Here is a 72,089-nt window from a genome sequence, read left to right on the forward strand (position 1 = left end):
GGCCTAGCAAGGCCGTCGATTATCAAGAAAGCCAAGGCCGCAATCAACTAGCTCGACTAGCTGCCGCCGTGGAACCCGAACTAAATTTCTGTTCATACAACATTTTCTCTGACAGTGCCGATATCCGCCGCGCAGGACACGCAGAACGTGAGCCTCCATTTCTCGATAGTGGAGGCTCCGAGTTCTTTGTCTACTAATCGGCGAGGCACAATGGTGGGTAGCAGCGGAGTGGCGGAGCTGGTGAATCAGAACAGCTCGAATTTTCTGCAGGTGAGGATGGTGTGGAGGCCGAAGTTGTTAATCTTTTTCTGCCTACAATTGCCTCTGATCGAAGTCGAGCTAGAGGCCGAAGTTGCAGGTGAGGATGGTGTGGAGGTGGTGTTGCATGTCGGGAACGACGGAGAGGATGGAGGGGTGGGATTGGAGCTGTGATTTGAGAGTGGTAGGATGGCGGGGTCTGAGTTTCTGATCAATGGTGTATAAAAGGGGGTCGGAGGAGAGAACAAGAGTGGTGGTGGTCAAGTCATTGGCGGCGGCGACGGGGATGAACTCGGAGTGAACGGTGAAGCCTCAGTGCACAATTTCAATTTGCTGTAGGATTTGAAGTTGGGGGAACCAGAAACATCTGTGGTGCATGAAGGTGGATTGAGACTCAGCGGCGGTGTTTGATCGGCGATCGGCGGTGGGAATCTGACGAGCAAGATGATTTGAATCTTGATAATTCAAATCAGGGGAAGAAGAAACCAGAAAAGAAGAAGAAGAAAGAAAGAAAAAAGAATAAAGAAAAAAGAAAAAAAGAAAAGAAAAGAAAGAAAGAATTTGAGGGTAAATTGGTCCTTTTGTCTTCATTAAGTGACTCACGCGCATCGCACGTGAAAAATTGAGAAAAATTCACCAACGGTGTCTGGACACTTAGGAGACTTTCAGAATGATACCTGAACTTACAAAGTTATCAATGTGATACCTGGACTCATTTTTTCGTATCAACGTCGTACCTACGACCATTTTCCGTGACTCACGTGCAAAATTTAACGGCTCCGTGACGGAAATTGGTCGTAGGTACGACGTTGATACGAAAAAATGAGTCCAGGTATCACATTGATAACTTTGTAAGTTCAGGTATCATTCTGAAAGTCCCCTAAGTGTCCAGACATCGTTGGTGAATTTTTCTCTAATAATAATAAACTATGTTTCTTGTGCATTGGTAATATTCAATATCGATCCTCAATCTTTAAATCTATCAATGTGATAGTTTCACATATATTACACAACCGACTACTAAACATACAATGTAATATATATCGGCAACCGACTTCTAATTCAATGTGATAATCACATTGATAATTTGACATATATCATATATGTGATAATCCCTCAATGTAATATATATCCTCAACCAAACCTGTAATATATGTCAAACTATCACAATCGACTACTAAACATTTCCTACGCTTGCTTGTGTATTTTGACTAGTTTCCAAGATATAGAGGACTGTTCTTTTCCCCTCCAGCGGAAGACAACAAATATTGAAGAGTCTATTCTCAGTCTTTTCAGGTCTTCGTCATTGCTTTCTCTCTCCCTTTACAGGAATCCAGGGTTCAAACACTGTTTCACTCTGTCATTAGAAACGCACCTTAAGTTACCATCATACACGGTTTTTTCTCATCTTTTTCTCAGTCTCCCTCCCTCCCTCCAGGTACTTTCGATCTTTAATTAAATTGCTATAAAATATCCTGCAAACGCGGGTCGTGTAAATTGGATCAAAGTCAAACTGTCTATTTTGAATTACGTACCGCGGCCTAAGAGCAGTACTAAAGGCATTAAGGCAGAAGTGGATCTACTCACACGGCTATTTTTAGAATAATATAGATAGTATATATATACATTCCACTCAAATTTTATCTTTTGACATGTTACTCCTTTAGCCTTTTTTTTTTTTTTAAGGAAAAGACAAACAATTGTATAAACCAATCAATGGGTACAATGAGAAGCTACAAAGCTTCTAATATCCAGAGAGACATGCCCACTTCATGATAGATCTAAAGATGAATGTAAAGCAAGTTTAGCTAAATTGTGAGCAGCTGTATTGGCCTCACGATATGCATGCCTTAAAGAAGATCGAACCAACTAGCACTGATACGCTCAAAGCAAGCGCATAATTTAACCCTGAAAAGATCGTTAGTAGTATAAGCAAATAGGGATCGTTCTATTCCGGGGATTGAGGGTACACCTGTCATTGTCAAACAATTAAACAATTAAAATTAAAACAAAGTATAATATTCACAAATGTATTCACAAAATATAAACATTTTACACGAAAAGGGGGGATTTTGTTTTTGGTTTTTTCGAAAATGAAACTAAGTTAACAAAAACAATTAAAATGCAAAAACATAAAAATACGAATGGAATGAAGGAACAAAGATCAAAACCGAAACTTATGATTAAAATTGATTCAAACCCTAATATTGTTCATCTAAGTCATGAGAAAGGAGTTGATCATGTGAAACATTCGAAAGCAAATGAATTCCCATTTTTTACTTTTCAATGCTAATTAACCTAAGCGAAAGCACCTAGATTAATCCTATCAAACATGCAATCAAACCCTAGAAAGCTAGTCAATCATGTCATGTTTAACGCATTACACATAGAGAAAGGCTATCAACTCAAGTGTACAACTTAGTATGGAAAAGTCCACCTAATTGCAATTCTCTTTAATTAAATTCGATCTTTGTACAAAACCTTTACTACTTTGATTCAAGTTTACACAAAACGAAAAGTCGATTTCATGTTCTTAAACCTAGCACCATTCATATCGAAACCCTAAGTGTTTGCAACCACATAAGATTAAAATACAAAAGTTATCTATAACGCAAATTTAATTAAACAAACCCACATAAGCAACTCTCGAATCACAATATATGAATCTGAAAATTCTCAATTAATCATAAAAATTCCAGAAATAATACTTTGTTCAAACATATATGTCAACTAGTTCATAACCAACGAAATTCAAAGCAAAGGTTACAAAGGAGAATAGGATTACACCGTGGATGAAGATGAGATGGATGATTCACGTTGTGGATTCTTGAAACTCGAAAGCAAGCTTCAAGGATGGCTATGGATGGAAGTGCTCACGGCTTCTCTTCTTCTTCTTTGGCCTTGCTTGAACTCGTGGAGATGACTAAACGTGAAACTAGAGGATGGAAAGGAAAATGGAAAGGAAATGGAGAGACAAAGAAAATGGAATGGATGAAGGAATGTCTTTCTTCTTTGTTGTAGCCTCTATTTATAGGCTACCAAGCAAAACTATTTGGATTTAAACAAATGATGATATGTTAGGTTTGAGCATTTAAACATTAATGGAATTTATTAGGTTTGAATATTTAAACACTAATGGAATTTGTTAGGTTTGAGTCACTTTCTACTCATTTTTCCTTCAATTAATTCTCCACCAAGACTTCAGATTTTGCCCGTGACTTCTTCATATGAAATGATCCATCATGAGTGTAGATCATTCTGTAAAATTTTCAGAATTTATCTCCATGTGTTTGGGCCGGAATTTCTGCTGGACTCCTTACAGGTCCAGTTTTCCAGTTTTGCTTCTGCAGAACATTGGGCTGACTGTTTGAAGGCCTTCCACTTCTTTTTGGCTCTTGCACTCTTCATAAGAAATGTTTCTTAGGATGTCTAGAATGGATCTGGAAGGTTTCAGCTCATTTGAAGTTCATTTGGTCAGGTGGTCGCTCCTTCTTCCTTGCTTGGCTTGGTTTCTCCTAGCCGGAGTAGGAAAATGTGTAAAGTTGACCTTTTTAGTGCATTTCCATTTTTCTCCATCATTTTATGGACCTAACACTTATTTCATCATCATCTACTCCAATGTACCTAAAAATAAAAATTGAATTAAAAATCGATTCGTTAAGGAATTAACTAAGCAAAATGTGAGGAATTAACTATTAAAATATCACATTAAAATGCTTCTATCAAGCACCTCTAGGAAAGAGTAGATATCCTCAATAATTCGACCCATATGGGAGGTCTCCTCATCTCCAACCTCAACAGAAAAGGCTAAGCGCTGACAATGAGTCTCAAAAATAATAGGAGAAAGGTGAAACTGCACTGCCAAGGAACACGCAACTCTATAAGCCATAGCCTCTACAGATTCTGGAGATGCAACAGAACTAACTTTCATGCATACCTTTGGGTAGGGATCATCATGGTCGGGCTAGGGCCGGCCCTACCCTAAATTTTAAGGCTTAGGGTCGGGTCGGGCAGGGCCTAGTCAAAGTTGACAAAATTTAGGGTCGAGTTGGGACTTAAATATGCTAATCCTCACCCGCCCGAAAGGCCTGAGCGGCTAGAGCCGAAAGGGCCGAGTTGGGCCGGCCTTTTGAATAGGGCCGAATGGGGCAGAAATGGGCCGAAAATGGCCTTATTTTGTTTACGAAAAAGAAATACATTATTTTTATTTTTATTTTCTCAAAATGTGGCTCAATAGTTTTATAGGTAATACAAGACTCATTGTCTCATTGTTTTTTGTTGATCATATTTAATATATATATATATATATATATATACAAATATTGGAATTAACTTATAACATTTATAAATATTAGTTAAGGTTGTTATATTTAATTAACTATCCCTCTAAATCTCTCAAAATTAATTGTTGTTTAACAAAGGAAACAAAAATTAAAGAAAATAAAACAAAAATAAAGCTTATTTGAGAAAGGGTCGGGCCGGCCTGCCGTAATGCAAGAGCCAGGTCGGGCTTCTGCCCTACCAGCAAAGCGGACTTAGGGTCGAAAGGCCAAATGATGACCCTTACCTTTTGGTATGTTACTCCTTGAAACTTTAATTGTTGGGTTCCTGTTTTCTTTTACTTTTTCATATTTTCTTCCACAAAATCTATTTCCACTATAATAATATCTTCAACCACTTTTTTCTTTTATGAGATTTTTTCTTCTCCAACCTTGGAAAATCTATCGTCTCACCACAAAAATACCTATTCGAGAGCTCCGCAAAAACAAGCACTAGAGTTTGGCAATTAACACTTTGGTTTCATTGCTTGTTTGGCGGCGCCTCTACACGGGCGTTGGCTTCCGGCCTGTTGGTGTGGCTTGGGTACTGCCGGACGGGCTGGTTTTTTTTCTCGGTCGATGTATATGTAGGTTGGTGCATATGGTGGTAGCGTTCTTCTTATTTTAGGATTAGACTAGGTAGCAGTTATGTTTTGCAATCTGGTTCTCCGACATAGTGCAAATGGATCGGATTGCTTGAGATCTTCGAAGGAGTTCTTCAAGATCTAGTTTTCTCTTGTCTTTGGCCGAAGATCGTTTCTTTCCATCTGATGATCTAAAGCGGGTTCCTCGGTAGCTGGGCTTGGGGTTTTGAGGGATGGATATTCTGTTTTTGGCTAGTAGAGGTCCTGGCAGTGTTTCAAAATGGATCAGTGGATTGCTTCTGTGGCAGTGGAATGGGGCTGCAAATGGTCTCGGTGTGTTTGCAGGAATGGTGGTATCAAAAACAAATTCTTGATGTCCTTAAGGCACTGGCTCTAGTTTCTAGTGATCGTTGTTCATCATCCGATGTAGGCTCTTCCGGGAAGCGTGCTGGTTCGCGGTGACTTGTTTTTCATTTTTATTAGGGTTTGTAGGAGCATGATTTTTCCATGTGGATGCACTCAACTGATGGGACAGGATAGCTGCAGAAGGTTACCCAAGACCATATACTTCATAAACCAACCGCCTCGGGAAAGGCCCACACCAAAGAATATCCCCGTAATGGGTCTTAATGGAGGCCCTTACTGATAAATATCCTCTCATTAATAAGCCCATAAGGAGGCCCATGGCCAAGATACCGTGATTAATATAATATCTCTTATAGTATCCACATATGGAAGGCAATCATTACACGATACACGACCCCAACAGAGTATCCAGCATGATATACTTAGTATATACCTTAATTACTACATATTAATATCCCAAAGGGCATCTCCTGAATAAGGATGGGTTGGGCCTACATATGGCCAATATCACGGCTTGTGGTATTCGAGTGTTAGAATAGCCAAAGTAAGGAAACATAATCCTTCTATGATTCATCTACTTGAAAGACATGTAACCACCTTAAGGTAATGTTACAATTAGACCATTATACCCGGACTCTTGTTCTCCTATAAAAAGAGGCACCATCAATCATCTCTGGTCACAAATTTTAACCTAGCTTATGCCTACTGCTTGAGCTTTGATCATTGACTTGAGCGTCGGAGGATCTAATCTAGTATCACACCAGGCTTGCCGTCTGTTTTGCAGGTTATAGGTGACAGGATACTGTAAAGCGAGTTACGATCTCCTACAAGTTGGTGCTTTCGTTGAGAGCGGAACTCAAAGGCTAACTCTCATTGCGGAGGCTACCAACAACAATCAAATGCTTTCAATTGAGTATCAAGGAAACAATCAAGCGGCAAGGACTCCCGAAGTAGTGCAGTCTGGGCTGGAGCCAAACTGGGATCTTCCCATCGTACCCCTAACTCATTAAACCGAATGCATTGCCAATCCGGCAACGGGCGTAGCTCTGAACCTTAACCAAAACCTTGCTGTGGAAGACTTAGGAGTGGAAGTTGACTAGAATCAACTTCAGCAACTGAAGGAGAATCAAGACCGACTCTAAGATTGCACTTTGTCTCTGAGTCACGACGTGGAAGGGCTGAAAAAGTCTATCAACCATATTCAAACTATCTTGGAAGCACCAGTAGCCCAGGCCACTATCAGAGTACCTATAATACTAGGAGGTAGGACGAGATCCATGGTGACCCAGGTTACCCAAAATCAAGAAGATGCACCTACGAAACGCAGAAGGTCTCCTACCCCAGAGTATTCTGAAGAGCATGATCACCAAGTGTGGGGCAAGTGCGAATAGATGTCTCTAATTTAGATTGACGACTAGCCCAATGACTAGAAGAAGGCACATGTAGCCTTGGTGAAGGAGATGCAGAAGCTGAAGAAAACCTAACAGGATCACGACAAAAGGAAAATCAATAAGTAGATTACTAAGATGTCAAGGAATCCTCTTTGTAAGAGGATACTGGTGACAAACCCTCTAGAGACGTTCAGTATGCCAAGGTTCGAAAGATACAAGATTCTGTCCTTATGCACACGTTCAAAGCTACAAAGGATCCACGACGGCATGGATCAAGGATGGTGATTGGTTGTGTGGCATCTTCCATATGAGCCTCTGGTCAAGCTCTTAAGTGGTACGAAGACCTTCCAAAGGAATCCATTGACGATTGGACATCCATATGTCTTTGATAGGTATGCCAACAGTGGAATGTCGATGAAGGACATAGATTACCTAAGCACACTACGTCTTAGGAAGGGAGAATCCATCAGGGATTATGTGGCGAGATTCAAGAACGAAGTAGCGAATGTGGAGGACTTAGACAATGGCACAGCGGCAACGGCGTTCTGGAACGGATACCCAAGAATCATGGCCTCCATCGCAACTATATTTGAAGGATAAGCCTACACTGTAGGAGTCGTATACTGTGGCCATGAAATTTGCCAAGTATGATGACATGCTATGAGCACACAAGGATAAGGCTTGCTCTGAAGAAGCGAGGCTAAGAACAGATTGGGAAAACTTTAGCATGATCATTGACGAGGATTGCGAAGGATCCTACACTCTGAAAATGTCGCAAGGATCCCAAGAGGATGAGAGGTGGAATGATCTTAACCTCAACTATAATCCCTGAATAAAGGTAACAGTGGTAGGAGTATAGCATGCATTCCCCGGCTACTTATGTAATCTGAAGTGGGTAGGTACTCTTCCTAACTAAACTGGTTTTCCCAAGTGATTTACAGCCTAGCAGGTTTAAGGAGGCCACCATATGCACTTCCATGCTAGTTATAACTTTCCCAAATTATAATGAAAATACTCTTGATCTGGTACATGAGTTTTGTTTTGCTTTCATTTGCAAACACTAAACCCTATTTAATGGGGGCATAGGACTATACGAGTCACTACATGCCTTACCTTAAAAAAAATTATAAAAATTATAAAAATAAAAATAAAAAAGTTGTCGCTGAAGAACCATGCACAACATTATTATATAATCTATTTTAGAAGGACTGAAAGAGAATTAACCTTCATTGACAATAGACGCTTGCGAATATCCTAGATATTCCCCAAGCAAAAACCATAACAAAAAATCCGCATAACGAGCAAAGCCTAGCTTCGCCCTTCCCACTCATGAATACCTCTAAGATATGAAGTATAAACAAGCCTGCATCCTTGCGTTTACAAAGTCCTTAACAATGGACATTGTAGGACTGATCATCTAGAATCAACTAAGGCAAAAGTCGCAGTATGTCGCGTGCTACATTGGTCAATTCGACGCCAGAGGCTATTGTGCGGTTGTGCCTAAGTCCAAACTTACTCCGGCACATGGAACGTGGCACCATGCCAAGTGTTATACATTAGTTTGTGAGCTTTGAAATTCATAGCACGTTTGGATGTAACGTTCTCCAAGCATGAGATTCTGAAGTTACTCAAATTTTGCCCCTAAGAGCCCTTAAGTTATGTTTTTTATTTTGTTTGGTTGAAGTGTTTTTTACCTTTCTGTATGGTTTATTAATTAAAAATTATGTAGAATTGTTTAAGCTATAACTCCCCAGAGAAAAGGGTGTGCATGGAGCCAAATGGTAGAAATTATAAATTTTGCTATTTCTGAGGAAAAAACCCTAGGCGGCCTCTCTTGCCGCACTAAAACCCTAGCCTAACGCCCACCCTTTTGTCGCCGTTATCCATCATTTTTCAGATCCCTTCCCATACAGTTTTGATCTCGTATCACAATTTCCAAATCCCCCCTCCAACTTTATCATGTCATACATTGATTTTGTTACCAAAAGCTTTGCTACCTCACTTGCTATTGCTATCAATGAAGTTGTGGACATCTCTTCCATGTCAGATGGGGGAGCACAGCAAAATTCCTAGTCGTATCTTCTGGCAAGGCCTCTGACACCAAAGCCAACAAATGTTGCAGACTTCAAAAGGCATTTTCGTCGAATTTGGGTGCTAAATAAGGGCTTTAATGTTCAGCAGCGAACTCCTGATCAATTTCTTTTCTCTTTTGATCTTCGAGGAGATAGAAACAAGGTATTAATGGGTGGCCCGTGGAGTTTCAGTCGTGCTTTGTTTGTTATACAACCATATGATGGAGTGTCGTCTTTGCGATCTGTAGAGATGGAGGATTTATTTTTTTGGGTTCGCATCACAAATATGTCGCCGGCATATGAGCAAAGGAACACTATTGCAAACATTGCTTCTGTTGCAGCTGGTAAATTCCTTGATCTGGATCAAAAACTTTTTGATGCAGCTGGAGAGATTACGGTTAGGGTTTTACATGCAATTTCGAAACCTTTCTTCACGCAAAAAACCCTAAAGTTTGCCAAAGGGGTTGAGTAAGAGGTTCACTTCTTCTTTGAAAATCTCGTGGGAAATGCAAGATATGCCATCGTGTGTATCATGATGGGGATGCATGTAATGTTGAAGCTGCAGCGTCGACGGTCATTGCTGCTCCACCACCGGCGGCAAGAAAGTAAAGCTCAATGGCTCCTTTTTAGGGTTTCAGGGAAATCAATTCAAGGATGGAATGTTTCACTTCCAAGGTCTTACGTACCACCCCCATTCTTCCGCTTATTGGAAGGTCTCTATTTGGAGGAGCTGAGACAAGTAAGGTACGCAAACCTATTGTTATTCGTAGTGCAAAAAAAAAAGACAGGGTAGTGAAGACAATGCGTTGGCTTTGGTACTTGTGGACACCAAGCAGCAAGCAAAGAGGGAACGACTCTTCCCTTTTCCAAAAAAAGCTTCAATTTTTTATGTCAGATTTACTGGAAGGCAAGACAAATCCTATTGCTCCCTCCAAGAAGGTAAAAATGCTTGAGTTCCCTACCAAGTTTAGTGCAAAATCTCTGGGATTAGTGGAGACACCAGATGATATGTTAGTGCCTGCTGAGGTAATGATGCCTAAACCTATACAAGTAGAGCTTCTTGGTGGAAAGAAGAAGAGAGGTCGGCCGCTGGGAGCCATGAACAAAAATCCTCCTTTCTTTGCGAAAGTTCCTGCTGAAGATGTCGCGAGTGTTATGTATTCAGGTAAGCCTTCGAGCCCTAGTTTAAAGGGCAAGGAGAAGCTATAGGTTTTTCTTTTATGTTTTAGCTTATAAATTATGTAAATGTCTGGCATAGTTATAGGGTCGCTTTTAATAAGTGAGCAATAAGTTCAAATATAGTTGGTATATCCAATGTACTACTGTGGCTCCTCCACGAATCTTTGTTCTGATCATTGTTATGTGTCAGCGTGTGGATATATAACGGTCTTCTTGGCATGCGCATTTTATCAATGAAATTTTATCAAGGTGTGCATGATTGTGATTTTGCTCCCGAGAGGCTGAGACCGAGAAGAAAAAAACAGATTGTACAAGTTCTAGTCATTTGGCCAAAACAAAACACAATGGACTAGCCACGTGAGATCCACAGGAAGCCAATCCTATCCCTTCGAAATGGCAGATGCTGCAATAAAAAGATATCCTGCAATATTACACGTGGCCGAAACCCATTGCCCTTGCCAAATTTCTTGGGCCATTTCTTGGTTGATTTTTGTTCCAGACTACTCACAATGAAGTTGTAGCTTATAGAAACTACTACGATGGCAGGAATTGCGTTTGGCACTTGCTGTTCAACTATCTCTTCCACCAGGTAACTAACAACTATTTCCTGCCTGGTTTTACTTGGCAAAATTCTTCAACTCCTCAACATTTCCGGTAAGACTTCATGAATCTTCATCTGTCTCAAAAAACCCTTGCTGGATTTCTTGTTTGGTTGCTGACAATGTAGAAAATTAATTACAACTCTAACTATAGAGTCAACAATCCCACTTCTTTACCTTTGCAGCTTTGGTTATCTTAGTGGCCCATTTAAACTCAACTTTGTTTTAGTTCATACACATTGGATATTGGTAGAGACATTGTTTGCATATACTATATTTGTGCTCTCAATATATTCTACTGTTACATGAAATGGAAATAAGGGGGGGTAGGAATTTGTTTACAGCAATTTCCGCACTTCTTGGTTGAAACTTGAGACTAGTACTCATCGTGGAGGAACCATCTTAAAGAAGCCAAACAATGTTAGAACTTTGGCAATTAGAGCAGAAGTGAACTTTGTAAGTGCAGACGAAGCTAAAGAACTAATTGCGGAAGGATATACGGTTATTGATGTTCGGGACAAATCTCAATATGATCGAGCTCATATCAAATCATGTTATCATGTGCCTCTTTTCATCGAAAATCAAGACAATGACATCGGTAAGTTCATTCCTTTGTATCAAATAGACTTCACTGATTTTGAAATCCGGAACAATAGGATTTTTATTCTTGTTAATGATTGATGATCTACAGGCACAATTGTAAAGAGGACTGTGCACAACAATTTCTCAGGTCTGTTCTTCGGGTTACCTTTCACTAAACCCAACCCTGAGTTTGTACAATCTGTTAAAGGCCAGTTTTCACCTCAGAGTAAACTGTTACTGGTGTGCCAGGAAGGATTGAGGTTAGTTTTTGCTATGCTGCATTGCTGTTAATTTTTTGACAGTATATCTAAACACCACATTAACATGTTGTGAGAGGAAGGTCGCATAGTATATGATGAGTTGATACAAAATGTCCTCGATGGGAGGCACAGGTTCTGGTCAATCAAAATGATATAGATTTTGACATGATTACACTTCCTTATAATGTGAAGGTCTGCAGCTGCTGCTAGTAGGTTGGAGCAGGCTGGTTTCCAAGACATAGCATGTATAACATCAGGGCTGCAAAAAGTAAAACCAGGTTAGAATATACAATTTCAATTCCAATGTTGTTTTTTGGCTTTCTCTTGATCATCTTATATGCAAAATCAGTAGGTGCCATTGCTAATTTTTCCTAATCAGGAGCATTTGATGCTGTTGGATCCACTGAGTTGCAAGATGCTGGCAAAGCAGGTTTGATCACAGTACAAGGAAAGATCTCAGCTGTACTTGGAACTGTACTAGTCTGTAAGTTCTCGTCCAACGTTAGACAACTCAAGCTGTAGTAGTTCTTATATCTGTGAACTTACTCATTATGCTTGAACAAATTCCAGGTGCATATTTGTTCATCACCTTCTTCCCTGATCAAGCAGAGAAGCTACTTCAATTGGCTCCTACAGGCTAGCTAGCTTTCAGAAGTTGCTAAATCTTACAATACAGTTTTGCAGCTCTATCCTAACCCCACGGAGCGATTTGGGTAAATTGAGGTTTTTGAGGCGTCTGCTACATGACATCAAAGGCAAAAGAGGAAGGAAAGCTAGCTTGTATTTGCGTGTATAGAGCTGTACATTTTTTAAGTGTAAAATGCCATCTCTGAACCGGGACGTGTTTGTTTACGATTTGAATCTTTCTTTCCTTAAACCACAAGCATTATGAGCAAGGTATACATGGAAAGAAGACGGGAAAAATTACATTTAAATCAGGCTGCAATTATGCTTCTTCAAACGAAACAACATAATCAGCATTTTTTTCCATACATCTTTCCAACTCAAAGAAGCTGAAAATTTTTGTTGGATATGAACAGAAAGATCCGGCCTCCCAGTTAGGCTGGGTTCCAAAAAAAAAGAACAGAAAGATTCTTTATCTACACCAAAAGTTTACTTCCTAATAAGTCCAAACAATAGTTCACTAGTCCAATTGAAATGTAAATAAAATTACTGCACGAGTGGCCAGTGAGGGATGCATGGAAGATCTTGATGAAACTCATAGACACTATAAGAAGGGTTTATTAATTATTCAACAAGGCCTGCTACATTAAAACAGTATCACAGGACCATTTCCGAGGACAGGGAGGATCATATTCCAAGTAAATTTTAATAAAATAACTAAATCACTCTAAAGACAAGCTATGAATACCTCGCAGCGAAAACAAAAACTCAACGGTTAGAGATCCAGTATTTTTGACCCACAAGAAAATAAAAAGGAAAATTCACAAGGCTGTGAACCTAGGTTAACAAAATATTACAGTAAGATTATTTTTTCCCAAAAAAATATTACAATGAGATTAGCAAATGTAATTCTAATTCCATCCTGTGCACCGTATCAATGCATAATTCTGCCATGTATCACTCCAACGTACAGAGGGTTGATTCTGAGCTGCCTGTAGCACCATCACAGATGGCACGATGATTATGACAAAGGGATCTTAGTAGTTCCACAGCATATGAAGCAAATATTACTCTCCTTGTAGGCAGTAAAGCTGTCGTATGTTTCCAGAAGCTGTCACATGTATGAACAAATGGTTTGTTAAACCAAATCACACACATCTTTTCAACAAGAAAAGCTCATGGAATTGCATTAAAATAACCTGCTTTCACAAATTTATAACTCTACAAAGGTGATGGTGATGTGAGGATCTAACTAAGTGTGAATGTGAAAGTCTGTAGATCCCCTTCTTTTGCAAATGAATCTAACAACTGAGAATATCAAAATCCATTGCATGAATAAACTTCCCAAGACATTTTTCTTTCAAGAAAATCTCCACAACCGTCTCAATTTGCATTATCATGTTTCCTAACATATAGAAAATTTAGCAAATTCATCCAGAAAAGATGGTTTCACAGTTATACAGTAAAACTCACATAAACAAACCAGGGATTTGATAAAATGCAATATGATCCAAGACGTTAAATAGAAAACTTCCACAAGGCACAAGCATCATTTGAAAATGTAGGCAGAAAACAGTTCTTGCTATATATCCAAAGTATAGACTTGGAAAGTAAGCATTCAAAATAGTGTCCAAGATGCTCCAAATAAATATGATTTTCTAGAATGTCTGAAGAAACTATTATATAGTAAAGATCATTACCATACAACCAGTCTTTAAAATATACGTGAAGAGCAGTTGATAATTCCCGTTTTCTATTGTCCTCCAGGGGTGCTTCTCTCAATAATTGCTTTACCTCCCCTAAATTCTTCTGCTGGAGAAAATAAAAAAACAGACAAAAACACTTGATTACATCATCAATGATCAGGAAAATTTCAGTATAACCACAAGAAAATTATGTAATGGCTGAACATAGAAACAAATTAAAATAAATCTCACTATTGATTGACATACATTTCTGTCTTGAGATTCCACATAAGCCTCTGGTAATGGAAATGGGTTGACCTTTGTGGAGCCATGTGGTTCACCTCCACACCAGTTTGGAATCTGCCATCAACAAAATATAGGTTTGGACTATTGATACTTCAGAAAGAAACCAAGCAACATACTTCCAATTAGGAAACCCTCTTAATTCCCAGAACTGAGGTCAACATTCTGAAAACTTTTTAAACTAAAATATCAAGAAAAAATTACCAAAAAGGTTGTGAACTGGTCAGGGTCTACGCGAGTAGCAGACTCAGCCTGAGCATCAGAGACACCTGCTGGATGAGATAGTGAATCATGTGGATCAACCGCTCCGAGAGGCAGGGGTTCATTCCATCTATTGATAGTAGCATCAATGCCAACTTCACTCAAGTGCTCCTCCAACTGACTGTAAAATGTATTGTATGGTGCCACCTGATAAAGTTTGGAAGAACAAAGGAAAGTTTCAAAAACATTAAAACATTTATTATTAAAAAATGAAGAATGAAATACAGAAAACTTATTATTGCTACGTTTCTGTAAAAACTATCCAACTTTTCATAAGCACATGCCTGCACACACTTTTCAGAATTAAACTGTAGCTAAATGTAATAAGAAATCCAGTTGCTGCCAAGGAGAATAAATTGATCTACTGACAAGGAGTAAACTATCAAATAAATTAAAAGAAATTCTACTGTGCATTGTTGATAATATAAACCTCAATAAAACAAGCAGTGGCTAATAACAAGTCAATTGAAACATCATTACATAAGTTGGATGCAACAGGACATGAAGAATACTTAGCACACCTAGACCCAACAATATATACAAAAGAAAAGACACAAGAAAAATGCATGCGGATGCCAGTGTTTTATATACAATAACACAGTCAAATAAGAGAATGAAATTTAAACTCCCTAATTTGCAATCCACTCCTTTCCTTTTTTTGGTTGAAATTCTTAAAAAGACAAAATTTAAGTTGCTGAATAAAGAAACATGGACTATGGATTGTGGATTGTAATATGGGGAGTGTAAATTTCACTCCCTACAAATAAATAGACCAAAAAATTTCCAGCTTAAATAAGTTCCAAGGGACCCAAAAAAAAAAGGACAGGCACACATTACAATGGTGCAATTAACTGTATGGTGAAACTCACCTGCAGCTTATGGTTATCCCCAACAATAAGTGGTCGTTGGTTTACCCCGAGAAAAAACATGCATTCGCGGCAGTTAGCAATGCAGATTCGATTTGCTGCTGTGATCACATGAACTCGCTCACAGTGTTCAATTCTTACAGCCTGTAGAAGAGATATTAGATTATCGAAGAAATACTTCACCACAAAAAAAAAAAAAAAAAAAAAATTAAAAAACAAATAAAATATCTAAGAGATAAGAATATAAGATGTGCTCAAGTCAACAACAACCCACACTCATTATATTTAAAACAGTTATTACCAGGTTCATTAGATAAGGGCTTACAGAACTAAGATCATCTTCTAGAATGATCAAACAGAACAAGAAAATGTTCAAAGAGAAGGAGGGAGAGTGGAAGCATTTTGCGATAGATATAGCCTGCATGCTTCTTAGTTAGGCTAAGCTACCTGATCACAACCAAAATTAAAGATGCTTCAACCCATATTGTTACATTTTCATTTTACTGACTTCAATACCTATGACGATAAGGCCAGCAGGTCATCTTGGCATACTACTACTACAATTTACAGTTAAATAAGATAAGGAAGTTGATAATAAACTTGGTATCCTCAATATAAAAGAGAGAAATATGTGTACCAAACAAGTAGTAGATCAAGCAGCCATAAGCTTAGGATATCAAAATGCAACATGTCAATAGCACTTAAGGTATCAAATATGAACATTATCCAATAAGCTTTGCTCGATCATTTTTTTTATTTTTTATTTAAGGTAGGAACCTTTGGTCTTAAATCTGGTAACGAAAGAGGAACCACTTCTACAACGATGATGTCATAGCTTTGATACCAAGGCAACGAGACACAGCAGTTAGCTAAACTCGATTGGGCAGTAACTTCTCCACTTGAGATTTAGGATCCAAGATGATTATTTTATAACTGGCGATGATGTTGTTGAGAAATAAACATGTAGTTAACACTAAAAGTAATTTAAGATAAGGAAGCCAATCTAGACCAATTCTTTATGCCTTAGAAATCCACAGATTCTCCACAATAAGTCATACTGAAACAATGTCTATAACTTACTTAGAGATAACTATTTTCTACACTTCAGAACCTCTAAAACTATGTTTTAGTATCCATCTGTCTATCAGGTAGTGCATAAAGCACATAGCTGCTAATTAGCACTAAATACAACGCAAATTCCTTCACTATTACCTTTCCAACAGCTCCAAGGACAATTGTAGCATCAGAGCATCCATAGACTGTGGCATATCTCAGAGGTGCTAATATATAGATCACTGAATCATGGCAGTTTAAAACCTGAAATTGCAAACAAGAGCAATATAACATACCTCTGGCATAGCACAATCCAATTTCACTCAAATGTTATATGCATGAAGGAGAGCATATTGAGAAAATAACAGCAAGAATGCTGATACTGTATTTCTAATTCAGACTATAAAAAGATGCATTATCTGCCAGCTGATAAAACTCATGAGACTCAAAATCATTTCACAGAGCTGTATAACTAAAATTATGATCAACTTGAATGCAAACCTACCTCATATCCCATAAAGCACAAAAGACTTGCTGAAAGACTCCAAAAAATGAATAAATGAAGTAAATATAGAAACTGACGCATCTAAACTAGGATAATAGAAGTTACTTCAGAAATATTCAGAATATGCAATTGCACAGCACCCAACCATGGCGGCTTGCTTAACTAAAGACAACTCAGCTTGGTAATCCTTTGGTGTCTATAAGATGTAATTAATATATTACTCACATTGAAGCCAACAAAATTTATGATTAAATTATGAGTTATTTTTATCATTTTGTTCCCTTCTGATTCTATAGCTCTTTTGAGCTCCTATAAATGTTTGAATTAAAAGATGCAAGTCGTACAAACAAAAGGAAACACATTTGCACATTAGTAACAAGCGAAAGTAAGAGGGGTTTACAAACATACCTTTACAGAAGGACCTTTAAGATCAGATGCATGCCTTACAAGTGATGATTTAGAGATCCCTTCGATAAAACTTGAACCTCTAACACATGTCGAGCCCTTGGTAGAACTCGTGCAGGCATCAGCCATGGGAACATCTTGATCTGAGGAACTGGGCAGGCCATTTTCTTTAGGAGAAATTCTTTCAGAAATATTTTCCAGAGCAGAAGCTATATTATTTAAAATCCACTCGTGAACTTGTGCGGCAGGAACAGGAACGGCAGGCATATCAGGATCTGAATTTGCAAAGAAAGGAGCATATTGGCTCAAGTGACCACTTTCAGATCCTTTATCGCCAAATTGAATCAGAAACCCAAGGTGCTCTAACCTTTCCATGGTTAAAACCTAAGACAATATGTTCAAATTAGAAAATTACAAGTAGGCCCAGTAGATATTGACAAGAATGAAAAATTACAAATGCCATAATAATAGCAACAGGAACTCGTTACTGAAATTAGCTGAAAATGATTACGGTGCCTCCAAAGGTTTCCTCATTCTAACTAAAATACTAACAATGCTTGGTCGATCGGTACAAAAAGTCGTCCTGCCATGACTCATGACACAAACAAAAGGTTGGTCTGTCCTAAAATACTGATTCATTCCAATGTTATGAACTCACATCAGTAGTGCCAGATAGGAGAGTAGTGCTCATGGCCCAACTTATTCTACCACGGTTCACTGTTCTGACGGTAACAACTCAACCAGGTGCAAATGAGAAATAATGGAGCAGCATAGCATGGAATAGGAGTGTTGGACTAACTTAATTACATTCCATTTCCAATAAATTTGTCATGCCCTTTAGTTAGACGAATGATAAGCAATATTCATGCATAGCATGGAATAGGAATCTAAGTGGGACATTCATGCTCCAAGATATAGCATGGACAAATCACTTTCCCATATACAGTGCATAAGAGACAATAATTATGGAGGCACCCATGGCCCAACCAAAACATGAATTAAGGGATGGGTTGATGCTCATGGGTAAATAAATTTTTCCTAACAAATTGGAGAAAACGACCGACAGGGTAAAATAAGAAACTTTACCATTACTGTCTAATATATACAACTACCAAAGTGATAGCTAGAATAAAACATGGTAAAGAATGCATTGAAAATAAGAAGGGCAAGTAGTGATTTCACAAACCAGAGATTCTTCGCCTTCCCCCTCCACAGGTTCAGCTAACAGTGAGACCAGGTTACCCAAATGCTTTTGCAGATATGATAACTGATGGGCCTCTTCATCAGCCTGTGATGGCACAAACCGACGGCTATTGCTCCGCACAAGCTGCAATGTGTGTTGGATTCCAAGATTGATATAAGTTTAGTTCGACGAAAACAAAATGTCTCAATCAAAGTTTCAAGTAACTATGAAGTATGAACAAAACAGAAAACCTTCAACTCCAAACGCTCCGGATACCAAATTAGCTAATCCTCTGTACTACAGAGATTCATCCAATTCAAAACCGATTAAACAAAACCTCCTCCCAACAATTATAATAACCTTTTTAAGTCCAATTTTTCAACAGTGTGAGCACAATAAATCCTACATGATTAAACAAGGAGGTCCCTACACAGCAGGTGACATTTACTTAAAGTGCAGTCCAGGCCAACACAATGATGTTGGTAGTTAAGGCAACTAATTGTTATAACTCCTATCATTACTTTTAGTTTAAGACCCTATGCACACAATAGATCATAAACTCCACAACCAGAACAAAAGGGAAAGTTAGAAAAACAAACAGATCAAACCAGATTCAACTTCAACACTCCCACATTGCATTCCAACCGCAACAAAATTTAGTAGGTATCAAATCATCCAAAAAAACCCACTTCAAATGCAATAACCCTTTGGGCCCTAATTAACAAAATTTCACCCTACATTCCAAACCAACCGCCCAAAAAACAACTACTAATCTCAGCAAACGCAATTCAATTTGCCTAAAACCTATCTTCCCAAAATTTCACCAGTCTAATTAAGCACAGCAACATTGCACAATCCACCACCCCACACAAAAAAACAATCAATTCCGGCACAAATCATCACCTGCAACGGCGACAAAGCCGACAAATACCCGTCGAAAGCCGACGTGGACGGCCAAACATCGGCAACGGCGGCGGAATCCTTGTGCGTTCTGGGCAGCAATTTCTTGTAGGACTGAATGTAGAGGAACAAAACCAGATCATGCACATCGGCTCCGACCTCATCAACCCCGTCGGGCTTGGCCTGGACGAGCGGGTCCGACTCCAAATGAAGCACCGAGGCTAGGGTATCGAGGACGAGCCTGGCGAGATCAATGGAGATCTGCAGCGACTCGGAGATCGCTGCGGCGTTGACCCGGTGGCTCGGCGATTGCTCGATTAGCTTGTGCTTGAGAGGGACTAGGGTTTGCGTGGGGTCGGCGAAGATGAGCTTGGGGATGGAGAGCAAGCCATGCTCGAATGGCTCGCGCCGAGGGTGAATCAGAAAGGCGGGGTCTTTGGTCGAAGACGACGACGTTGAGGGCTCAATTGGCTCGCTCATCGCGCTTTTCTAAAGAGACTCAGATTTGTGGGAGTTGCAGATCTTCCAGAAATGAATAATGTGAGAGAGAGAGGTTGGGGAAAGAGTGAGGGGAGAGATCCGGTGTGAATGGGCGCTTGGGCGTTACACTTCGTGGAGGGGTTTGATTGGGTTAGGTTGGAGTATGTTAGTGCGGTGACCAGTAATATGTTGCGTTCTGTCCAACTATAAAAAGGGGGTAAAGGTCCTGTGAATATGGTTAGGACAAGTACGATCATCATCCTGACTAACTTGGACCATTTTTATTTTTAGTTCAATATACTCATGTACTAACGATCGCAACGATACATATGTTAACCCTCTAAAGTTATATTAAAGTTTGAGATAAGCGCTGCGAAAAATTGATAAATATTACAACACAAGCGCTCATCTTATTCTAAACAAACTTACTGTTAGACAGCCCAGTACCATTTGGTCTAGTGGTATAAGTCTCTCCTTTGTAAGTGAGAGGTCGTGAGTTCGACTCACAATAGACTAGTTGAAAAAAAAAACTTACTGTTAGCCAAATAGTCAGCCTTAAGTAAATGTTACAAGCGATAATATAAAAATGAAAGAAACGTTGTCAAACCCATGATGAGTATGTCCAACTAAATGCTTCAAACGCAAACTAACATAAACTAAACTAAACTACTAATCAAATGGACGAAAGTTAAGGTTTGAATTGGCTACCACTAACCTCCCTTATAAGTATTGATATATTCCAACATAGATATAAATTATAAAATGTGTGTGTGTGTGTCAATACTAACACATAATTAATCAATTTCTCTCATTGCATCCCTATTGGGTATGACAAGGGACATGTTCCTTTTGTAGTATCAAGCAACTTTTCTTGGGTGTAGTACTTAACTACTTAAGTCATGTATTTCAATACGGTTAGGTGTCTATTGCATTACCCTAAGTGTATAAACCTTGGAGATGAAGAAATCATGCAAACCAACCAAGCTTATATCCAAGTTATTGTAATTCACTACCCTACATGCCCACATCTTATGCTTTCATGCTTTAACATTTAAATGTTACCAATTTCTAAACATTATACTATGACATAGTAATACACATACTCAAAGTAGTAAAGTCTAAACATATGCATTCAACTCTTGAACTAGCATGTAGGCATGTTAAATAAAATTGCATCACATCATATTACTAGATCAATGGATACAAGATTAGCAAGGGTTTTTAACCATAACCCTAACAAAGTAACTATCACTCATAATCATACCAATAAGCATCAAATTTATATGTGCATCAAGGTAAATTAAAGAGTTTGAGGAAAGAATGAACTAATCGAAACTTGACAAATTGATGATTGACTTCTCCTTGATCTTCCTTTTTCAATGTTCATTGGATCCTCCTTGATGGTGTAATGGGTGGATTATAAACTTCTTGAAGATGATGAATGAAATAGTGATGAAGATATAATGCTCATTTGGCTAACTTTTGAGTGGTAAATGATGAAGTAGTGGTGGTGATGATGGAGTTCATGGCATCAGAGATTTATTGAGCAAAAATAAATTTTTCAAACCAACTCTTCCCTTAAGGACGGCCAAGCAACATTGATTCCATGTTATTAACAGACTGCCCTTTTTCAAGGGATCTCTATATCAAAATAAATTCCTTGTCTAGGCTTGGACTTTCTTTAACAATGAACCAGGCCATTCATCACTTGGAAGCCATAAATGAGCAAGCTTTGAACAACTAAAGATAGTAATTGAAGCTTGGCTGCCTGAGACAACTGAAGTCCTTTTCAAGATGAGAGTTTGTAATGCACCTTATTAGCTAGAACCCAAAAATAATCTGGTTTTGGGCATTCTTGAAATATCGACACTCCCAAATAATTAGTAAAAAGGAGCAAATTTCTTGAATACCAAATATGCAGTTGCTCCTACGAACAACATATCTTCCCAAAAATAAGGAGAACTTGCGTTTGTTGATCACTCGATCCAAGTTACAAGCATACTCATTCATGAACTTCATAAAGCCTTCAAACCTCGGGTATTACTTTGCACAAATACCATTATGTCATCCGCAAATAATACATGAGATATGAAGATAGCTTCTTAGGAGCTGCAATGCTAGAGATCTTAATTTTTGAGAGAAAATGAGTCAGACCCCGACTTAGCTCTTCTTCAGCCAAACAAGAATAACAACAGTGACAATAGGTCGCCCTATCTGACACTATGCGAGTATTCAAAGAAGCAACATGATTGATTATTTACTAATACTGAGAGCTTAGCTTATTTAAGCACCATATGAATCCAATTGATATAAGTCTCACTCAATCTGAAAGAGTGAAGTACTCTTAACAGAAAGTTCCAATCGTCTGACTTAAGGATGAGAATGATAGTGCTAACATTGAAATTTAAAAGTATAAATCTCGTTGTAAAGAAACTGACTACTCCAGCAAGCACATCAAGGGCCACCTTATTCCAGCAAATATGAAAAAAATGAACAACCAAACCTATCAAGGCCAGGAGCACTAAACTTGTCCAAGCTCATAACTACGTTGCTAATCTCTTTAGGGGATGGTATTGCCGTAAGGGCCAGGTTTTATTCCTCAGTCACCAAGACAAGTATAACTTTTGGGTTAAGTACTGCTTACTCCCTATACTTATAGGGTTTCATCGTTTCAGTCTCTGACCTTTGAATTTCACCTAAAAAGTCCCTGAACTCCCAATTTCCTCCCAATTGGTCTCTGCCGTTAAGCATCCGTCAAAAACTCCGTTATCTTCCCCTAAAAAGTCTATTATACCCTCATTTACTTAAATATATATATATATATATATATATATATATATATATATATATATATTTATTTATCTTCCTTTTTTTTATTTTTTTATTTTTTTTTCTTTTTACCTCTTCTTCTTCTTCCGGCTCTCTCGCCTCATGTTCATCTCCTCATCAAGATGGTTCCAATCCACAGACTTTCAAGAGGTGAAATGAAAAAAAGAAATAAAAGAGAGAGAAAAAATAAATTTAAAAAAACAAAGTAAGTGAGGGCATAATGGACATTTCTGGCAACTTTAACAGAAAATTTTGACGGCAGGGACCAATTGGAAGGAAATTGAGAGTTCAGGGACTTTTTAGGTGAAATTCGAAGGTCAGGGACTGAAACGATGAAACCCTATAAGTATAGGGAGTAAACAGTATTTAATCCATAACTTTTTGTACGAGCCCTGTGTCAACAATTTTTGAACCTTTAGTAAACAGAGATTTAAAATAATCAACCACATCTTTCACAATTTGTTCATGAGTATTGAAAACATGTGAGCTTGCCTTTAGAGATACCATTGAGTTATGAATTCGTCAAATTTTCACCATGTTATGCAATAAAGAAGTATTTCTATGGCCTTCTACGAGCCAACATATTCTAGAATTATCTCGAACAAAAGTGTCTTGTATTGCGATTGCACATTGATATTAAGTGTGAGCAGCATCTTCCTGCTTAAAGCGTTCATCAGAGTGCTCCAAAAGAGTTATTTCCTGCTGAATATTGTCACGATATGCCTTTGCAACACTAATATGAATATTAATATCTCCAAAGTGCACTGCATTCCATTGCCTCAACATAATCTTGATAGCCTTGAGCTTGGCAGAAAGAACATACGCAGGACAGCAGTAGTAATTCAAATTGTTCAAAAAATTATGCACCATTAGGAAGAAGCCTAGATGCTGCAACTACATGTTTTAGAATGTTTTAGAATCTGAAAGGAGGACAGATTAAGTGGGTGACTCTGTGGTAGGAAACCATAATGGGGTGATGGTCTGAAGTTACTAAAGTACGACACTCGAAATTCGCCCAGCCATCAAACCATTCCTCATTACCAAGTGCTCTATCCAACCATACTAATGTTCGACAGTAGGACCAAGTGAAGAAATCACCATTTGTATCAATGTTTAAAAGCTCACAACTAGTGCACATCTGTTGGAATTCACAATAAGAATTTGCATTAGAAATGTTGCATCCCCTTTTTTCATAAGCTCTAAGTACACAACTAAAGTCACCAAACACAAGCCAAGGCTTGGGTTCATAAGCAAGGTGAATGTCATCAAGATCATGGCAAATGTGTCTACAACCTACCATTAAAAATTTTGCATAAACTATTGTACGTGATCAAACAAAGAATACCATCAAAGTTGCAGAAGACTATGATTTACTTATTGGTGGATGAAACAACTAGATGCTTGAGAATCCTATCACACAGAAATCACATATTGGTCCCCTGGACACCCCTATTATTTGTAGTAGATAAAGAAAGATTCGTAGCACGCTAATAGAAAATTGGAATAATAGAATGAGTTACAAAAGGCTCCGAAATACATACTAGTAAAGGTTTATTACTCAGTACCAAATTTGGTAAAGCACGTTCGGTGTCCTCATTAGCAAGGCCACGGGTATTCTAGGAGATCGAGTATATCCATCAAAACAATTTGTGGCTCCTTTATGTAAGGTGGCTCAGAAGGGTATCTTACGAAGAAAATACTTAATCTTGACATTTGTTGCCTACTATTTGAGCTTCTTAGTCTTTCTGAAAATGTTTGGAGTGAACTCTCTCTCTCCTCTCTATTAGTCTTTAAAAGAGACACAAAGGCCAAATGACTTGCAGCTTGGTTATTACTTATATCAGAGCCAATTGAGCTACCAGCGACATGACTCGATATGAACTCTGTTTTCCAGCCACCGTTTGCAACTATACAAGTTGGATTTTGGAGCTCTCCCAACGTACTTTAAATCCTTCAAATGGCATAGCTCGAATTGATCGGAGGTGGATGAATCGAGAATTTAAAGTTTTTGGTACCCTAAGCTTTGAGGTAAAATTCCAGCATAATCACTTGTTTTCGACTGATGTGGGACTTAGGAAAATGGTTGGGGATGTTGAGAGGAAGAATTTGGTATAGGCCTTACTGCCCAATTCAGGGTCGGAGGTGCAGCGCGTGGGGCCTACCGTGCAGCCGCATATGGCGGCGCATGGGGGCCTGTCTAGCCACTTTAGGTCTTCTATTTTGGTATGTTATGGAAAGTTCATTGCTACGAGCATGTGGACATACTGTGGTAGCCATACGATAAACTTTGGGATCGATAGGAATTTCCTGAAGTTTCAGAAATCGGGTTTCAATTCGGTAAAATCCGACCCCATTTTTCAATAGGTTGTTATAGTTTTTGAATTAACATAACCTATGAAATATGAGCTCGTTCCGATATGACTTGGAGCTTTTGACAAATTATCGTTTACGAGTTTTGGTTTTGTCACCGTTAATTTATCTTTGATTCTCGAAATCAATTGTTCATGATTATCAATTTGTTCAGGACGACGTGTAGATCGAACTCGAGGAAGAATTCGTCGGACGGCCGTCATAGCCGTAATTCAATGAGTGGACAGTTGTTTTTTAATTAAATATGCATGCAGTACTATATTTTAGATAATGATTTATCATATTGATTTATATTATGACATTTGAGTATTGTTGATTTATCGGAATTGCTTTAAGTTATGTTTTCGATGACTTGGATGAGATTGGAGTATTGATTTGATAATATTCGAGATTTGATATTGATTTTACTATTTACTTATGATTTATCGAAAATTATGCTTTCGATGAAATGGAAATTTAAATATTATGAGTTGGTGAGTTAAATGTGAAACGAGAAAATAATGAGTTTGAGTTTAGAGTTATGTAATTGAGGAGGTAAATTATGAAAGATGATAATGTTCGTGCATGCATGCATTACCTGGTCGGCAATACCCTCTTAGTAACAGTCTGGTCGGGAATACCCTTTAGACAATATTCTGGTCGGCAGTACTCTTCGATGCGTCATCTGGTCTGCAATACCGTCTAGATGGCATGAGATAGTTAGTCGGTAGTACCCTCTAACTATCGCCTTATAGTATTCCGGTCGACAGTACCCTCTGATGCGTCATTTGGTCGACATTACGCTCCAGATGGCATGAGATGGTTAGTCGGCAATACCCTTTAGCCATCGCCTCTTCATATTCTGATCAGCAGGACCATCTGATGCTTCACCTGGTCGGCAGTACCCTCCAGGTAGCATGAGATGACTAGTCGACAGTTCCCTCTAGTCATCGCCTATTTTATTAAGAGATGTTTTGAAATAGAGTTTGAGATATCAATATATTTTGAGATTTCTGAAATGATTTTGAGATACTCGTATTTTAAATAAGATAATTTGCAGTATATTTTGAGATATCTTTATTAGAGGATTTGAAACAGATTATGAGTTGATTTCTAGTATATTTTGACATTTCAGTTTCAGAAAATGATTTGAAAGTATAGTCATCGAATACTTTATGTGACTTTGACAATGATAATTTTATATTTGATGACGGATTTAAATATTTTATCAAATTGTATTGCATGCCGGAGTTTAAGAGATTAAAATTGGGAAAGCATTCAATCTTGCCCTTTTTTCTTTTAACTATTCATTTATTTATTGTTCACTCACTTTAACAATTTTCAAATGCTTTTCCCTAGCTTTTCAGTTTTTTTGTACCCAGTTTGCAGATTAGTTGGGGTCGGGTGTGCGTAGGAGTAGAGGCATAATGTCCATCACCTTCATTCTTGTTGTAGGTTATATGATTAACCTACTTGTACTTTCACTAGGCCAAAAAAGCTAACAGACAACGGACCAAAATCGTTGTGTGATTTGGACGATCTCCGTTGTGTATCGGAGCGTTGTGTGATGAAAAATGGCACAACGGTGGAAACCCGTTGTGTGAAACACAAACAGTCAACACTTATTTTGTTATTAGTGTTGTGTCTTCCCTCGACAGATGCTAGGCAGAGCTGCTGCGCAGCATGGCTGCGCATGGCAGGTGCATGAGTCAGACAACGGAACTTGTTTCAAGCTGTTGTTGGAAAGCATTTTCAGACAACGTTTTTTTTAAATTTCACTGTCTTCTGATTTGTCGTCACACTTCAGTTGTGGACTATAGTTGTTGTGTAGCTTAGTTTTGGACAACGTAGTTCTATTTTCACAGTTGTGTGAGTGTAATTGAGAAGACACAATTTTAGTAAAACCATTGTGTGATATATAAGAATGCATTGTGTGAGTACCCAGATTTAACATTGACATTATATAAAATCTGTTGTATGACAATTTTCATTGCCTGCTTTTGTGCATTACTAGAGCTCCATTTTGACCTAATGAACAGTGATCAATTAGAAAGAAAACATTGCAAAACCATCAAATGAGTAATCCAACCCATACTTTAAACTTCAGATGTAAAAAGAGAGCATTTCCCAATCATCCAAGCCAACATTAAAATAAGAAAAGCATTCTAGTACATGCCCTATCTACTTGAACATCAAAAGCTTATGAAACTAATACATTTCTTAGGACGAATTGACAAATGTGGCAGTGAGCAACACTAGTGCACTCGCTTTCTCCTTTGAAAATGCAGGATAAGTGCATGCTTCCTCTTCTCCTTCTGACACTTATCGCTGGCCCTAAACACCAAGACCCCACAATTACGAAAAGTGGTCCAATTGAACACAAGAATGAATACCAAAAAGAAGAGATAGTGAAATACCAGTTAGACTCACCTTGGTTGTGTCATCAAGATTTTTTAGTGTAGCGTGAATGACCTGAAGCATTGGAGTAATACCAGAACAACCTGCAATCTGGATGAAAGAAAAGAAATTACACTTGAGAGAGGTGACCATACAGATTGGATCATCATAACCTTTATAAGTAGTCAAGAGATGGATATCCTTTTGGTCAGAAAAAAGGAAATGATAATTGGACAATAGCAATTAAAAAGCAGGATATGCCTTTCTCATAATCTGGTTCAAAAACCATATGTTCACAAGTAGTAATAACAATCAACAAAAGACAATGGAATTATGAAAGGTTAGTCAGATATCAAAACTGTCATCAAAGATTACAAGAATAGTATGGAAACAGCAGAATAGATAAACATGAAGAGAACAAGGAGACTTAAATTCTAAACTACTGAAAAATACAAACATGATGTATATGACAGTACATCACATACCTAACCCAGACAACTATTCGACTGTCAGTTCGTCTTACCAATTTACTGTCGAGGAGAGGGAGGGCCGTCGACGCCTTGATGATCAAAGAGAGGGGCTGAGAGGGAGAGGCCCATGGAGAGAGAAAGGAAACTTAAAACAGATTATATAAATATATCTAATAGGGTGGCAAAAGCTTAAACAGCTACTGACATACCTCAGATTGTTCAGAGAATCAATGTCCAATGAATACAACTCCTCAACCTGCAAGGTCGTACCAAGGCATATTGGCATAAATGAAAGTGAACTAGTCACAACATAATACTTTGACTAAAATCCCAGGTCATCTATTTGGTTAAAAAAATTGCTGGATAAAGAAAAGTTGGATATAATGAAAGAAAGGGTTAGTGTTGGTTACAATTTACATTTTTAAAAAGGATAGAGCAGTGGAAACTCCAATCTCACAACAAGAGTAAACATAATTCCTAGAAATGATTATAAGCTAAGATCTAGCAGTACCATTAGACAATCAACAAATTATCCCCAGCATGGAAAGGACCATAAAGAGAGGCATCAAAGAAACCCATACCTGCGCACCTTTTACTTGCATCTGCTGAATAAGCTCGGTAAAGACCCCTGAAACGCAAAGCACAAAAATATCATAACAGTTTTTATTTCCACAAGACCAATGTACAAAGAAGAGTTCCAAACATCTTTCCCTTCCTTGCAACCACTACTCAAATGTATCCACTCTCACTCTACATCCAAAACTAATGCTTCTCCTCAAAATTTCACCTTCTAGTACTGAGTTAATAGCTATCACCTAGCCTTCACCTTCCAAAACTAATGTAGTTTTGGAATCCCAGGTCTAACAGAAACCGCAAACAAGGGTGTCACCTTTACTTGATATTGAGCAAACAAAGACAAGATAGTTAAACTGAACCTTAGCTTGTTGCTTAATTGCTACCAAGATTCTTGATTAACACAACTACAAATATATTTACTGCAGAAAAACCTTGTGATCTGCATGTATTCTGTTTTCAACTAATGCACATAAAATTGACATCCTAAAATTTCACATTGAGTAAAGAGACCTACAAACCAAACCATATTGAGTAAAAAGAGGTTGCAGAGATAATATCAGTGACTGAAACAATGACGGTTTCTGGTTGCAATTGCTGCAAGAAAATCAATTCCAATTGAATAGAAAAACTGAAAGAGAGGTTTGATTATTACCTAGAGAAGATGATTGAGGCTTTGAGAGCTTCCCGTTCTCTTTCTAGTTCTCTGTGAAGAAGAAGAAGGCGCTTAGCTTCTCAAACACATTACAGCTACCTCAAAACCCATTACATATACCTCAAACACAACCCACAAAACCCAGAAACACAATCCAGAAACGAAATACCCATCACTCCATCAACAACTACCAGATTATCAGCAAATCATCGACTACCCAATACCCATCACTCCATCACAAACACCCATTGCAATATCGAAAACCAACAACGAAGGAATCTAAAACGCACTGAACATGAAGAGAATTTCAAGCAAAATTGAGAGGATAAAGATGAAAGTGATACCGTCGGGGTGGAAGGAGAAAAGAGAAGAAGGAGGGGCAAGGCGGAGCTCCGGCGTGGACTGCGTCTTTGGCGGATCTGGTGAATTTGAGAAGATAGATGAGAGAACAGGTGTGCCAAAGGAAGAGGAGGAGGAGGATAGCGGAGGCGAAAGCGGAGAAGGAGGAGAGTGGAGGCGGTGGCTGCAGCAGAGAGCAGTCGGGTGCTGGTCGGAGGTGGAGGATGAGGAAGAGGAGGACGGGTGTTCGTCGGGTGTCGTGGTGTCTAGGGTTTGAGAGAGAATTGTCGCGTGGAAACTGACTAAGTGTTGGAGCCAAATGAAATTTGTTCCCCTGCCTCATCAATTTTGTAACTTAGTCGTTTCCGCGCTTTCTCAAAATTTTGTAAAAAAAATATAGACATCGGTCAAAAATGATAACTGATGTTAATTATACAAATAGAAATCGGATTTTCAAGAACTGATGTTAGAAATCTCTTTTACATTGCGTGAATTCCTGACTGATGTCTATGACATGATGTCTATTAACATTATTCTAGTAGTGCAATCAACAAGTAGTAATAACAATCAATTGATGCTCTTACCATGCCAATATGATTCTTCATGTTGGAAACATATCTCAGTTATTCAATGGGTCTGCAAGAAAAGATACACCTCATTATAAGATAACTTAGAGTGTATCCTCTACCTATCATTGCCACTGGTAAATATAGGTTACCCCTTCACTTAGACTACATCTCCTGGTTTTAAGCTTGCAAAATGCTGGCTCATTTTCCCTTCTGGATACACCTATATACAGTTTCGATAAAAGGAAAGAAACATGAAATATAGTCATGCCTTGACAACACCTTAATTAATAAGTCAAAATATCCCTTGGAATCTAGACCTGATATAGGAGTATACTTGGATATATAGTCACACCAGGTAAATTTAGAATTAAACAAATAAAAATTGAGAACAACTAGAAAATTGCAAAGTAAAATCCCAATCAAGTTCCAAGAACAGTGAGTTCATAAGACAACTATGAACATAAAGCCAATTGATTTTCTGGATTGGAAAGCACTATGAACATATTGCAAAAAAGTTATGTATAAAAGACATGCTATACAAAACACTCTTTCATGTGTGTAAATATTTATGCTGAAATGTAAATTTTGGGTTAAGGAAGAACATGGATTTTATGCAATCATAACACAAAGAAAAGGCAAAACTGATTATACAAAAAATGGATTGTGAAACCAGATTATGCTTTCCTTTTATACACAAATATATACTAGAATAACGTTGCTCTTATGAAAGTTTTTGAAAAATGCAGTTAGCAGTTTTCCTACACTGCAAGTACTTAGGCATTGCTATTTAAGTTTGGCTTGGAATGTAATCTAGTTTATTGAGTAATAGAAACCTTCCAATCTAACATAATTATGGAATCAGAGTGTGCGCGTGTGTGTGTGTAACCTTCTAGTATCCTTCCATCAAATCAGAGGACAAAAACTAAATGGAAAATCTTGGCTTTAATTAAAGTTGAGGTGAAAGAACAAAACTGTTTGGCTTTATGAAATTTGCTTTCAGTTTTAAGGTCAATTGAGAAATGATTAATTATGATCTGCTTTGAAATTAGGATGCCAAAATGTCAAATGTCAGTTTGAGTTTTCAGATCACACCGTGGTAGAACTTTGTATGTGCTAAAACCAACAACTAAGTAAAAGAGTGAAATGCCTGAATTTTGGTATGAGATGAACGCGAAACTGGCCTACCTAAGATCAAATCCATCACCTAGCTTTAGTCAGAAACAATTATCACTTGCAGAGGTACTACCTCTTAGTATGACCTATTGTAAAACCGATAAAAAAGATTAATGTAATAGTCCAATACAACTAAGACTAGGATCTGTAAAATTTCAATGCAACTAAGACTCTATCCCAATCTGTAGTGTAGAATGGGTTCAGTGAAAGCAATAATTTGGTGCATTTTTAGACATGGAAGAATAAGAGAAAGATTCATGAAAATATTTCCAGAGGAAAGGTGTATTGTAACTAGCAAGGTGCAAGCATCAACACTCATAGACAGCTCTACATGACACTGAATGGATTCGCATATGCAATCTTGCAAGAACGAAAATATCAAGATAGAGGTACAAATTCACAAAATGCATTAATGAAAACAAAATTTACATTTTGGTAGACACAAGCCATATATGACAACTATATTAGCAATAAAACAAAAAACATACACTTACATTAACAAACAACCAAAGGAGAAGTAGAGAAGTCACAAAACTTGGCACAAAGGAGGCCTCCAAAAAACCTGATTATGTGGACAAGAACAAAAGTCTTTCTAAATATCCTTGTCTTTATGTTTGTTAGTTGCTGTGGTCTTCTAAGCCAAAAGCCCCTAGCTTGCATCTTTCCCCGACGTTAATCCTGCAAAATTCTTTTCAAATTTCAGAAACCGAAAATCTAAACAACCCGTAATTTACAAGATTATGAGCCCAAACAAATTATAACCAGAATACAAAATTATAATCCTAATTTTTACAAAAACCAACTTTCAATTCCAGATTTGTTAAAATCTTGCACAAATCTAACGTCAAAATTTGAAAACCCAAACCACAATTGGACCCAGAAACCATATAAGCAACGAAACACTACTGATACAAGATCTAGATCTGGGTTCAAGCTGTCCTCACCAAAAACAGAAAACCACAATATGAAAGGGAAAAAACCTAAATCTGTGAAGAAAGCTCGAAACCCTAGACTCGGGCTCAAAGAATATTCCAAGAAATTGAAAGCAGAATCGCTTAATTGAGAGAGAGAGAGAGAGAGATGTAGAGATCTTACGAAATCAGAGAGAGCAATCGTCATAGTGTACGGAGTCGAAGACGAAGACGAAGCCGAAGGTGAGAGGTTGCGGGGTGTTGGTAAGGTTTTTGGTCTTTGGTTATCTCTAAGCTGGAGAGGTAGAAAGTTATTTTGTCCAAGTGTTTCGGTTGTACACGAAGTCAAAACCCTAGTTAATTTGTCACAATGTCTTTCTTTTTTTTTAATTAATGCATCAGACAACAAACACATCACAATATGTTGTCTGATCATGTACAACTTAAATTTCAGGTTAGGTTCCAAAGAGGGAAAGTTCCCGCGCTATGTGCAATGGTTTGGCACTAGGATAAACATGTTTCATTCAGACAAAACAAATAAAGTTTTTATGTTGTAGGATCCTTAAATCATGACATATATGTTTTCCAAAATTGTAGGTTTTGGGGGGGGAATGAGTAGCATTTGGGGGCGTATCCAAAATTACCAATAATATATGATTTGATCATACAACACAAAGTCAAAAGCTGTTGTATGATAATTTGCAAGCTAGTATCACACAACAGGTATAACTATGATGTTGTACAATGTAGTCCATATTTGGACCCAAATTTGTGTCAAGCTAGGAGGGAAATATGCCGCTCTTTTTTTTATCATTCACACAACAAAATATTCTTGTCAGTGTTGTGCAATCACCTTCTACATAAAAACTTCAAAATTTTTATGGCCTTATACAACGTAAGGTTCTTAATCGTGTTGTATGATTGACTTTCTATCATCACACAACATCTTCTTTTTTTTCGTTGTGTAAAAAGTGTTGTATATTGAGGTTATTGGCCTAGTGTTTATTTTAGTTCTGATTTAGATTGCTCTGATTACCATAAGAAATTGATATTCGAGATTTGAGTTTAGTTTATTATATATCACTTGTGGCAATTGAAATTTTGAGGTGAGCTTGTAGGCTCATGGAGATAGAGATTTTGTTGGCTATTAGAAGTGTTCAGTTGTTTATCACAGGTTTGGGTAGTCCATATTTATGGTAGATTCCACTAAATTTTTGGTAGAATTTCTCCTAAGGTGGGCTCCGCATGGCCATTTCAGATTTTAGGGTAAAATCCTGGGCGAGTCTTGTCAGAAGTGGGAATATGCACTCCATTAATAGCACCAATGCAATCTTGGAAATGATGATGCTATTTGTTAATGAATATAAATAATTAAATTAAGGATTAATTTCAGTTTACCTCTCTGAGGTTTGGGGGTGTCATCATTTCACCCCCCTCTACTCTTAATTTAAAATTTTTACCCCCCAAGCTTTCCAATTTTAGTCTTCCGTGTCCAATCTCTCCTGCTCTGTCAAAATTAGACGTTAACTTCAATAATGGGGCCACCCTCAGGGCCAAAATGGTCATTTCAAGACAAAAAGAAACCAAAAAAAAAAAAAACCCTATTTAGGGCTATCTGACATTGTTTTGGCCTCTTAGCCTCTGCTCCGCCATCCCCATTATCCTTGTCTCAGCCCCTGTAGCAAACTGCCTTGCCCGACTCCTCTTCCTCTTGGCCTTTGCCACCTTGCCCCTGCAACAACAAAAACTCCATCTTCTTCTTCTTCCATCAGTCCTCTCCCCACCAATAATATCTTGAGACCCAATTTTGACGACAGTGAGGGCTCTGTTCATCACCCAAAGTCATCACCCATTAACGTCTCAGAGCTTTAGTTCTGGAACAACACCGCCTTCAACGACAGTGAGGGCTCTAAAGTCTCTGGCGCCATCGTTAAACCTTCATGGTCTTTCTGGCGCCGTCGTTAAACCTTCATGGTCTTTCTAATCCAATTGCAGCAAAAGTGAATCTGAGCCTGGTCTTCGCTGCATCTTCGGTGCCCTTTAAGCCACTGAACGGAAAAACACGACTGTTATCGTTGGCCCCAAAGAAGATGGGTTTTGAAATTGAAGAAGAGAAAGGTCGAGACTTGGGGAAGATCGATTCGGATATTGAGGAAATCGAGAAGGAGATAACTCGATTGGTAAGTTTGGTTCTGAAATTTAGTATTAGGGATTTTATGTTGGTGGATTTTGCGTTTGGGTAAAACTTGATTGTAAGTTTGGTCTTTGTTTCTGTTGATGGATTTTGCATTTGGGCAATCGTTCCCTTTATACAGTTGTTTTGCTAAGTGTGTACAGAACCACTTATTCGCAGGAACTCGTGGAACGAAGGACCTTGAAATGAGGGACAGAGGAAGAAGGCAGAGAGTGCTCGTGGAAAGAAAGAGCTTGAAACTGCAAGAATCGCCGAGCTAATGATGATGAAGCATTGTCTCTGGAGGCGAAGAAGTGGTGGGGATTTTCCTTCTCTCGGCCTTTTTAAAGAGAGAGAGGGGGGGTCAAAGTGGGCCCCATTATCGGAGTTAACGTCTAATTTTAACGAAACATGAGAGATTGGACACGGAAGACTAAAATTGGAAAGCTTGGGGGTAAAAAATTAAAATTGAGAGTAGAGGGGGTGAAATGATGACACCCCCAAACCTCAAGGGGGTAAATTGAAATTAATCCTTAAATTAATTAATAATTTATAAATAAGTGATACATGAAAAATACCTTAAAATGCGGCATGTATCTCTTATCTCTCACTATCTCTTGTGCAACACCCATTAAATTCAGGATCCAACGGCCTGATAATTTCTTCACCTAGTTCACATAAAACATCTAGTGCTTTTCCCTCCTCTCTTCGGCCTGGGCTCGTTTGGGCTGGTTCTCTAGTTGTGCTTGGTGTGGGCCGGCCTGGTACCTAGCATTTGTTTTAGAGTCTGGTGCTATGTAAGTTAGCTTCTCTAGTCGTACACCAATTGAGGTCTTTAGGCGAGTAGGGTTGCTATAGCAGAAACTTAGATAGTTTGGGTTTTAAACATTTAGCTAGGCACTTTAATAAGTGTGCGCATTTGTTTACAGTGAGGGTCACTTGTCATTTGCTTGGCAGCTTGTGTCATCTAGAACTGTTGGTATGAGACACCTTGTGATGTATGTGCCTTCTGGCCATGGATAAGTTAATGAAGTTATCTATTTCTCAAAAACATCTAGTGCTTCTCCAAAGTATTTACTAATGATTTCACCGGAATGTTGAAATCGTTCTTGTGCCGACTTATTTCCACATCTATGTCCTAGCTGATACGCTCAAAGCAAGCGCATAATTTAACCCTGAAAACATCGTTAGTAGTATAAGCAAATAGGGATCGTTCTATTCCGGGGATTGAGGGTACACCTGTCATTGTCAAAAAAAACAAATAAAGAATTAAAATAATAAAGTAAAAAGTATTATGTACAAAAATAAAATAAAGAATAAAAATATATACAAGTTAATATAAAAAGGGGGGTTTTGAGATTATAGAATTGGAATTAAAATTAAATGAAATAAAGAAAGTGTAAAAACACATATACAAGGGTGGAACACAAGAAACAAAGATCAAAACTACAATCATATGAATGAAATCCAATTACAATTCCTATAGTTGATTATCTATGTCATGAGAAATAAGTTGACCATGTGAAACATTCGAAGCAAATGATTTCCCATATTTTACTTTCCTTGAATATTTAATCTAAGTGAAAGCACCTAAATTAAACCTATTGAACATGCAATCATAGTCTAGAAAACTAGCTAATCAAGAACACATTCAATGCATGAAGAACAAAGAAAGGATGTCAACCAAAGTGCACAACCTAGTATGAAAAAGTCCATCTATTTGCAATCCTCCTTAATTGATTTCGACTTTTGTCCAAAGCCTTTACTACTTAAATCTAGCACCAATTACATGCATATATCCTAAGTTGGCCATCAAAGAACACATACATATAAAAGTTTTCCATAATCCAAAATCAATTAAGCAATCTCACATAAGCAACATAAAAATCAACATAAAGAAATCACAATTTTTATTCAAACATAGAAATTGGGCTTAAACTTTGCCCTTAACATTATTTGTTAACTAGAAACAAATTCCTACGAAATTAAATAAGGAAAAAGAATGAATTACACCGTGAGTTGGAGATGGAGATGGAGTGCTTGAAACGTTGAAATCTTGAATCTTGGAAGCAAGCCTTCAAGGTGGACGATGGAGGATATGATATTCCCGGCTCCTTCTTCTTCTTCTTCTTCTTACTTGAAAACGCAGAATTTTGCAACTAGAGAATGGAGAGAAAAATGGAATGGAAATGGAGAGACAAAGAAGATGGAATGGATGAAGGAATTTTGTGGGAAAATGGAAAGGAAATGGAGAGACAAAGAAGATGGAATGGATGAAGGAATCATGTTTAGAGTGAGAGGAGAAGGTGTTTATATAGGGAAGAAAAAGAAGAGTGAAATGATAAATGGAAGAAAAATAATGAAAGTGGTTTGTAAAATATGGAAAAGATGGAGTAATGATGAAATGAAAGCAAGGCATGAAGGTGTAGAAGTATGGAAGTGATGATGATCTATTGGAGCAGAAAAATATATCCAAGGAAAAAGAGAAAAGCATCTAGCTTTCTTCATGTGGGTAGGAAACATGAACATGTGATGTTGAGCTGTTTTTTAGATCAGTTTCTGCCCCTTTATTCCTTCAATTATTTCTCCAACAAGCATTCCCAATTTCACTATGACCTCTTCATAAAAAATGTTCCATTATGAGTGTAGATCACCCTGGTAAAATTTCAGATTTTTATTCCATGTGGTTGGGCCGAAAATGCTGCTGGACCTCTTACAGGTCCAGTTTTCCAGTTTTGCTTCTGTAGAAAATTGGGCTGATTGTTTGAAGGCCTTCCACTCAACAAAAGTTCTTGCACTCTTCATAAGAAATGATCCTTGGGCTGTCTAGAATGGATCTGGAAAGTTTCAGCTCATTTGAAGTTCATTTGGTCCGGCGGCCGCTCCTTCTTCCTTGCTTGGCTTGGTTTCTCCTAGCCGGAGTAGGAAAATGTGTAAAATTGACATTTTAGTACATTTCCATTTTTCTCCACCATTTATAGGTAAGTGTGGACCTAATGCTTATTTCACCATCATTTACTCCAATGTACCTAAGAAAATAGAAATTGAGTTAAAAATCGATTCGTTAAGGAATTAACTAAGCAAAATGTGAGGAATTAACTATTAAAATACCACATTAAAATGCTCCTATCAAATTCCCCCACACTTAGCTTTTGCTAGTCCCTTAGCAAAATCAAAAACTAACAAACCAAAAAGACTATGACACAAAACATAGAAACCAACGAAAAAAATGACTAAGTATGGAAACAAAAACACAAAGACTCAAAGAAACCAAAAACGTAAAACACAAAGCAAAACACAAAGAAAAAAAAAACGTCACACATAAAAGAGTAAATTCAAAGACAAAGACCAAGATGTTGACATCACAAAGACCTCTATTGCCCTTTAACATATTGTCTCAGAAATCTCTTACTTTCACAACACCAAGATTAGCACTCAACCAAGAATCAATGTTAAGCATTCGAGAGTTAATTAAAACATATGATCCACACATACACAAGTAGGACTTGGTTGTAATAATGGTGATTGGGGTTTAGCTTAGCATGCTTCAGACAAGTATGATTCATATCCTCACAAGGTATATCCACTTTTTCTTCTCTCAGATCAAGGCAATGCTTAAAAGCTTATAATCACTCATTTATATGTGAGAGAACATATTTTAAGGCAGTCAAATAGCTCACATATAAGAAACGAAAAGCACTTTGTGAATATAATTTTTTTTTTTCAAAAGATCTCATGAAGGATATCAACTACTTGCACGAATGGACCCAAGCCATAGGTTCAACTCTTGTAACTCATCTCCACATCAAAGGCTGTCCCATCTTAAGGATCAAGAAGGTCCTCTCAAAGGTTGTAATGGGGCTAAGGCTCAAGGTTTAAAGAAATGAAAGGTAAGGATTATCAAAGTGTCCTAAAAACCTAGTAGAGCTCATATGAATGTAGAGATCTCGAAATATTTCACCAAGGCATTGCAAAAACGTCACTTCCCCATAGAGGTAATATAAGAGGGCCAAATGTCTTCATGTTGGGCCCAATCTTCAATATAAACTTCCCTTGAACTCTAGTGAAATGGACAAAGGCCAAATTTTTCTGTAGTGGGCCTTCAATTCAAAGCAAACTCCAAAATCACTAAGTATGGGGGATGAAAGTCCATAAACATATATTTTTTTTTTCTTTTTTTTCTTTTTAGCCGTACACAATTTTTCTCTTTTCTTTTCATTTTTCACGGCTTCAACATATCTTTTTCTTTATGGACAAGTCTATCCCCACACTTGAACTTTCACCTCTTCTCAATCTTCATCCTTAGCACCAAACCCATGTAGTATGTCTCAAAAGATAGCTCCACTAAGTCCTTAGAACAAAGGGTAGGGTTGTAACTATACTAAGCTTCATGGTTAAGGATTTTAAGGGTGATGAACGAAAAGGCTTAATGTAGGCTCAAATGGGCTTATCTAGGGGGGTCCCACAACGGGCACAAATGGGGACACAAGTTTATTTGGCAATGGTGGTAATTCATAGAGAACCTCTATCCCTTCCAGAATCAGGGCCATGTATTGATATCACGTCTCAACAAGCACAAGAGCGAATTCTAGCATTCTCTAGTCCATTAAACTTAATCTATGGCAAGCAGTCAATCAAGATGAAAGAATAATGAGATCATCAAAACATCGCCAAGAAATTAAGAATATATTTTTCATTTCACTCCAAGAAAAAGGGACATGGTTCAATTATCTCACATGGCTTTATGAATCACAACTCATCTTAACATGCTCATATTCTGTACCAAGGTCATGCAATCCATATCCACTACAAGGCACACATTTTTCATATATCTCAATTAACCAAAGAATACCATGTTTAAAATCATCTCAATGTTGTGATCCTCTTTTAGTCATGATTTCAGAGATATAGAATCATCCCAGACAGTTGAAAGGCATCCTAAGACTCAAAACAAAAACAAAAGCAACGAAATTTTTTATATTTCTGACATTTTTCGATTTTTTTGTTTTCTTTTCTTTTTATGACAAAAACTAACTACAAGCATTAATCCTTCCCCCCACACTTAAATCATACATTGTCCTCAATGTTAAACAAGTTAGAGCATGCAATGAACAATTATCATGTGAATGGAATGATTAACTCAAGAAAACCTAAAAACAAAAACTAAAAACGCAAATAACAAAGATACAATCAGAAAATAGTAATAGAGGAGATAGAGTTTAAGAGAGCAAATCTGCGTTGATGGCTCCTCCACAGCTACGGTTGAAATGGGTTGCCTCCCATGCAGCGCTTAATGTTTAAAGTCTTTCAGCCTAGACTTGTACCTCCATTTACTCCTTTGGAGGAGCGGTATGCGGGCGAGTGGCAGCCTTCTTGCTGGTTTCAGCCTTCGGAGGAGGGTTCTGATGGAGTGACATAAATAAAAAAAAAAACGGGGGAGGCAAGGTTCGAAACCTTAACCTGCTACACGAAACCTTTGTCCCCAACCACTGGAGCACAAGCTGTGCTTAATATAATGTGTACAAATTTTATACTTATTATGTCATAAACGAACATAATAAAAATAAACGAGAGGCGAGGTTCGAACCTCAGACCTCTTGTACACGAACTTTACACTCAACCACTCGAGCACGGCTGCTCACGTTATTATCCATACCAATCCTTTTATTTAAACCAACTGTTTCAACTGTTTCAACAATTCGGCACAAAACATCCAAGACTGTTTCAGAAACTCGGCCCAACGTATCCAAAACTGTTACAGAAATCCGGCCCAACTCATCCAAAACTGTTTCAGAAACTCGGCCCATCAGGCCTCCACCCACAGCTACAGTGATGCCTTGATCCGAGACAGGCCCAAGTACGGCCCACTTGTGTCACGGCTTATCCCTTCCGTGATTTACGGCAGTCAAATCTGCTTTCGGCTACAGCTGTCCGCCACAGCGCCTCGAGATTCCCTCGGTCCCCTTACACGCTCTCCACGCGCCAACAACTTTTCCGGGTTTCAGGGCGACTTTAATCCAACGCGTAGAATGAATCACAGGAATCGTCCATCCAACGGTGGAGATCTGCTCACCTCGCTCTATAAATAGGTGCATTCTGAGGGCGCAACTGTTCACTCCAAAGGAACGAAAATCTCTCCTGAGTTCCAGCCCCTCTCTCCCAACTCTTCAGCTTTCCTCTTCTTTCAAAACTCAAAATATTTCTTCTTCGATTCAATCCTTCTCTTCTGATCTTCTCTCCCATCTAGTTGATTCAATCCCATCTTTCCTCTGAACTTTCAGATCTCCAACACACCATCATCATCCTTAATCCCTTTAACAACAACTCCTTCAAACACTCGACAACTTTACTCTTCGATCTTCACATCCCCTCAACCCATCACCATGGAACCACGAACTCTGCAACTGATGGAGCTACAAACCCAGCAACAAATCGAGGATGGAGGAAACAACCAAGCAGCCGGGAGTAGTGCCAACACAGATTTCTGGCGAAGCCGTGCCAGGTGGGTTCCTACTCCAGATCAAATAAGGATCCTCAAGGATCTTTACTACGACAAGGGAGTTACGCGCCCAACTACAGAGCATATTCACGAGATCTGTCTCCAGCTGAACCAGTATGGACATGTTGAGGGCAAGAACATTTATTTTTGGTTCCAGAATGTCAGGGCTCGAGAGAAGCAGATGAAGAGGTGCAATCAGGCTGCTCAAGTGCCCATGGGAACTAGTTCTCCTGGTACTGGTGGATCCATTGATCTCAATTTTGGGCCAGCTGGTTCTACTGGTGCTGGTGGATCCATCGACATCAATTTTGGGCCAGCTGGTGGATCCATTGACATCAATTTTGGGTCCACTAGTTCTACTGATGATGGTAGATCCATTAATCTCAACTTTGGTTCCACCGATTCTACTGGTAATGAAGGATTTCTTGATTTAAATTTTGTTTCATATTCTTCCTCACACTTCAACACTAATACCAGTACAACTCTTTTGACACAACAGGAGGACAAACATCCCTGCAACAACGAGGAGGAGATCACCAGGAGATTGAAACCCTTCCATTGTTCCCCATGCATGGTGAGGACATCTTGGGCATCATGAAGACTACTTCCGAGAGAGGTAGCGGTTATGGCGGTGGCTCTCACATTTCCCTTGAGCTCAGCCTCAACTCCTACAGAGATGCAGACATGGCTTAGTATAGAGTATTATTATTATTATTATTTTTTTTTTTTTTTTTTTTGTAAATAGCTGAATTTAATAAGACTGAATGAATGCATTTTTTTTTATTATTATTTATTTATTTATTTTATTATTATTTTTTTTTTATTATTTTTTTATTTATTATTTTTATTTTTTATTTTTTTATTATTATTATTATTATTATTTTTTTTTTTTTAAATATAGGACTCAAAAATATTTATAGGACTCAAAATGAAAGACAAAAATATTTATAGGATTCAAAATGAAAGACAAAAATATAAATCCCTTCCCCCACACTTAAATATTGCATTATCCTCTATGTAATCAATTAAAAGCATGCAATGAAATAAGTAAGCATATAGGGATGGAATTTACGAAAATAACTACTAAAACAAAAAGAAAATGGAGGAGTAAAAGGGGAAGAGAAAGCAAATCTGATTATATTCTGAATTGGGTTGCCTCCCAAGCAGCGCTTGTATTTTACGTCTTGCAGCCAGACGGTACCTACATTAAATAAAGTTAGTAACTTAATATTAACAAAGAAATACAAAAAAAATAAACAAGTAACTATGAATTACAAACTACAAGTATAATTAACAAGTATTTTGTACATAAGACACAAGTTAAGTACACAAGTGAGTATAAAACGTAAAAAAGTATTTTTACAAGTATAAAGTGTGAAACAACAAAATAATTTACACGTAAAGAGTATGCACAAGTATTTCTTTTGTTATAAACATTATTGATATCAAATCTAATTCCAAGCGGTAAATCAAGTGGACGTGCGGCCCAAGTATAGTCGTCTAGACACAAAGTCCCTCCTACATCCGTTGGGCAACCTTACTGAAATGGCCAGGTAGGGGAGGGTGAACACGAGAGGAAAAATCCATTTTGGCATGAGCTAAGCCCATTTATAAGCACTTCTGGATTCAAAAACCCGTCATGAACGTTGTCCCCTTCCTAGACACCATCTCACATAGGATATTCTTACTAGGATGTAAAAGGTCCTAAGTGTGTTAGACAGTTCAATGAATGTTAATAAAGGCCGCCCTCAACCTTAAGGGACCTGAACTAGGTACCAATAAGGGGTTTAGGCCAATATTAATAAACACGACTTCACCTATTCCTTCTTTAATTTACAACTCACAATTAAACTCGTATTCAACAATAAAAAAAACAACCTAGTTAATTTAAACTAAGTATCAAACAGTTTATATACAACAATTATAAACAAAAACAAGTGATTTTTCAATCCCCGGCAACGGCGCCAAAAATTGATACGCTCAAAGCAAGCGCATAATTTAACCCTGAAAACATCGTTAGTAGTATAAGCAAATAGGGATCGTTCTATTCCGGGGATTGAGGGTACACCTGTCATTGTCAAAAAAAACAAATAAAGAATTAAAATAATAAAGTAAAAAGTATTATGTACAAAAATAAAATAAAGAATAAAAATATATACAAGTTAATATAAAAAGGGGGGTTTTGAGATTATAGAATTGGAATTAAAATTAAATGAAATAAAGAAAGTGTAAAAACACATATACAAGGGTGGAACACAAGAAACAAAGATCAAAACTACAATCATATGAATGAAATCCAATTACAATTCCTATAGTTGATTATCTATGTCATGAGAAATAAGTTGACCATGTGAAACATTCGAAGCAAATGATTTCCCATATTTTACTTTCCTTGAATATTTAATCTAAGTGAAAGCACCTAAATTAAACCTATTGAACATGCAATCATAGTCTAGAAAACTAGCTAATCAAGAACACATTCAATGCATGAAGAACAAAGAAAGGATGTCAACCAAAGTGCACAACCTAGTATGAAAAAGTCCATCTATTTGCAATCCTCCTTAATTGATTTCGACTTTTGTCCAAAGCCTTTACTACTTAAATCTAGCACCAATTACATGCATATATCCTAAGTTGGCCATCAAAGAACACATACATATAAAAGTTTTCCATAATCCAAAATCAATTAAGCAATCTCACATAAGCAACATAAAAATCAACATAAAGAAATCACAATTTTTATTCAAACATAGAAATTGGGCTTAAACTTTGCCCTTAACATTATTTGTTAACTAGAAACAAATTCCTACGAAATTAAATAAGGAAAAAGAATGAATTACACCGTGAGTTGGAGATGGAGATGGAGTGCTTGAAACGTTGAAATCTTGAATCTTGGAAGCAAGCCTTCAAGGTGGACGATGGAGGATATGATATTCCCGGCTCCTTCTTCTTCTTCTTCTTCTTACTTGAAAACGCAGAATTTTGCAACTAGAGAATGGAGAGAAAAATGGAATGGAAATGGAGAGACAAAGAAGATGGAATGGATGAAGGAATTTTGTGGGAAAATGGAAAGGAAATGGAGAGACAAAGAAGATGGAATGGATGAAGGAATCATGTTTAGAGTGAGAGGAGAAGGTGTTTATATAGGGAAGAAAAAGAAGAGTGAAATGATAAATGGAAGAAAAATAATGAAAGTGGTTTGTAAAATATGGAAAAGATGGAGTAATGATGAAATGAAAGCAAGGCATGAAGGTGTAGAAGTATGGAAGTGATGATGATCTATTGGAGCAGAAAAATATATCCAAGGAAAAAGAGAAAAGCATCTAGCTTTCTTCATGTGGGTAGGAAACATGAACATGTGATGTTGAGCTGTTTTTTAGATCAGTTTCTGCCCCTTTATTCCTTCAATTATTTCTCCAACAAGCATTCCCAATTTCACTATGACCTCTTCATAAAAAATGTTCCATTATGAGTGTAGATCACCCTGGTAAAATTTCAGATTTTTATTCCATGTGGTTGGGCCGAAAATGCTGCTGGACCTCTTACAGGTCCAGTTTTCCAGTTTTGCTTCTGTAGAAAATTGGGCTGATTGTTTGAAGGCCTTCCACTCAACAAAAGTTCTTGCACTCTTCATAAGAAATGATCCTTGGGCTGTCTAGAATGGATCTGGAAAGTTTCAGCTCATTTGAAGTTCATTTGGTCCGGCGGCCGCTCCTTCTTCCTTGCTTGGCTTGGTTTCTCCTAGCCGGAGTAGGAAAATGTGTAAAATTGACATTTTAGTACATTTCCATTTTTCTCCACCATTTATAGGTAAGTGTGGACCTAATGCTTATTTCACCATCATTTACTCCAATGTACCTAAGAAAATAGAAATTGAGTTAAAAATCGATTCGTTAAGGAATTAACTAAGCAAAATGTGAGGAATTAACTATTAAAATACCACATTAAAATGCTCCTATCACTAGCATATGCAATAGTATTTTCACTACTTCAATAGGACTTGGTTCTACATCTACCAAACCTTCATTCCAAATAGCCAATTTTTTTTCCCATCTAGCACAGAGAAAAAGCAAAAATATATGATCAAGATGTCATCGCATTTCATTACCTTGCACTTGTCATGATACTAATACCATTATATGCATTTTAGGACATTCAATAATCAATATGGCCTGAACAAAAGCTTAAAATCTGGACAATATCTTGACAGAAGCATAAAAGCTGGAATGCACATTTAATAAAATATGGACAACAAAAGGAAAATAAAGGTTCATACTTATATGCATACTTCCAATCAGTATAAAGAAGGTTTCTTTGACGAAGCAGGTTTAGAGTTAATCAAGACTCGGAAATCTTTGAAATAGAAGTTAATTTGAAATCCTTAATCAATAGTTTCCCGCATTGCATAAGTTAAAATGAAAATGAATTAGAGAGACAAGAAATTGTCCTCGATGATTGAAAATAAGGTGTTCTGTTATAAATATTATATAAATGTGGTTGTCCACTGTAAATACTCATTAGTTATGTCCTTATGATGTAAACATTACTCCTATATAAAGGGGTCTAATGAGAATGAAATACACTTCTACCTCCTCCTATATTATGTTTCTCTATTCTATCTCTCTCTAATTCTCTAGTTTATAACACGTTATCAGCACGAATTTGCTCTTATTTTTCTTCTTCTTCTTCTTTGAACTCCATGATGATCAGCAAGTCTTATGGTGCAACATAGTTGCTTATGACCAAGGCTAATGATCTATGAGTTTTTCTTCTTTCTCTCCTAGATGAATATCAATTTTCTTTATGCGATCATTTACATGTATTTGTATGTATCTTTTATATAATATAATTGTTGAAAATTTATATTTCATATACGACAATGAGAACTACATGTTCCATTGCTCAAGACTCGAGTCCTCTGACCGAGTAGTCTTAGAACCTATGGTTCTATAGACATCACACGAATGTTTTTCTCGTGTGTTCCCTATGGGATCCATTGTTCATATTTATGAACTCTTCGAAACCTTTGTTTCGTATATGAATTTTTCATAGAACATATTGTTCTAATAATTATGGATCCTGATATATCTCATCTTTTCTCTTTGTAGAAAGATGACGCATCTCACAAAATTGGACTTTGATCCTCTTAAAATTTTTGGCAAGAACTATTTGATGCTGAAATTCACCTTATGGCTAAAAACCTTGGAAATGCCATCAAAGTTGACAATAAGTCATCTGTGCAAGATCCCGTCAAGCCTATGATTTTCTTGCGTTATCATCTTGATAAGATCCTAAAAGATGATTACCTTACAGTGAAAGATCCACTTGAGATTTGGCAAGCATTGGCTGATCGATTTGCTCACCAGAAAACCATTGTTCTATCTAGAGCACAATATGAATGGACGTATTTTTGCGCCTTCAGAACTTTAAATCTGTCACTGATTTTCAATTTCACTATACATATGATTACCTCCCAACTAAAGTTATGTGGAGAATCTGTTAGTGAAGATAACAATGGAAAACATATTGATTACATGATTAGCGGCGGTTTTTCTTGATACCGATAAATGTTAAGCCTATGTTTAGGCGTTTTTTTTGTCTCTATTTATTTTGTTTAGTCATTTTAAGCCTATGTTTTGGCACCGATTAAACGTAATTATGTTTCATTATCTTTATCTGTTTAATCATATTTATTATGTTTAAATTACATTTATTACAATTCTTTCATAACTGAATTTGTCGTGAGTATTTGTTGCAAGAGCTACAATTATCATGATAATATTTTTAATTGTCATTATCTTGTAGTTATTGTTATTAATAACTCATTTTATTATCATTCTATTACCATTATTCGATACTTACCATAGTTATTTATTTTATGCGATCATAATGAACATTTATTACTTATGATTATATCTACCTCATATGATTATGTCGTTTGTGAAAAAATAACAAAATTATTTTTCCATCGCTGGGACTTGAACCCAGGTCTTTTTGGATGCGAACCAAATATTTTAACCAACTAGACTACAACAGTTTTATTGATTATTTTTATAATGTTATATTAATGCATGTTTCAATTACTGACTCTAAATGAATCTGTCTCTATTTTAGAATATTCTGTTACTCACCAATTGATATCAACAATATCAATTATATTTTCAACAGAATCGAGGTATGTATTTTTCATGAGTTTGACGACTTCAATTTGATTTCCTCTTATTATCTTATCTGATAATTTGATATAAAATTGTCAATTTATAATGAGATCGAAACTACATGTTTCTTGATTCAATTTCATGAGGACTTAAAATTCCTCCGCTGATTGTTATACAATCAAATAGATCGAAACCTCTTGTTTCTTGATCTCCAATTATGTTAGGACATTTGTCCCTTCTCTTTATGAGTACATGTGAACCTCTGTTCACTCCACTCTTAGAACATGCTTCTAATTGTGAAGGCTCAAACCAAATGTTTTGAGTATGAGGGCTATGATCCCTAAATCTATTATTTATTGAAGGATATGCTTATACTCATATGGACTACTGTCCCAGACTCAAATTTCAGTATATAATTTTGACATTTGTTTTCAGTGTCAAACAATAATATGAACCACGTGTTCATTAATAAATTCATTTTGAACCATGAATGTTCATGATAAATATAATGACAAACATAGTTGTCTTGCATGCATATAATGCAACTATGGACATGATCCATTGCAATTGTTGATAATTTTTCACAATTGATGCTTCAAAAAGTTAAGGTAACAATCATCTCAAGAGCTGCAGATCTTGATTGATGACTCCAACTAAGCTCGTATTATGTTACCTATGTGGAATACCATTGCATATATTTGGTGATGAAAGTTTCACCTACATTAAGTTGTATTAATCAACTATAAGTATACTACTGTATACTATATCATGAATTAAAAATTTCATTGAGCCAAATAAATTTATTTTGGCGTGACTAATGTGTTATTACTATGTCATGTAGACTCATCTACATACATACTCTACATTATTGTATAATACAACAATAATTACAAACTTTCCTAACGAGGATATTATAATTTATCGCATATCTGCGAGTTGTCACTTTAATAAGACAATTCTCCCGTCATTAGGGGGAGAAATATTATGAAAAACGATATGAATTGGTGTGTGATATTTATCCACCATGTCTTATTATTATCTTAAGAAAAAGTCTCAATCAATTATGAGAAATTGAGAAAGTGACACTTATTAAAGACAAGTTTTTGACCTAAAAATTGGTTTGGGCTCGCCACCCACCAATGGATTTACAATCCAAATTTTTTGCACGCATATTTTGCGAATGGTCAAACTAGATGGTCTTCCCGCCGTTAGGGGGAGGAAACACTATTGTAACGGCGTGCATTATGTGGGATATATCCACCAAGTCCAATGTTTTAATCTCCCTATAAGGGAAGATTATACAAGCCCTATAACACTCGTTATGAGGTTATACAAAGATCCACATTCTTTAATTAATTTGTCCTTGAGAGACAACAAATGCCCTAAAAGAGGCATGGGTACCTGATATGAATAAGCTTATTATAGCTAATGCATGCATATATTTTGAATGTGTGATAGATCTCTAATTGATGATCATTGATGATATCTCATCTGTAGTTGCAACTAAATATCATCAAGGGCTATATACTACCACGTTTCATTGTGTCGACAAATCATACTATTGGCCAAATTGGAAAGAGGCAATTCCAATGATTTTAAATATTGTAAACGTGATGATATACTTGGACTTTATCTACCCTAAAAAAAATTACAAAGGGTGTACTAAAGTGAATTGAAATCACTATGACACAATTCTCTTTATAGAGACATGGGCATTTTTCTCCAAGCGACAACTTTTCTATAAGTACAGTGTTACATATAGCTGATATATTGACGAGAGGCTTATAGCAGGTTGTCATGATTATTATGAAGATCTTAAAGGCAAATTGCTAAAAGCAAATCCCCAAATCCTATGTGTCATTATAAGCATATTGCTTAACCAAATCCTTAATGGATTCATATTGCCAAAGGCAAGTCCATGAATGAGTGAAAGAGCTTAAAGCTCACTCATGGAATCAAAAGTCTAAAGCTCATACATACTCATTCAATTACGGTCAAAGTGACTTATTGTCTCAATGAGTACTATGACAAGACTAAGAAATCGAATTCGAATCATACTCATAATGTTGCAACATATTCTAACTTTCGCGAAGTTATGAATTTATCTAGAGCTCATATTGAGCCTATATAAAATTATCAATTACACAAATTGATATTTATGGCAAAGAATGTCATACTTAAATTTCAATGCTCGGATAAAGGTAAATGTGTCAATTGTTGTTCCTTTATATTGTTATTCATTAGCTAATATCTTTATCTATAATTTGAGCATATGAAATTGGTTCTACTTGAGGTAAAATTTATTATCATAGTTTTATTGGTATTACCCTAACCTTTTGCAGGAATTGCAATTCATGATGAGTCCCCTTTATGCAAAGCACACATGGTCTCACCTATGTGATCGACACACCATATCCAATATACATGGTGCATGTATTTTATTGCATACATGATTGAAGCTTGCAAAAATCAGGGGGAGATTCTCATCAGGGGAGCATTCAAAATCATGTTACCTAGGACATATGCGCGTTGTACTCTTTTTCTCCTTCGACCAGGGTTGTTTTTGTCCCACTGGGTTTTTGTTACCTGGCAAGGTTTTTGACGAGGCAACATTAAGCGCGTCCAACACCATATCATTTAGTGGTGGACATCCAAGGGGGAGTGTTATAAATATTATATAAATGTGGTTGTCCACTGTAAATACTCATTAGTTATGTCCTTATGATGTAAACATTACTCCTATATAAAGGGGTCTAATGAGAATGAAATACACTTCTATCTCCTCCTATATTCTGTTTCTCTATTCTATCTCTCTCTAATTATCTAGTTTATAACATGTTCTAATATTTTAGTTTTGGTTCTTATTCTTGACTGATATTCCTGATCTATTGCTTGATTATGATCATGATTCCAGTTTAGAGAGAAGATCCTGTTCTCATGGGTGGTTAGTAAAATAAGAATTAGTTAAGCCCAACTGCACAAGTTTTAGATTTATTAACGTACTAAACCACTTTTGTCCTGTTCAATCCTTTCTTAATTTCTTTCTTCTTCTTCTTCTTTTTTGTTTTTTTTTGTATTTGTTTTTTTTTTCCACATCAAACACAAGGATACATACCCTTCTCTTCTAAATCTATACCAGTAAGCATAGCCATTTGAATGGTAAAGAGGTGTCTAATTCCTGCATTGCAGTAGCATATATACACGACCAGATTTAACACAAAGCTATCAATCAGCAAGCTGCAAATTTAATAATTCTTCCAAATCACTACTCAAGCACTTAAGGCAAACTAATTCTTTTATGAGTCCAAAATTAGACTGCACATTCATTAAAATTTGGACTGAACATATGCATCAAATCTGGACTGCAGATTCAAATAAAATCTAGACCGAACAAAAATTAAATCTGAAATATTGCATTACAATAATATAGGAGGTTCAACAAATATTAATTACAATAAGAGTCGAGCCACAATAACTATACTTGACAAATCAATGAACTTCAATTTTCCAAAACCTCAACACTAGAGCCCAATCGTGACTCTGATTCCTTAACACAACCAATTTGAGAGCTCTGAAGAATAATGAGGAACATTTAGTCAAAATATATTAGAGAGGGATGCATCTTATATACACTGAAGATTGAACTACAAAAGCATACCCCACTAAAGCCAACACAATGACAAGCAAAAAAATGAAGTAACTAAAAGTAATGCAATCTCACTAGTTGTAGCTGAACTTCATGACCACTCACCCTAGCCATTTCACTACCACTCTAGCTTACACAAGGATTTCAATCCATATTCTCTAATCATATCCACACATCTCATACCAAAACATCTCGTACCACTCGAGCCACCTCTATACTCATAATGTACCTCCCATTTCTCAACCACATCAACATATCCCATTAATTAACATACCTTTATGAAAATTGAAAAAGGCAAAAGTCAGACGACATAATTAATTCTCCCATTGATGGCTATGACTATGAGGTTGATTCAATTAATTAATGATGATGATGACCATATTACTGTTAGAACAGAGGATAGTAAGCAATGAATCTATCCTCAAAAATAGTTTAGTATAATTGTAAACAGATATTAATATAGGTACGAAATAAGATTGCAAACGTAACTCAATCCTAAAATATGAACGAATTGAAATTTGCTCAAAATTCAAAAAAGAAGTAATGAAATCACCGACTTGATTTGAGATTGATAAGAGGCTTTTTTGTAGCAATCTCCTAAGACAGAAGTTTGTCCCTACTCTTGTGCTTGTAGTTCTTTGACGTCTATCTTGCAGGTTACAACTATCAGATTCAAGTCGAAGCACTTCGACTCGAATCCTGGCAAATTCTACTATGTGTTTTTCTATAGAAAGAGGGAGGGGGAGAGGAGAGGAGAAATGTCTTTTTTTATTTTTTCTGGTGTTATATATCTATACTATTATTAAGAGAAGAGGTTTTGTTAGCCAAAACAGAAAAAATGTACCAAAATGACCCTAAAATATTAAAAAAACTATACAACTCATAAAACAGATGGGGTGATATAGTCAAATTACAAAATAAAAAGAAAATATATAAAAAAATGTGAAAATGAGAAACAGATAATCAAACTACCAACTTTCATCATTCCATGAAAAACTACCGTAAATAACACTCTCTATTAAAAAAAAAAATTCAATTTTCACACACATAGTGTGTGGCGCCATCTAGTATATATTGAATAAACTAAAAATATTTAATAATTATCCGAAATAACTAATATTTGATGATTATCCGAACCTCAAATAGAATGCAAAACAAAAACAAAAAAACATAATGCAAAAAGGAATTTTTATTTCGGCCTAAGGTCCATCTTTGATATTTACACACACACACAATAGGGCCTTCGCTCAAGCTTCCACCAAATGGGCCTTGCCTCTCTTTGTCCATTTAGCAAGTGTTTTAAGGAAACACTTATATAAGGTTGAGTTCCTTAAACTTCTTCTTAGATGTGGGAGAGACTCCCACATTCTCCAATATTACTACTTGCTTTGGCCACCTCCAAAACCAAAAGGGTCTTAGTAAGTGTTCCTGACATTCTTTCGGACTATAGATCTATGAAAAAACAGCATGTTCAACACTCTTAACTGACCATAACAATCATTGATGGAATTTATGTTGGCTTACAACCACAAGTTTTAAACTCCATTTTGCTGCACTCTACTTAGGTCTTCAATACTCCCACACATGATCTCCAGAATAATACCAAACTAACTATTAAAAAACAAAGATCACTTCTTGAAAAAAAAAAAAAAAAGGCATAAAACAATTAGTCCTAGAAAACGAATACACTACAATTAATTGTCCTCAAATATTACATAAGGCACATAATTACCTTATAATGGATTCAAGTGTACATTCTTTTGAAACTATTACAATCAAGTAATCACTAGCAAGCTCAAACACAAGCTTGCCGGCTATATGCTACAAATCATAAACATCTCTACCACTCATATCTCTAAAATCCAGAACAAAATTGAACCTAAATATTCATCAAAATCAGAGAAATTTGAAATTGAAATAGTTAAAAGATTAACCCTGAATCAAATTGCCAAGCCGCGTTGCTTGATTAAGACTTCGATTTCGAACCTAGAATCATGATGTTGATTGACGAAGACAGAAGAAAGAGAGGCCAGAGGATTAAGGAGAGAGGTGATGCCAGTCAGAGAGAGAGAGAGAGACAGAGTCTGTGAAGAGGAGTGGCATTTGCATGAAGGATGAAGAGAAGAGTTTAATGGCAATCTGCGTAATTTCTTCAAGGAAGGGATGGTAGTGACTGGTATTATGGAAGATTCATAAATCTACAATGTAAGATGCCATAGTGCTCATCCTGGATTCTACTTTTAAAAGGAAGCATGAGCCAACTTCTGCTTTTCGACAGAAAAAGCGTTGGTTTTTGGGAAAAGGAAGGGGGAATCCGAGTTACCAAACACTATAATTGTCGTTGCTTATAAATGGAGAAGCTACCACCACAAACGCACCATTAGATCCGTTGACTTAACGGATTAACATATCTAGATCGTTAACGAGTTAACATATCAAATTATCAAATCCAAATATGCTCATTAACAATGAATCTGGATTAGAATCCGGTTTATATCGTCTAGATAAGACTGCTTCTCTCATTAGAAAACCATTAACTAATTATGTTAAAAACTTATTTCTGTACTCTTCTTAATGGTCCATTTTGATAATTTCATAGAAAAAGCACTTTTGTTATGCTTCACCTATCACATGGAAGCAACAAAACTTTGGACCAATCCAAAACTAAGTGGAATTTTGATTTTATTTTTTGATTCAAAAAAACTAAGTAGAAATTTGGTGGTCAAGTATAGTAAAAATGCTTTTCTCTTCTTAATGTCAAAACAAAAAATGTCTTTCCTGTAAAGAAATAAAAAACAAAAAAAAAAGCATTCAATATCATCAGCTATTGTATCCAGATTTACTGCTATATAATTTAATCAAAGTTGATGACACCCGGACTTGTTGAGGTAGGCAAACAACAATTTTATTCTCTTTGTTGATGTGAAGCTCCAAGCTAGCAACGCCTAAACAAATGCCACATAAACTCAGCCAAATAAAGCACAAAAATAAACCAAATAAAACACAAAAATAAGAGATGTATCCCATCCCCACATGGCCACAGTATCCCGCCGGGAATCCAATGGCATATTGTGAAAAGACCTCTCATCAACAAATCATGCATAAGAAATTTAGTGCAATAATTACTACAATCATCAAACGTGTTCACAAATTTTAATTATCAAACAATATATATAACTAGCATAGCAATAATCATTTACAATTTACATTGAGGGGTGATATTCGCCTACGTACCCCGCTCCTATATACTTTATTTTATTTTATTTTACATCTTACAACAAATAAAATGAATTATATATTAAGATTAGGCCGAACTACCACACTGATACTAGAGCTTGCGAGGTAGCTAGAATTAGCTGCTGATTTTTTTTGAGTGCTTATATGATATTTGATCCAACTCTTTCGTCTCAGAATTCACTGAGGAGAGATTTCTAACAAAATGATTTCATTTTCTGTGTTTTTTTTTTGACACAATCTTAATATCTACTAATCGTTTGAATTTGATTTTAAGGAGGATTACTCTATACGAAGCATGATTGGTCTAGCAAGTTACCGTCAATGATGAAAAGATCGATTGTTGAGGAAGATTCAAAGTAAAGAAGAACATGAAGGTAAGCAAGCAAATGGAAATGATGGTATAAATTTAAAAAATTTAGCGATGATGGAATGGGGAGGACAAAAGACAAACAAAAAAGGAATGTTTCAGAAAGAACCGGTGCAACCCACCCCTAACCTAGAATCCTATATCATAGCTTGGAGAAGGGGAAGAAACATAAAAGAGAAAGTTGAGTTTTTGAGGAAAACAAAATGAGAGTTTTCTCTCAATTTTTTACAAAGAGATCAGTACCACACTACACTAGGCTACTAGTCCTTTACTTCTTTTATTGCTCTAGTTATAGAGTTGTCACACATGTAATACATGGGAGAAAAAGAAATAATAAAAGTGGGGAAGAGCAAATGGAGTTTTACCATTTTTTTTGGGTCAAAAATGGAGTTTTATCATTGAATTACCTATTATCCTAGTGTGAATTTCTCTTATTTTTTTAATGGTAAACCCTCATTTTTTTTGAGTAAACTGAGGTCAGCCCTTTATTGAAATTGGAATATTACAATGAGATGATGCAAAAGTACATCAATAACCAAAATAAACAATACGAAAGGAAAAGATGCAAAAATTGCATCAACATATAACGAAGAATAAATAAGGCAAGAATAACAGTGCCGAAACGCATGGCTGAATTTGCACTACTGATTACAGCCGTGTAGTGAATTGAGTAGTCGGTGGTTTGACTACCCATCGAACTCCAACGCACAAAGTGACAAAAATCAGCTTGGCGTCGGAATGAAGGCACTCTCCCACCTAAAGATCGAAGCCGGCCATGTTGTCAGAACATGGTAAAGCCTCATTTGCTCCTTTTGATATGTGAAAACGCTCTCGTTTATTATTTAAAAATATTCTTTATTATTTTTTACTTAAAATATATAAGTCTATTTATAGTAGAGGATAGAAAAATCTTGCTTTTTAAATATATTCAAAGAATCCAAGTTTTCGCAATATATAGGTATAAATATTTATATTTTTCAAGTTGCTTTTGTAGGGAGGACGAAAAATTTGGTTAGAATTAGGTTAACTCAGGAATTCGATCCTCCCCAACGTAACAAAAAAAAAATTTAAAAAAATTTAAATGAATAATCGTAATCAATATTTAATGTGGATTTTAGCGTGACCGACTGACCGCCATGGTTAATTAGTTTAATAAATTATTCTGATAATTATTTTAATTTCAAAAAATAAATGAATAAGCGGTTTAAGAATTTCAATAGGAATTGATCTGTGCACAGTGTCCTTTTTCATTCCAAATGGCAAGACACACGTGCGAGGTCCGACAACAGTCCTCCACATGCTTCAACTCTGTTCATATTCCAACCCCACCCACACTCACACTCACACTCAAGAGCGCAACAGAGTGGACCCCCACACCGAATAAAGCAAATACCAAAAAAAAAAAAAAAAAAAACACTGACCGCTCTCTCTCTCTCTGTATATTTCTCACATATTCAACAGATCCCACCCCAAAAGCAAAAGCTCTCTCCCTCTCTCTCTCTCTCTCTCTAGAATGGACTAGGGGTTTGCTTCCTCCTCCATCCTTATCTCCATGATGGGTTCTCACTCTCACCAAACCCAATGAAACCCACTTCCACCGCTTCTCCATGAGGAGCGTTTTTCTTCTCTCTGTTGCATGTTTCTCTTATTCAACAATGAGACACCTCTGGCTTCCTTCTGAACTCTGCTTCTGAATCTTCTGAATCTTCCTCTTCCTCTTAATCCACACAGGTAAATTTTCTCTCTCCACCGCCGCACCGACATTGTTAGGGTTCCTCTCTGGCCTCCACCCTTTTTGTTTGTTTCTCTGTTTTCTTATGTTCTTACTTTTTTTCTTTTCTTTTTCAAAACCCAGAAAAATGAAAGAGAAAATTTCGGAAAGTGCAGATTTTGAGTTGGGAATAGGAAAGTAATGCTTTGGATTTAGTCACAGAAATGAAATTCATTGTACAGCAAGTTGTTTTATTTAATCTCGGTAGCCAAGCACGGTTAATATAAACACCTCGAGTCTCGTGGTGTTCTGGTTTGTGTGATTTTAACGTTGGGTATTGTTGTTTTTGTGTTCTTAGGTTTACAAACATTCAGATCTGAAGGTTGGGTTTCTCCGCAGTTACAAGGTTACTCTCTAAAGTTTGAACCTTTATATTCTGTTGTTAATGTATCATATATTCGAGGATCTATGTTATTCCAATTTAGGTTTATTTTATTTAATTTTTTTTTTTTTTACACTAAGTTCCAGATGTGTTCTGATATTCATTTTGCATTATTAATGTGGTATTCATTTTGCATTATTAATAACACCCTGTTTCATGTTAATCAGTTTAGATAATGCAGTTTTTCTTATGAATATTCCGGGTATTTAGGTACCATGGGCTTTTAATTTTCCTTTTTTTTACCAACGGCTACTTGACTATGTTTATCCGATTTTTTAGGTGTCCGGGAATCTTTGAATTAGTTCAAAATCAGTTTTTTGAAACTGTTGCTTCAATTTTGGCCGTCTGGGTCTCTCTAGTTTTGAACCCAAAAGATGCAGAGGCCTCCACCGGAAGACTTTGCTTTGAAGGAGACCAAACCCCATCTCGGCGGGGGGAGGATCTCCGGCGACAAGCACACGAGCACCTATGACCTCGTTGAGCAGATGCAGTACCTCTATGTTCGGGTTGTAAAGGCCAAGGACTTGCCGTCCAAGGATGTGACCGGAAGCTGTGACCCTTATGTTGAAGTTAAGCTGGGAAACTACAAGGGTACAACTCGGCATTTTGAGAAGAAGACCCATCCGGAGTGGAACCAGGTGTTTGCATTCTCGAAGGACCGGATCCAGGCTTCGGCCCTTGAGGTGATTGTGAAGGACAAGGATCTTTTGAAGGATGATTTCATTGGCCACGTTATTTTTGACCTGAATGAGGTTCCGAAAAGGGTTCCACCTGATAGTCCCCTGGCACCACAATGGTATAGACTGGAGGATAGGAGCGGGGGCAAGGCTAGGGGTGAGCTGATGTTGGCTGTTTGGATGGGCACTCAAGCTGATGAAGCATTTCCTGAAGCATGGCATTCCGATGCTGCTACAGTTAGTGGGGCTGACAGTCTGTCAAACATTCGATCAAAGGTGTATCTCTCTCCCAAGCTATGGTATTTGAGGGTTAATGTGATTGAGGCTCAGGATTTGATGCCGAGCGATAAAGGCAGGTATCCGGAAGTTTATGTGAAGGCTATCCTGGGAAATCAGGCTTTGAGAACTCGAATTTCACAAAGCAGGAGTATAAATCCCATGTGGAATGAAGATTTAATGTTTGTAGCATCAGAGCCTTTTGAGGAGCCATTGATTTTAAGTGTGGAAGATAGAGTTGCGCCAAACAAGGATGAAGTTCTGGGGAGGTGTGCTATACCTTTGCAGTATGTGGCCCGAAGGTATGATCATAAACCTGTGAACACTAGCTGGCACAATCTTGAGAAGCACATTATTGTAGAAGGGGAAAAGAAGAAGGATATTAAGTTTGCAAGCAGGATTCATATGAGGATCTGTCTAGAAGGTGGCTACCATGTGCTTGATGAGTCAACACACTATAGTAGTGATCTTAGACCGACAGCCAAACCGTTGTGGAAGTCCAGCATTGGGGTTCTGGAAGTGGGAATCCTGAATGCTCAGGGGTTGATGCCAATGAAGACAATAGACGGTAGGGGAACAACAGATGCTTACTGCGTTGCAAAATATGGGCAGAAGTGGGTTCGGACAAGAACCATTATCGATAGCTTTGCTCCCAGGTGGAATGAGCAATACACTTGGGAAGTTTTTGATCCTTGCACTGTCATTACAATTGGGGTCTTTGATAACTGTCATTTGCATGGAGGAGAGAAGGCTGCTGCGGCAAAGGATTCACGAATCGGGAAGGTCAGGATTCGTCTCTCTACTCTTGAAACTGATCGGGTTTACACACACTCTTATCCTCTTCTGGTTCTGCACCCCAATGGTGTTAAGAAGATGGGTGAAATTCATATGGCTGTGAGGTTCACCTGCTCTTCTTTGCTGAACATGATGCATATGTACTCGCAACCACTGTTGCCCAAAATGCACTATCTTCATCCATTAACTGTAAGCCAGCTTGATAGCTTGAGGCACCAGGCCACTCTGATTGTATCAGTGAGGCTGAGCCGTGCTGAACCGCCCTTGAGAAAGGAGGTGGTCGAGTATATGCTGGATGTGGGTTCCCACATGTGGAGTATGAGAAGAAGCAAAGCTAATTTCTTCAGGATTATGAACGTTCTTGGTGGATTAATTGCTGTTGGAAAATGGTTTGATCAGATCTGTAATTGGAAAAACCCCATCACTACTGTGCTTATTCATATCCTGTTCATAATTCTGGTCATGTACCCAGAGCTGATATTACCTACAATTTTTCTCTACCTCTTTTTGATTGGAGTCTGGTACTACAGATGGAGGCCGAGGCATCCTCCTCACATGGACACTCGTCTCTCTCACGCAGATTCTGCACATCCTGATGAACTTGATGAAGAATTTGATACCTTCCCAACTTCACGACCTTCTGACATAGTGAGGATGAGATATGACAGATTGAGGAGTATTGCTGGGAGGATCCAGACAGTGGTTGGTGACCTGGCTACTCAAGGGGAGAGGCTGCAATCATTGTTGAGCTGGCGAGACCCCAGAGCTACAGCTCTGTTTGTGCTTTTCTGTCTGATTGCTGCCATTGTTCTGTATGTTACTCCATTCCAGATTGTGGCACTTCTCGCTGGATTCTATGTGTTAAGGCACCCAAGATTCCGCCATAAGCTTCCATCAGTGCCGTTGAATTTCTTCAGGAGGTTGCCGGCTAGGACCGACTGCATGCTGTGAGGAAAAGACTGTTTTATGGTCAATTGCCTTTGAGTGGTAATGTGTCAAGTTAATGAAGATCGATGGTGGAGTGCAGCATAGAGCTAGCTATTTGTTTTGAATGCCTTGCAGCCATGAACATGAAGGCGAGGATCTTGTTTTCTTTCAGTGTTCAGCAGCAGGGTTCTGGTATGATGTATTTATGGCCTTGTCTTGAAGGTCGTCTTTAAAATTTTCGGTTGTTAATTATGTACGATCTAGGATTTCTGTTAAAAAAAAACCTTCACTTTAAGGTGACTAGTTTGCTGTCATTTTTAATTTTGCAGGCTGTGATTGAAATGCTGAACCATTATTTGCCTAATTACATCTTTTAGTATATTTTTATTGTTCTCAATTTTCTTTCTGTAAAGTTCATCAGGTTGAACTGTTCATTATCAGTGCCCTTCTCGTAATGGACTAGTTGCATCTTTTAGTAACTAGATGCTTGGTTCTGTAGTCAAAATTTGCAGTCTAATTGTTATATGCTTGTAGTCGAACTATGTGACATGTCACTTGCTAGTTATTTTTTGAGTTAAATTGTCAATTTGACAGACAAATTAGGTGAATATTTGTTTGAAATTTTGGATGGTCTAAATTGAGAGTGTAATATCCAGAGCAGTGTGACAAGAGACCCTTAAACATGGAGATGAGTATTGAAAGGTTAATTCTGCCATCCCAGTCGGGACTGATGGGTGACGATGTATACTGCTGGCTGACCTACCTTTTCTATTGTAGTTAATAAGAGTCTGATCTTGTTGAATTTCAACATCTGTCTGGGTTGGTATAATTTTATGGATAGTGTCACTGTTTAGAATTATGTTATTGGTCGTCTAGGATTCTGCGACAGCGATTTCATAATTTATAGCAATAACCAATATAAATGCATGTGAAAGTGTAGTGTTTGGACAGTGACACAAATGATTTAGCAAAAATGGGGACAGTTAATTTATGACCTATTTAATTCAAGAGAAAATTGAAGCTAATGGGGACAGACAAAGATTGCTCCTGCAATTATGGGTCTGTTTTCGATTTTTTTTTTTTTTTTTAGAAAAGGGCGGTGCGGCAGCCCTCAAGCCCTGATAGCCTTAATTAAAGAAACTGTCGAATACAAGGGGGGGACATTGAGCCTAAACCCTTGATTACAGTAAGTAGAACATCCTGAAATACTATCCTGATTGTCTACTAAATGCTTGTACTCAACAAAGCACCAACTAGCAAAGAGCGCACTACTGGCGACTCTATTTGCTTTAACTGCATTAACGCAGTGGTGACACAACGGAAAGATAACTTGATCTGCAACCCGACTGCAGCAAAGCATAACTACCATATGCACAGCTTTCCCATTATGATGCCACCGGACACTACATCCAGTGACACTTAAATTCCCTCTGCTACTAAGAGGCAGCGACCATTTGCAAGTGCAAGGAACTCGCCGCCTACCTAGAGCAAAGTAGGCATACAAGGTGCAAAGACTGGCACACAGGCCACTGCCTCCTACCGGAACACGGTTGGAGGTTATTACCGACAAAGCAACAACTGAAAAAGGAACAAACAAACAAGCATAAGATAAAAAACAGCAGCAAAGCCAAACAGCCGAAGCCCGGCCCATCCACCATCTCTCCCAGTGGCCCAAAGCAGAAGGCTTGATCGCACGCCAACCGCCGGCACCAGACCGCCCCCACCAAGCAGCAACCCTGCACCGCCGCATCACCACGACACTGTGCAGGCCCTTCTTCAACCATATCGGTGCCCGAAACCAGAACCAAAACCAAGTGCCCACGCCCTGAGATCGAGATCTCAGCCACCGTCCCCCAGCCCCCAGTTGCCGTAGAGCCTCAACGTTTCGCCGCTGGCCATCCGTGTCCCAGAACCACTCCAACTGCCCCAGAAACAACATGGAACCCCGCCTGCAGACCCACGTCCAAACCCAAACCCAGATCGAACTCAGATCCATCCACACCCAGATCAAACCAGACTTCACCCACCGTGGACCACGCTTCCAGGAAACCCTGTTAGCACCCACCCACGATCGACGGAGAGAAGAAGCCGATCTGGAAGCACCGCCCCGATCCAAGTCGGAACTGTCGAACTCCTCCCCCGAACCGGATCCCCGCCATAGAGCCTCGCCGCTAGCCTCCATCCTCATCCCCTCCCGGACCGGAACGCAGCGGCAGGGGGCCCGCCGGCGTTCGGCCGGGAGAGAAACGCTCGATCTCTGATTTCTTTTCCGCGCGTGAGGCGCGTTCTATTTCTTTTCTCCTCGTCGGGGCGGTTGTTCCTTTTCGATTTTTATTTTCATCTGCTTTGAATAGAATGCTTGGTAAACGCTGGCTATTGCTATGTATTGGAGGTTGTAATGATCTTAATACATGTTATAACTTATAAGTTGATCTATAGCTGCATTTCACTATTCACCCTATGTTGTGGTGAACAGCAGTTCTTTTACTACCAAGGTAAAGATTGTATTGGATTCTTGGGGTGCTAGGGGAGTTCTGAGTTCTAGCCTTCTAGGTTGGCGGGCAGATGGGGACGTGTCTATGCTTTATTTTATCTTTACAGCTTGTGGCCAAATACTTTCGTCCTTTGTTCCATTATGTGTTTTCTCATTTTTATTTCTTATTTTTGGAAGATTCTCCAACCTCCCTACTTGTTTCTTAACATTTTCTCAAATTTTATGGGATGGGGTCCTACAGGAATCCTATGATCTCAAACTTTTGCCATAGAAAAAAAAGTGGGGTGTTCCAAAAGCATCTTCCTGTACAATTAGTTTCCCCCCACTCCTTTCGTATGAGTTCTCCACTTCCGACTGTAAAGGACAAGTCGTAAAATTTTGTTCTTATGTAAAGTGGTATCGGCCGAGATGGCATTGAGTAATATTTTGGAATGGACTCAAATATTGAAGGGGTGTGATAGATCATAGATGAGTCTTTTGTATATACATGTGAGATGTGACCCATGTCTTAGAGCACATGGTTTGTGAGAATTGGTGGCTTTCGGTAACTGAAATAACACTTGATTATGATGATATACACATAATTGTATACAAATGAAAAAGTTGTTTGATAACTAATAGAGTTATTATCACAAATGGTACTTGAACTTTTCCTCTATTTTATCGATGGTACCTGAACTTCAATTTTGATCACAACCAGTACCCGAACTTTTCGATTTCATTTTAAATGGTACCTAAGGCCACATTCGGTCACTATTCCGGCCAAAAAACCCAAATCTAAAAAAATAAAAAACAAAAAAACAAGTTCAAGGCAAGTCTATTACCAAAAAATCATCACTATATATGATCGCAACCCTTGAAATCATTAAAAATCATCACTATGATCGCCTCCCATGCCGTTTTTAGTTGGAATAGTGATCGGATGTGGCTCTAGGTGTCATTTAAAATGAAATCGAAAAGTTCGGGTACTGGTTGTGATCAAAATTGAAGTTCAGGTACCATCAATAAAATTGAGGTATAGTTCAGGTACCATTTGTGATAATAACCCTAACTAATATTATCTTTGTGGTTTTATTGATAAGGGAAAATCTCACAAACAGTACCTGACATATCGGCCACTAATAACTTTCGTACCTCAAGTTCAAAAAATATCAGATTGGTACCTGAACTTCTGACCCCGACCCAATATCAATACCTGGGAATAGTAAAATCGTTAACGGAGTTAATTTTTGAAGGGTAAATCTGTCATTTCACTGTTCATCATCTCCAAAACTCTCCCCTCTCTCTGCAATACCAGATTTCTTCTTCTTCATACCTCATCACCACTATCAACCAACCTTTCACTTCTTCAATAGCCACCGTCCCATCCACCACCAACTCCTCTCACCTCTCACCTCTCCTTTGGTCGATTTGGGTTTGTGTGTGTGAGGTATGAAGAAGATAATGAAAAATCTGGGTTTGCAGAGAAAGAGGGGAGAGTTTTGGAGATGATGAACAGTGAAATGACAGATTTACCCTTAAAAAATTAAACCCGTTAACGATTTTACTGTTCCCAGGTATTGATATTGGGTCGGGGTCAGAAGTTCAGGTACCAATCTGATATTTTTTGAACTTGAGGTACGAAAGTTATTAGTGGCTTGAAGTTCAGGTACTGTTTGTGAGTTTTTCCCTATTGATAATGACACTCTATTCTTGGATATTATACTTGGTGGGTAACGGAATTTAACTATATTTGGATTGGGCTAAATGTACATTCGGGGAATTTGGGGTTACAGGCCTCTGGGAAGTTTCAATACCATGTGATTTGAAAATGTTCGCCTAGTTTTCTAAGGATCTTCTAATTTTCAATCAAGGTCTTCAGTGTTTGAATAGTTTAATTATAAGAACCGGCCACCGCTGTTTTCCGTTTTAAGTTTGCAATGTGCTGCTCCGGCCTCTTGCCACTTTGATTGCAACTTGCTGAGATCTGCTTCACAAGGATTGGACATTGGGAAAAGAACTTTCTAGCTGATACAGTTGCTTGTTTAGCCCTCTCTTTCGATTTGGTTTATCTATTTGAATTCTCCGCTCTTTTTGTTGTTGTGAGCAAGCTTGTTTGACTATTTGGTTGGGGTAGCTAGAATAGCAAAACCCCAGTTGAAATGATAACTAGGAGGATTATGGCATTGAATAGCAAAAATCCAGATGATAACTAGAGAATTTATGTGATTGTTTGTCAGGTTGCTCACCTTGGCCCCATTAGCACGATCCAGAGGCTGCATGCAAAGAAGAAAAACAATGCTACTCGGTTGTTTAATTTAACAGAGTAAAACTTAGCAGGACACAATGTTCAATAGTGCTGGTAAGTCGGGCATTTCATCGAACACTAGACGTTTATTGACGGTAGAAGATCAGGCTTGTGTACGTTGTGAATGACGGAGGCTTTGACATTTGAGCAAAACCGCAACTGAGACAGAAACAAGCAGCCGAAGGAGTTCCCGTCGGCTGCCGTCCTCCAAATGTGTAATTCATGCAGCCTTAAATTTGGTCATTGTTGTTGCTTAACGTAGTCTTTGATTTTGGTTTCGTTTGGGGCTCAAGGCGCGTGGGTTTGGGCCTCCTTTAAACCTCCATCGATTCTTTTCAGGTTTACAACTTTTGTTGCTTTTTTTTAAACTAATAAACTCTAACATAGTTTGAACTAACTCAGTTCCTCTTGCAATACATTCCTTCACTAATGTTGGCGTGAGTCACTCTCCATAATTGTAGGAATTGTAGTATAATTATGATTATATAGTTAAGGAGAATATATGTAGTTAAGGGGGAGAATGTCACAGTGTAATTAGTTTCCTATTAGGATTGTGTATATTTTGTATATGTACTCCATATTTGGAGAAGATCAATACATCAGAAAATTCTCAATCTCTTTGTTCTGTTTGACTTGGTATCAGAGCAGAGATCCGTTTGGACTCTGTTCGTTTGTTTCCGCTGCAAATTTGTCTTTGTACTCTTTAAGAGTTTATTCTTTGTCTTCGTCCTCTGTTCCTTTTCCTCTAAAACCCTAAAGTTTGCAACACCTTGCCGTCAGCCTCTCCTTCCTTAGCCGTGTCAAATTTTGTGGTTTGTGTTGCTGTTTGAAGAAGAAGAATGGCAGAATTGTCCCTTAGTTCGTTGTTCAACGAAGGAGGAAATGAGGGCTCTCCTTCCACCCTTCGTGCTGTTGTGATTGTTCAAAACGTGACTTGCAACTATTGTAAAACTGTTGGCACTACAAGAGTCAATGCCCCAAGTTTTTAAGATTCAACTCCAATAACTCTGGTTGGAAAGGGAGTAACAATGATCAGAAAGGTAAGGCGGCAATCCAACTAGTGCAGGAGCAAGAACTTGATTTCTATGATGTGGAGGGCTAAGATCAAACTAAGGGTAATGTTTCTCTAACTCAGGAAAATCTAGGTATAATTGGTGTTGCTTTAAATGTTTCTGGCTTTACTAGTAGTAATACATGGATAATTGATTCTGGTGCGTTTGATCATATGACCTATGATAAATTTTTCTTTGTCACGTTGTCCTCCCCATCCATAACACATGTCTCTAACGCCAATGGTGAGTCCTTTCCAGTCTTTGGAATTGGGTCAGTCCAGGTTACACCATCCATTGCTTTTTATAATGTTCTCTATGTACCCTTTTTGTCTCATCATCTCTTAGTTGTGTCTCAGTTAAACACACAAAACAAATGCTCTGTAACCTTTTATCCTATATATGTATGTTATCTTTCAAGATCTGTGCACTCGGGTGATAATTGGCAAGGAGATCTGAGGGAGAGACTGTTTCACTTGGATTGCATGTACGGAGGACTGACACAAGCACCATCAAGTCATGTTGCCCTGACAATAAGACATTAAGTTCTGATCGGCTGAATGAATTGTGGTTGTGGCATCGCCGTTTGGGCCACCCATCCTTTGGTGTCATGAAGAAGTTCATGCCTTCTCTTTTTTTGGGAATAAGTGATTCTAGTCTACATTGTGAAACCTGTACTCTAGCCAAGAGTCATAGGTCTACTTATCCTTCTAGCTTTCAGTCTAGTACAATGCCTTTTGAATTAATTCATTCGGATTTATGGGGACCTTCCAAACATTCAACTCTTTTGGGAATGCATTATTTTGTTTTATTCATTGATGATTTCACAAGATTAACTTGGGTGGTTTTTCTTAAATCAAAATATGTAGTTTTCTCTGCTTTTACAGCATTCTATAATCTTGGTCGTACCCAATATGATGCTCATATTAAGGTTTTTCGGTCTGATAAATTTTTTTTGGGGGGGAGGGTGGGTGGGGGGGGGGGGGGGGGGTGGGGTTTGTTAATCATTCATTTCGTGATTACTTCAAATCTCATGGAATTGTTCACCAAACCACTTGCCCACAAACACCACAATAGGATGGGGTCTCTGAACGGAAGAATCGTCATTTGTTAGACATGGGTCGCGCCCTTCTTCTTAGTGCCAATATGCCTAAGTACCTTTGGGGAGAGGCAGTGTTGTGTGTCTCCCATCTCATTAATTGTCTCCTATCTTCCTCTCTTCAAGGTCGTATTCCATTTGAGGTATTGTCTAGTTATGTCTCTATCCCATCTCTTAATACCCTTCCTGCTCGTGTCTTTGGTTGTGTAGCCTATGTCCATCTTTATAAGAACCAACGTTCCAAGTTAGATGCAAGGGCTCTCAAGTGTGTCTTTGTCGGGTATGGGACTCATAAGAAAGGATACAAGTGTTATCATCCTTCCTCTCAACGATTTGATGTCACCATGGATGTGACATTCAGTGAAGATACATGCTATTTTCCACCTTTTACGACTCATAGTCAAGGGGAGCAGAGTGTTTTTTTATGAAGGACAGTATCAAACAGGGCTAACGATCGATCACTTTATCCCAAACGATCGATCGTTCAGTTAAGAGGAAACATCTAATGGCCCGATGATCGATCGCTCCAACACGCGTCAACCTCCAAACCCAGAAACCGCTGACATTCTTGCAACCCCCTGTGCACTCAGTGACAATGAGCCCAGCCTTCCCACCACAACCACTCTTCCCTTTCCAGCCTTAGATCTCGGCAAAAATGCAATTGCTGAACAGAGCATTGGGAGTTCCGAAACAGAAAAGACAGTTGCCGAATCGTCTACCCTTCACCATACAATTGCTGAACAGAGCATTGTGAATTCCAAAACAGAAAAGACAATTGCCGAATCGTCTACCCTTTAAGAAGAAGCTCCTAATTGTTCAATCTCTGTCTCTCCATCAGTGGTCTCCCCTGTTCAATCTTCATCTGAGGTACGTAGTAGTTTGCCTTTGTCCCATAACCCATCTTTGTCTAATAGTGTTACTCCTTTAACTGGTTATACACATGTTCAAACACGAGTCTTACCAGAACGGTCCAATCGTGGTCATCCTCCTAAGAATATGAACCAAGTTTGCGTGCTAAGACCAATTATCATGTAGCTAATTATGTGTCTACTCATAAGTTGTCTAAACCATATGTAGCCTTTGTGAATCAATTATCTTCTGTGTCACTTCCTAGTAAAGTGTAGGATGCAATGAAGGACGAGAAGTGGGCAAAAGCAATGGCTATGGAGATGGATGCACTTGAGAAAAATCAAACGTGGGAGTTAGTATCACTACCTCCTGGAAAGAAAACAGTTGAGTGCTGATGGGTGTATACAGTGAAGCACAATTTAGATGGTTTGGTGGACAGATATAAGGCAAGGCCAGTAGCGAAGGGTTATACCCAGAAGTATGGCATGGACTATGATGAAACTTTTGCACCAGTAGCAAAGATAAATACAATCCGGGTACTTTTGTCTCTAGCAGCTAATCTTGATTGGCCTCTGCAACAGTTTGATGTTAAAAATGCATTCTTGGTTGGTGATTTGAATGAAGAAGTCTACATGGACTTGCCTCCGGGATATGGTACTTCCACTGGAGTCAAGGTGGTGTGTCGTCTAAGGAAGCCCTATATGGCCTCAAACAGTCTCCAAGAGCTTGGTTTGGTCGATTCACGACATTCATGAGGAGGATTGGGTACAGGCAGAGCAATTCAGATCATACCCTATTCCTTAAGCATCAGAAGGGTCAAGTTACAGCTTTAATTATTTATGTGGATGACATGGTGGTGACAGGTAATGATCTTGAGGAGATTAAGAAGTTGCAGAGTACATTGTCAGCAGAATTTGAAATGAAAGACTTGGGGAGTTTGAAATATTTCTTGGGAATTGAAGTCGCTAGATAAAAAGATTGTATTATGTTGTGCCAGAGAAAGTATGTCCTTGACTTATTAGCAGAGACGAGTATGCTCGATTCCAAACTAGTTGACACACCCATTGAGCAGAACCATCGGTTAGCTGAGTATCCAGATCAAGTACCCACGAATAAGGCAAGATATAAGAGGTTAGTTGGAAGATTAATTTATTTGTCACACACTAGACCAGACTTAGCTTATGCAGTTAGTGTTGCGAGTCAGTTCATGCATAATCCTAGTGAGGCTCATATGGAAGTAGTAATTCGGATCTTGAGGTACTTGAAGTCTGCTCCTGGAAAGGGGTTGGTGTTTTCTAAGCATAGGCATTTGGATGTTTTGGAGTATACAGATGCAGACTGGGCGGGTTGTATAACTGATGGACGGTCCACTTTCGGATACTTTACGTTTGTAGGTGGGAATTTAGTTACTTGGAAGAGTAAGAAGCAGAAGGTGGTGGCCTGTTCTAGTGTTGAAGCAGAATATAGAGGAATGACTCGTGGAGTTTGTGAGATGTTGTGGATAAGGCCAAGGACCAAAAATTCGAAAATATCGGCGAAATATCGCCGAAAATTTCGTTTTTTGGAGGGTCCGAAATTATCTTGAGATAGCAGCTAAGTTTCGGGCGAAATTTGCGGAATTTCCCGAAATTTCGGGAAATATCGAGATTTTCCCGAAAATTTCAACTATAACTGCCTTTTTGCATGTCCCTTCGCTGTCCCCACCACGTGCTGACTTTTAGTTGGCCTAAAATTCAATCAACCCACCACGTGCTGACTTTTAGTTGGCCTAAAATTCAATCAAAAAAACACAGAGTCTCCAAGGTTCGAACCTCGATCACAAAGTTGCTACTTGAATATCTTAGCCAACTATGCTGCACACACATGTGTGTTATAATTGCAACATTGTAATATTTATTTTATTTTGGCTACGAATCTGAAACTTAAGTACATGTTCAATCAATAACTAACTTTGAATAATCAATTACATATTGAATAAATTTTACTAAATGTTTAAAAAAAATTTACATCAACATTTCAAATTTTAATCATATAAATAGTTCAAAAAATTTCATTAATTCCTTGCACAAAAGGAAACTACAAGTTTTTTTCTTCACTTCTTTCTCCTACTACTACTTCACTCTAAAATGTATATAAGGCGTGTCTAGTCTTCCATTGGGTTTCTAGCCATAAAAAAAAATTAGATGTTTTAAAAAAATTTCAGAGTTGTCAGCGATTCAGCATTTACCGTTTCATCTGAAATTATTACAAATCACTATATAACAATGTTTATTCAAGGTCTTCTTTTCATATGTAGTAGACAATTGATAAAACAAATATATCCAAAAGTTTCACTTAAAATTTCTATATTTTTCTTCAAATTTCCATCATTTTTCTTGATTATTTATCGAAATCGATATATCCTCGATATTTCCGTCGAAATTTCCGTATTCGGGACCATCGATATTTCCTCGAAACTCGATATTTTAGTCATTGGATAAGGCACTTGTTGAGAGATTTGGGGTTCAAGCAGAAAAAAGTCATGCCCTTGTTCTGTGATAACAAAGATGCAGTTGAAATTGCTCATAATCCTGTCGAACATGATCGCACAAAATATGTGGAGGTTGATAGACACTTCATCAAAGAGGCTGGATCAACACATCATCTCTTTTCCGTTAGTACCTACTGAGGAGCAGCTGACAGACATTCTTACAAAGGTAGTCTCTAGCAAGGCATTTTATGACTCACTTGACAAGTTGGGCATCCGTGATCTGTATGCTCCAACTTGAAGGGGAGTGTTGGTGTGAGTCACTCTCCATAATTGTGGGAATTGTAGTATAATTAGGGTTGTATAGTTAAGGAGAATATTATGTAGTTAAGGGGGAGAATGTCATGGTGTAATTAGTTTCCTATTAGGATTGTGTATACTTTGTATATGTACTCCATCTTTGGAGAAGATAAATACATTAGAAAATTCCCAATCTCTTTGTTCTGTTTGACTTTCCTCCCTAAAATTCAATAAAAATAACAAAATTACTCACTGAACAAAACCATCCCACATGAAACAACCAAACTCCTCTAGACATTTTCAATGGTGCAGAGCCTACATGCTAGCCTATAAGCACAGTATCAATTTCAATATCAAAATTCTACCCAAAACCAATACCGTACTATGTAAACAATTCATATTGATAAAAATCCAAACTTTAACAAAATTTAGGGAAAAAAAGTAAATCCTAGTTCCATAGTTGTTGATTAAGCTTGAAAGATATGAACTTTGAGCTCAGTAACCATTTTTATATAAGTTCTGGGAAGCAAAAACCCAGAAAATCCAGTACCATACAAAAATAAAAACAATAAAAAAAAAAAATCAGACAAACCTTGAAGAAGGGTTGGAGGAAAATTGATGATGAAGGTCAACAACCATGAGATTAACCCGGTCGATTTGAAACGCCGTTGTCTCGGTCTTCATCATTGCAAGCTCTGTTTTGGTTAAGCAGCTCAAAACTTCAAAGCTGCAAAAGAATAGAGAAAGAAACAGAGGCTTTCCCAGCGTTTATGTAACATCTGGACTGGGTAATTACGCAAAAGAGCAAGCAAGGGCAATTCGTAAGAACAGAGAAGAGGCAGGGGCAAAATCGCCAATCCACTATTCATAAGGAAAACCTTCTTTTAGCATATATATAATATAATTAGCCTAAGACCATTTTGGAGTCCTCTAGGTTTTGGTGGTGTTTCACGGAAAGTATAGAAAAGAAATGTGAACGCAAATTATTCTAAAAGAAAACAGTCTTACTCAAAGTTTGGTTGGTACTATAGGAGCTTGTAATGTTAATGTTTAAGGATATTGAGAAGAAATAAGAGTTGCTTATGTTCAGCTCATCCCATTATCGTTTATGATGATCTGCATTGAAACTTTGGATGTGAGCATGTGTCAACTCTTATCTAAAAAAGTCTCGATATAAAGACAACTTCCACTTACTGGGGGTCCATGGTTTTACAACAACTCCATGCTGTTGTTGGCCAACTATGACGACATCTCTGCTCTCGATACAACACCGTTGCACCTCCTTGAGGTTTAGGTGGCGGTGAAGGGATTGCGCATTGCTATGCGCAATGAGAAAGCTTTAACTCTAATCGGAACAGAGTTGGGGGCTTTCGTTCAGGTTAATCAGTGGGTGGTGCAGCAAAAGGAGCTGATTCAGAGGATTCGTGTGGTACAGGACGTTTGTCCGAGGATTTGGGCTCATTCGTTGGCTGTCTCGCTATTGGTGGAGCTCGAAAAGTGTCACAGCCTCTCTTTGGCATATGGCGTTTTTGGTCATGGATGTGGTATCTGTGATAGGAGATTGGAGGCGGAGGCACTGCCATGGGCGGTGTCGGGCCGAGAAGGGTTAGAGACGGACCGAAAGGTGCTGGGTTAGGCGTTGACGTCGCCGATTTTTATAACGGTGGTCGTGGGGTCGGGTATAAACTATGCGACGTCGGAGGGGATGCTTGAAGCTGCTGGGCTGGGGGAGATGGCTGGATTGGCATCGGGGGCTTCTGAAGCTGCACGTTAATGGCTCCGGAAAAATTCGAGGGAAACCCTAATTTTGAATTAGGGTTGACCGCTGATTTGACTGGGCCATGGCTGCAGGTGATTGGGCTGGTCTATATGATGGTGGTCGTGGGGCCGATGAAGAAATCTGCATGGGCATGCACTGTGGACTTTGGTGCTGGGTCTGTTTATGCTAATTTATACACCAATCCGGTTTTGGGTGTACGAAAGAACCAATTCAAGCCTAGTTTGACGATTATACCTCGGGAATTTTAGCTTGGTGAGTTGGTGGAGGTTCTGGTTTCTATGGGGCCAACTTTAAAGAAAAGGAGTCGTCCTTCTGGATGTTGGGTTAAGCGTACTCCGACAAATGAGAAAGAAGAAGGTAATATTATAGGTGAGGATATAAACTCCAACTCGAAAGGGAAGGAGCTGTTTATTGTTTAATTGTTCTGACTAGAGTTTTAAGCCTGTACAAGGGTGATTAAGTTTCTATAAGTCTTCTATGACGTTTCTGGTCTCTTGCTTGTACCATAATTGCATGATTGACAAGTGAGGGCTAGTTAAATGATGTATTTCCGTAAGAGGCGAAGCTTTGTTACTCTTGGATAGGCTTGCTTAAATGTGAGCTTCCCAATGATTTTAATTAGTTTGCTTTAGCTTGGATAGGTTTTACTGGATTTTCTTGCCGGGATTTTTATGTAAGTTTTGTAAGCTATGGCTAATTGGCTGTTGATTATTGAA

At 37.8% G+C, this 72,089-nt stretch overlaps 4 protein-coding genes across 15 annotated transcripts; 2 read left to right on the forward strand and 2 right to left on the reverse strand.

Moving 5' to 3' along the window:
• The first annotated feature begins 10,598 nt into the window (after positions 1-10,598).
• Positions 10,599-12,487, forward strand: LOC133721817 (rhodanese-like domain-containing protein 9, chloroplastic). The gene is made up of 6 exons (XM_062148549.1): positions 10,599-10,758; positions 11,113-11,366; positions 11,460-11,610; positions 11,803-11,888; positions 11,990-12,094; positions 12,181-12,487. The coding sequence occupies exons 1-6, from the start codon at positions 10,709-10,711 to the stop codon at positions 12,249-12,251; spliced, it is 717 nt and encodes a 238-aa protein (XP_062004533.1). The 5' UTR covers positions 10,599-10,708; the 3' UTR covers positions 12,252-12,487.
• A 347-nt stretch (positions 12,488-12,834) lies between these two features.
• On the reverse strand, positions 12,835-20,037 carry LOC133720931 (uncharacterized). 2 transcript variants are annotated; one of them, XM_062147424.1, is made up of 9 exons: positions 19,399-20,037; positions 18,499-18,639; positions 17,316-17,696; positions 16,562-16,666; positions 15,353-15,493; positions 14,427-14,630; positions 14,187-14,279; positions 13,935-14,043; positions 12,835-13,345 (listed from the first exon to the last, which is right to left on the reverse strand). In XM_062147424.1, exons 1-9 carry the CDS (start codon positions 19,873-19,875, stop codon positions 13,302-13,304), a joined length of 1,695 nt encoding a protein of 564 aa, XP_062003408.1. In that variant the 5' UTR covers positions 19,876-20,037; the 3' UTR covers positions 12,835-13,301. The 2 variants fall into 2 exon arrangements, with proteins under 2 accessions (XP_062003408.1, XP_062003407.1); XM_062147423.1 differs by having other exon boundaries at positions 13,935-14,046; positions 19,399-20,036.
• Positions 20,038-27,129: 7,092 nt separating this feature from the next.
• On the reverse strand, positions 27,130-32,383 carry LOC133723719 (uncharacterized). 11 transcript variants are annotated; one of them, XR_009853213.1, is made up of 9 exons: positions 32,325-32,383; positions 31,724-31,907; positions 29,493-29,567; positions 29,149-29,199; positions 28,502-28,548; positions 28,130-28,176; positions 27,974-28,030; positions 27,484-27,561; positions 27,130-27,387 (listed from the first exon to the last, which is right to left on the reverse strand). XR_009853213.1 is itself a non-coding variant. In XM_062150597.1 (4 exons), exons 1-4 carry the CDS (start codon positions 29,828-29,830, stop codon positions 28,140-28,142), a joined length of 465 nt encoding a protein of 154 aa, XP_062006581.1. In that variant the 5' UTR covers positions 29,831-29,850; the 3' UTR covers positions 27,568-28,139. The 11 variants fall into 11 exon arrangements, 1 of the variants encoding a protein (XP_062006581.1); XR_009853216.1 differs by having other exon boundaries at positions 31,724-31,917; positions 32,325-32,366; XR_009853218.1 differs by lacking the exons at positions 31,724-31,907; positions 32,325-32,383 and having other exon boundaries at positions 28,510-28,548; positions 29,493-29,822.
• Positions 32,384-55,681: 23,298 nt separating this feature from the next.
• On the forward strand, positions 55,682-59,445 carry LOC133720407 (FT-interacting protein 3). The gene is made up of 3 exons (XM_062146690.1): positions 55,682-55,951; positions 56,290-56,337; positions 56,653-59,445. The coding sequence occupies exon 3, from the start codon at positions 56,748-56,750 to the stop codon at positions 59,070-59,072; it is 2,325 nt and encodes a 774-aa protein (XP_062002674.1). The 5' UTR covers positions 55,682-55,951; positions 56,290-56,337; positions 56,653-56,747; the 3' UTR covers positions 59,073-59,445.
• Positions 59,446-72,089: the final 12,644 nt, after the last annotated feature.

This window comes from Rosa rugosa, chromosome 7, assembly GCF_958449725.1.
Source record: "Rosa rugosa chromosome 7, drRosRugo1.1, whole genome shotgun sequence".
Taxonomy (NCBI): domain Eukaryota; kingdom Viridiplantae; phylum Streptophyta; class Magnoliopsida; order Rosales; family Rosaceae; genus Rosa; species Rosa rugosa.

Excerpts from the sequence above, each read along its gene's own strand:
- LOC133720407 (XM_062146690.1), top strand. The coding sequence starts at position 56,748 with ATGCAGAGGCCTCCACCGGAAGACTTTGCTTTGAAGGAGACCAAACCC.
- LOC133721817 (XM_062148549.1), top strand. The coding sequence starts at position 10,709 with ATGGCAGGAATTGCGTTTGGCACTTGCTGTTCAACTATCTCTTCCACC. Across the intron at positions 11,611-11,802 it reads GTGTGCCAGGAAGGATTGAG|GTCTGCAGCTGCTGCTAGTA; the intron begins GTTAGTTTTTGC and ends TATAATGTGAAG. Across the intron at positions 11,889-11,989 it reads GCTGCAAAAAGTAAAACCAG|GAGCATTTGATGCTGTTGGA; the intron begins GTTAGAATATAC and ends TTTCCTAATCAG.
- LOC133720931 (XM_062147423.1), bottom strand. The coding sequence starts at position 19,875 with ATGAGCGAGCCAATTGAGCCCTCAACGTCGTCGTCTTCGACCAAAGAC. Across the intron at positions 16,667-17,315 it reads TTAAAGGTCCTTCTGTAAAG|GTTTTAAACTGCCATGATTC; the intron begins GTATGTTTGTAA and ends TTGCAATTTCAG. Across the intron at positions 14,631-15,352 it reads GGGATAACCATAAGCTGCAG|GTGGCACCATACAATACATT; the intron begins GTGAGTTTCACC and ends AAACTTTATCAG.
- LOC133723719 (XM_062150597.1), bottom strand. The coding sequence starts at position 29,830 with ATGAGGCAGGGGAACAAATTTCATTTGGCTCCAACACTTAGTCAGTTT. Across the intron at positions 28,549-29,148 it reads GCCTCAATCATCTTCTCTAG|GGGTCTTTACCGAGCTTATT; the intron begins GTAATAATCAAA and ends TTTGCGTTTCAG. Across the intron at positions 28,177-28,509 it reads TCAGCAGATGCAAGTAAAAG|GTTGAGGAGTTGTATTCATT; the intron begins GTGCGCAGGTAT and ends ACGACCTTGCAG.